The sequence below is a fragment of the Salvelinus namaycush genome, chromosome 37 (genome assembly GCF_016432855.1).
Source record: "Salvelinus namaycush isolate Seneca chromosome 37, SaNama_1.0, whole genome shotgun sequence".
NCBI classification, from domain to species: Eukaryota; Metazoa; Chordata; class Actinopteri; order Salmoniformes; family Salmonidae; genus Salvelinus; species Salvelinus namaycush.
This window is the reverse complement of record NC_052343.1, coordinates 26,003,853-26,066,209: the sequence shown is the minus strand read 5'-3', so window position 1 is coordinate 26,066,209 and position 62,357 is coordinate 26,003,853. Positions and strand designations below refer to the sequence as shown.

General features: G+C 44.1%; 6 protein-coding genes across 9 annotated transcripts in view; 2 read left to right on the top strand and 4 right to left on the bottom strand.

Annotated features, from left to right (window-relative positions):
- The first annotated feature begins 2,608 nt into the window (after nt 1-2,608).
- LOC120030889 lies at nt 2,609-5,924 on the top strand. The gene is made up of 6 exons (XM_038976396.1): nt 2,609-2,812; nt 3,062-3,223; nt 3,656-3,796; nt 3,880-3,935; nt 4,072-4,192; nt 5,775-5,924. Exons 1-6 carry the CDS (start codon nt 2,615-2,617, stop codon nt 5,895-5,897), a joined length of 801 nt encoding a protein of 266 aa, XP_038832324.1. The 5' UTR covers nt 2,609-2,614; the 3' UTR covers nt 5,898-5,924.
- A 246-nt stretch (nt 5,925-6,170) lies between these two features.
- LOC120030999 (otoancorin-like) lies at nt 6,171-11,358 on the top strand. The gene is made up of 11 exons (XM_038976510.1): nt 6,171-6,363; nt 6,882-7,075; nt 7,176-7,266; nt 7,453-7,624; nt 7,751-7,941; nt 8,152-8,304; nt 8,573-8,715; nt 8,783-8,919; nt 9,075-9,172; nt 10,077-10,269; nt 10,838-11,358. Exons 1-11 carry the CDS (start codon nt 6,274-6,276, stop codon nt 10,915-10,917), a joined length of 1,542 nt encoding a protein of 513 aa, XP_038832438.1. The 5' UTR covers nt 6,171-6,273; the 3' UTR covers nt 10,918-11,358.
- An 81-nt stretch (nt 11,359-11,439) lies between these two features.
- On the bottom strand, nt 11,440-24,033 carry LOC120030998 (zinc finger protein 687a-like). Its single transcript, XM_038976508.1, has 11 exons — nt 24,007-24,033; nt 21,033-23,166; nt 20,219-20,474; nt 19,298-19,539; nt 18,971-19,155; nt 16,430-16,606; nt 15,169-15,331; nt 14,767-15,018; nt 14,054-14,166; nt 13,784-13,877; nt 11,440-13,680 (listed from the first exon to the last, which is right to left on the bottom strand). The coding sequence occupies exons 2-11, from the start codon at nt 23,148-23,150 to the stop codon at nt 13,015-13,017; spliced, it is 4,266 nt and encodes a 1,421-aa protein (XP_038832436.1). The 5' UTR covers nt 23,151-23,166; nt 24,007-24,033; the 3' UTR covers nt 11,440-13,014.
- A 507-nt stretch (nt 24,034-24,540) lies between these two features.
- On the bottom strand, nt 24,541-28,457 carry LOC120031022 (26S proteasome non-ATPase regulatory subunit 4-like). 2 transcript variants are annotated; one of them, XM_038976543.1, is made up of 10 exons: nt 28,345-28,457; nt 26,777-26,917; nt 26,513-26,627; nt 26,343-26,429; nt 26,187-26,255; nt 25,880-26,095; nt 25,615-25,723; nt 25,283-25,414; nt 25,132-25,196; nt 24,541-25,012 (listed from the first exon to the last, which is right to left on the bottom strand). In XM_038976543.1, the coding sequence occupies exons 1-10, from the start codon at nt 28,368-28,370 to the stop codon at nt 24,836-24,838; spliced, it is 1,137 nt and encodes a 378-aa protein (XP_038832471.1). In that variant the 5' UTR covers nt 28,371-28,457; the 3' UTR covers nt 24,541-24,835. The 2 variants fall into 2 exon arrangements, with proteins under 2 accessions (XP_038832471.1, XP_038832472.1); XM_038976544.1 differs by having other exon boundaries at nt 24,648-25,012; nt 25,132-25,193.
- Nucleotides 28,458-29,097: 640 nt separating this feature from the next.
- On the bottom strand, nt 29,098-52,473 carry LOC120031020 (phosphatidylinositol 4-phosphate 5-kinase type-1 alpha-like). Of its 3 annotated transcripts, XM_038976540.1 has the most exons (16): nt 52,393-52,473; nt 44,871-44,905; nt 44,336-44,419; nt 43,971-44,101; nt 43,453-43,570; nt 43,179-43,331; nt 35,405-35,704; nt 35,071-35,306; nt 34,876-34,959; nt 34,376-34,424; nt 34,159-34,243; nt 33,898-34,068; nt 33,613-33,745; nt 33,457-33,522; nt 33,273-33,366; nt 29,098-33,173 (listed from the first exon to the last, which is right to left on the bottom strand). In XM_038976540.1, the coding sequence occupies exons 1-16, from the start codon at nt 52,436-52,438 to the stop codon at nt 33,171-33,173; spliced, it is 1,788 nt and encodes a 595-aa protein (XP_038832468.1). In that variant the 5' UTR covers nt 52,439-52,473; the 3' UTR covers nt 29,098-33,170. The 3 variants fall into 3 exon arrangements, with proteins under 3 accessions (XP_038832468.1, XP_038832467.1, XP_038832469.1); XM_038976539.1 differs by lacking the exon at nt 29,098-33,173 and having other exon boundaries at nt 33,182-33,366; XM_038976541.1 differs by lacking the exons at nt 29,098-33,173; nt 52,393-52,473 and adding an exon at nt 48,538-48,549 and having other exon boundaries at nt 33,182-33,366.
- A 3,117-nt stretch (nt 52,474-55,590) lies between these two features.
- LOC120031021 (extracellular matrix protein 1-like) overlaps nt 55,591-62,357 on the bottom strand; it is a 19,539-nt gene continuing 12,772 nt past the window's right edge. The window contains exons 7-10 of the mRNA XM_038976542.1: nt 58,358-58,643; nt 57,956-58,173; nt 56,455-56,542; nt 55,591-56,248 (exon numbers count right to left, since the gene is read on the bottom strand). Coding sequence (XP_038832470.1) covers nt 56,066-56,248; nt 56,455-56,542; nt 57,956-58,173; nt 58,358-58,643 — 775 coding nt within the window. The 3' untranslated portion in view covers nt 55,591-56,065. The remainder of the gene's footprint in view (nt 56,249-56,454; nt 56,543-57,955; nt 58,174-58,357; nt 58,644-62,357) is intronic.

Sequence of the window (62,357 nt, the reverse complement as noted above, 5' to 3'; positions counted from 1 at the left end):
TAAAAAGCCAATTTGACATTTGCTCAGTACATTGTTTTCATTGAGGAAATGTACAAGTCTGCTGTTAATGATAATGCAGAGGATTTTCCCAAGGTTGCTGTTGACGCATATTCCACGGTAGTTATTGGGGTCAAATTTGTCTCCACTTTTGTGGATTGGGGTGATCAGTCCTTGGTTCCAAATATTGGGGAAGATGCCAGAGCTAAGGACGATGTTAAAGAGTTTTAGTATAGCCAATTGGAATTTGTTGTCTGTATATTTGATCATTTCATTAAGGATACCATCAACACCACAGGCTTTTTTGGGTTGGAGGGTTTATATTTTGTCCTGTAACTCATTCAAGGTAATTGGAGAATCCAGTGGGTTCTGGTAGTCTTTAATAGTTGATTCTAGGATTTGTATTTGATCATGTATATGTTTTTGCTCTTTATTCTTTGTTATAGAGCCAAAAAGATTGGAGAAGTGGTTTACCCATACATCTCCATTTTGGATAGATAATTCTTCGTGTTGTTGTTTGTTTAGTGTTTTCCAATTTTCCCAGAATTGGTTAGAGTCTATGGATTCTTCAATTACATTGAGCTGATTTCTGACGTGCTGTTCCTTCTTTTTCCGTAGTGTATTTCTGTATTGTTTTAGTGATTCACCATAGTGAAGGCGTAGACTCAGGTTTTCCGGGTCTCTATGTTTTTGGTTGGACAGGTTTCTCTATTTCTTTCTTAGGTTTTTACATTCTTCATCAAACCATTTGTCATTGTTGTTCATTTTCTTCGGTTTTCTATTTGAGATTTTTAGATTTGATAGGGAAGCTGAGAGGTCAAATATACTGTTAAGATTTTCTACTGCCGAGTTTACACCTTCACTATTGCAGTGGAACGTTTTACCCAGGAAATTGTCTAAAAGGGATTGAATTTGTTGTTGCCTAATTGTTTTTTCGTAGGTTTCCAAACTGCATTCCTTCCATCTATAGCATTTCTTAATGTTACTCAGTTCCTTTGGCTTTGATGCCTCATGATTGAGTATTGCTCTGTTCAAGTAGACTGTGATTTTGCTGTGGTCTGATAGGGGTGTCAGTGGGCTGACTGTGAACGCTCTGAGAGACTCTGGGTTGAGGTCAGTGATAGAGTAGTCTACAGTGCTACTGCCAAGAGATGAGCTATAGGTGTACCTACCATAGGAGTCCCCTCGAAGCCTACCATTGACTATGTACATACCCAGCGTGCGACAGAGCTGCAGGAGTTGTGACCCGTTTTTGTTGGTTATGTTGTCATAGTTGTGCCTAGGGGGGCATATGGGGGAGGGAATGCTGTCACCTGCAGGCAGGTGTTTGTCCCCCTGTGTGCTGAGGGTGTCAGGTTCTTGTCCAGTTCTGGCATTTAGGTCGCCACAGACTAATACATGTCCCTGGGCCTGGAAATGATTGATTTCCCCCTACAGGATGGAGAAGCTGTCTTCATTAAAGTATGGGGATTCTAGTGGGGGGATATAGGTAGCACACAGGAGGACATTTTTCTCTGTTAAGATAATTTCCTTTTGAATTTCTAGCCAAATGTAAAATGTTCCTGTTTTGATTAATTTAATGGAGTGAGTTAGGTCTGCTCTGTACCAAATTAGCATACCCCCTGAGTCCCTTCCCTGTTTCACACCTGGTAGTTTGGTGGATGGGACTACCAGCTCTCTGTAACCTAGAGGGCAACCAGTGAGTCCGTCTCCTCTATACCATGTTTCTTGCAGGATGACAATGTCTGTATTACCGATTTCTTTGGTGAAGTCCGGGTTCCTGCTCTTTAGGCCAAAGGCAGATGACCTCAGGCCTTGGATATTCCAGGATGATATAGTGAAGGCTTTTTGTTCCATAAAGTGTCCAATGTTGTTGGTCGTGGTTTGGCCTCAGGCCAGTAAGTGTGAGCAGAGCCTGCTGAGCATCTGGTACATGCCGTTGGCTTGGGCGAGTGTAAGAGTGGGGGTTGGGCCTGTTTGCCCGCTCACTACCTGGGCGTATGTGTGACTTCCATGTTGATGCCCTCTTTGCGGGGGTGGGGTGCATGGGGTGGGCAGGAGTGGCATAGGTCTGATCTGAGGGGGCCTAAATGGGGTGTGGGCATGGTTGATGTGGGGGGGTGTTGATTGGTTGGGGTGGGGGTGTGGATGTGTCTGGGGGTGCTGTGGTCTGGATGTAAGTCCTCTTGGCGTGGGTCCTCTATGTGTAGGTCCAGGGGGGGGGGTCCTGCAGGTCTTGGAGGGTGTCTCGCTGGTCTGGGTGGGGTGTCTATTGATCTGTTGCTCCTGTGTGAAGTGTTGGGGCTGCGTTTGAGAGCGATGTCCTTTAGAGTCTCTCTCTCTCTGTCTCTCTGTCTCTCTGTCTCTCTCTCTCTCTCTCTCTCTCTCTCTCTCTCTCTCTCTCTCTCTCTCTCTCTCTCTCTCTCTCTTTCCAAAGTTGTTGTAGTTTATAGTTTATAACTCAGGAATCACTAAAGTAGGGATTTTACAGAGAACAATTATGGGAATAATCTGTGGTGTTTATTTTTAACCCTCCTCTTCCTTCCACATCTCCCCTCGTCTTCCTCTCCCCTCCTCCTCCGGCTTCCAGCTGAAGAAGAAGCTCGTCAACACTGTGATGTCATCATCTGTGGATGATACCAGTCCTGAGCTGCTGCGTGCACTGGGTCCTGGTGTTACACTGCTTTCCCCTTTCCATCTCTCCCAGTTCTCCCCCGATGCCCTCAAGGACACCCTGATGTCACTGGGGTCAGAGGTGAAGTGGGGTCTGACCCAGGCCAAAACACTGGCCAATAAACTACTGCAGGGGAAGCAGGTGAGAGGTGTTACTCTTATCAATATGTCTTTGTCTCAGTCAGTACTATTAACAGGCTTCTCAACTGAAATGTTTAGGTGAACCTCTTCTATTGTATGAGGGGCCAAGGTAGGAACTAATGGTCAAATAGAGAGCAGCTCTAAAAACTCTAATTTCTGTATCTCTACTCTCCCTTCTACCCTTCCTCCCTCTCTCTCTCTCTCTCTCTCTCTCTCTCTCTCTCTCTCTCTCACTCAATCTCCCTCTCAGGAGGTGTCTGGTAAGGAGTTAATGTCTCTGGGTTCAGCTGTGACGGGCGTGGCCTCCTCTGTCCTCAGGAAGGTCAAATCCCAGGGGCTTCTGGGTAATGAGGGTCTGGACATGATGAGTCAAAAGATGACCAGTCTACAGAGAAAAGCATTGCTGGAGGGGGTAAGAGAGGGAGGGAGGGGTGAGAGGGAAAGGGAGGGGTGAAAGGAGAAGGGAGGGGTGAGAGCGGAAGGGAGGGGTGAGAGGAGAAGGGAGGGGTGAGAGGAGAAGGGATGGGTAAGAGAGGGAGGGAGGGGTGAGAGGGGAAGGGAGGGGTGAGAGGGGAAGGGAGGGGTGAGAGGGGAAGGGAGGGGTGAGAGGGGAAGGGAGGGTGAGAGGGGATGAGAGGGAGAAGTCATAGAAGAAAATTAGATATGCAGCAAAGATGGTTCAGGTTGATCCTAAAGTAATCTGTATGTCTGCGTGTGTGTGTGTGTGTGTGTGTGTGTGTGTGTGTGTGTGTGTGTGTGTGTGTGTGTGTGTGTGTGTGTGTGTGTGTGTGTGTGTGTGTGTGTGTGTGTGTGTGTGTGTGTGTGTGTGTGTGTGTGTGTGTAGCTGCTTGGGGATGTGAATGCCTCAGAGCTAATCCAGAAAGTCCCTGCCTCTCTGCTGTCCAGCCTATCCCTGAAAACCCTGGACAAGGCTAACCTGACCTCCCTCGACCAATTGGAGGGCAAGCAGTGGACACGTGCACAGGTGTGTGTGTGTGTGTCTTCTGAACGCAACTCTGGGGACTACGGCCACTGGTGTGACATTACTCACTGTTCTCTGTCTTGCAGTCGGCCTTTCTGGTCAGAAATATCCTCGGCAAGAAGATGACACTTCCAGACATGCGGTGAGAACACACACACACAGTTTCTGATGGTACTAATGATGAGGATGATGATGATAAGCAAGGTAGTTGCTCCTGTAAGTCGCTCTGGATAAGAGTGTCTGCCTAATGACTACAATGTAAATGATGATGATGACAGGAAGCTGGGCTCGGCGATGCAGGGCGTGGCCTGTGAGATGATTGAAAAGGTGTCTGAAAGTGGCGTCCTGGAGATGGCCCAAGCTGTGACAGAGACTCCACGCTGGCTCTCTAAGACACAGGTACACACACACACATACACACAAGTGATGACTGCAACTTCTACTATTCTGTATGTAAATCTGTGACAACTGACAGGTTACATTATGAATGGAGTAGCGGTCATAGAATATCATATGAATTAGAGGATTTATAGTATCATACATCTTACCTGGTCGTACAATAGCATACGAATTGGATGATGTAAGTTATTATACATCTTGGAGGACTTGTATGTATTTCTCTGAGACCAGGTTGCTTGTTGCGTCGTAACAGCGAAGGAGAATTACGTTCGTGGTTAGGTGAACTAACAACAAAGGCTAGGATAATTTGCATAGCCTGTTAGGTGAATTGGGTCAAGTTTAGAATAAAGGTTGGGGGAAGGGTTAGCTAATTAAGTGATAATGTCTGATGAAACAGTGTTTGGAGGATATGTTGGCACGGGTGTTGTTTGTCTCGGGCGGCAAACTGTGCTAATATATCCTCCAAACACCGGCTTCGAGGGCATTATCACTTTTATACAACGGGTTACCAACATTTTCAAATAATGATTGACATATTTTCATTAAAAACATTATTTTGATTAATTTATTCATACTATTTCATCCTTCAACAATATATAGTTCTGACACAAATCTAGGGTTGCAGCCAGAATAATAGCAAAGTAGCTGCATTTACATTTTTTTAAGCTGTTTTCCTGTGACATTTATTTGGATACATCCATAACAATGAGCTAATGATGCGCGATTTCGCCTGGCATAGAAAATGTGCTCTCTCGTCAGGACACTGTTGTTCAGAGGAGCTAGCCAACAACACAACAACACAATCACTTCAAACTGAAGCTGGAAAGACTGCAAACTAGCTGCACTTCATTTCGTTTGACCTTTTTTCAATTTACATTTCTTTATATATATCCATGAAAATTATGCCAGCTGATTTATGATTTTGACTGGCTGAGAAACGCTGCCTGCCTGTCTGTCTCGTCCCAACACTTTCATTACTATGGGACAGCTGGAGTCGAATTTGAATATTGAAACAATGTTGCAAATGTCGGAGAGACAGACAGCAAGGTTTATACAAATCTCCACTGTTGAAAACTAAACACTGTCTAAAAGAAATGTGAGATAATGATCTAGATGCTTTTTATAGTGCAGATCAAGTTTATAAATTGCCTGGCTGGGCTGATGAGACAGTGGATTGCGCAGTCAGATGGAATAGAGTAAATAGGCATTTTAATGTCATAGATTTAGCCGGTGGTAATTTATGGAATAGACACCGGTTGGAATGCGATTTTAACCAATCAGCATTCAGGATTAGACCATCCGTTGTATAAAAAGCTACAATTGCCCCGACACCGCAACCTTTGGATTGTTAGATGGTCGCGGATTACACCCACTCATCCTCTCCGACCAACCTCCCTAAATTAATTTCTGTCTAAAGTAACTAGGCCATTAGTAGATAGCATACGTCTTCGAGATGCTCAGAAATACATATAAGTTTGCTTCATATAGCTCTGAGGTCAGGCTGGTTATTACATGCTTAGGGGCTATTTTTACATTGATTTTGAGACACTTTTATCTCCCGCCCTCTCACTTTGTCTGTCAGGTGTGCTGTACTGCACAGAGTCTGTTTGCAGGTTTGGAGAACAAGAGAGCAGGCTACTTCAACAACATCACAGACACAGAGTTGGAGGAGATCCCCACCCTGCTGCTGCTTCACCTGCCGTGATTACACACACACACTGGCAGATTTTGCTGTGTTTCAGGGGTTTCAATTGAAATCGTCCCCAGCTGTCCAGGGGGCCACACTGACCCATTGTTTTTATGCAAATGTGTTTTTTAAGTGTATCCCCTATATATTTCAGAATTTCCTGAAATTAAAAACATATATGAAATAAATATTTTAAATTGTGGGATAATAAATTAAGAATCAATCAGCAGGTAATGTCTGTGGAAAAACAACACACAGACGCACACTTACACACACATATACTCACTCTCTCTCTCTCTCTCTCTCTCTCTCTCTCTCTCTCTCTCTCTCTCTCTCTCTCTCTCTCAGGGCTGCGAAGATAGCCAGTCTACCTGCCTCTGTATGTGCTGTGTTCATGAAGAAGATGAAAGAGGCCAACCTGAGTTCTTTGCCTCTCACCTCTCGCTCTCGCCCCACACTGACCAACAGAGCGCTGAACTGCCTGGTAAACACACAACCCTAACCATAACCCTACAGATGTAGGATCTTCATTTGGTCACTATTGTTGCTGAGACCGTAGGAATGCAAACTTGTAGCGTATTCAAGGTTTAAAAGGGCGTCTAAGTTGATAATTTCTACTTTAAAATGTCTGACTTGATTTGCCATAACAATGTTTTTTTTCAACCCCAACAACAAAAAATTCCATTGATTTATAATCCATTTAATAAATCACATTTCCTGTTGCTGCAGGATTATTCTCCTACTGTAGCAGACTGGCTCAAATTAAGATCCTACATGTGTAGCTTCATGTCCACATCCCAGTTCAATCCTAATCCTAACCCTAGGTTCATGTCCACATCCTAGTTCAACCATAAACCTAGCCTCAACCCCAACCCTAACCCTAATCTTTAATGTAAATCACACACACACACACACACAGACACACACACACACACACACACACACACACAGACACACATACTGCAATGAGTGACAGAGCCCGGTGCACCCCTGTGTCCACAGGGGAGGAACATGTCAAAGTTGTCCAGTGAGGAAGTGTTGAGTCTGGGGTCGCTGCTGTGTGAGCTGGCCCCCTCTCAGATGTCCCTCCTGGCCCCTGAGGTCCTCAACTCCACCGTGCAGGCCCTGGCCTCCTGCAAACAGATTCCTCCACGCCACTGGAGGGCGCTCTTCCAGCTGCTCAATGATACATACGGGTACGAACAAGCACATCCTCTCACCTTTCTAGATAGAACTGCTACTGCCAAAATAACATTTGACACATATACAATTTTTATTGTTTCTCTCCTCTGAAAGTGACCCGTCTGATTGGACAGCTGACACCATCAAATCCCTGGGTCCTCTTCTCCTGTTGGATGATTCTGCTGTCCGCTCACTGCGCTTTAAGGTCAGTAGCTCTCTATCACCATGATCTCCCTGACAACCACATATGAAAGGCCCTTGACTAGTCTCTCCCTGATGTTGTCTACGCTTGTGAAATAAAGAAAGCTTTCATAATCCAGAATGTTTCTGTGAATTTCAAAAAATGAAGCTCTGCTCTTTTACTTTCTACCCTGGCTTCTCCCCCCTCTAGTCGTGGCTGAAAGAGACTTTGTCTGACCTGATGGACAGCCTACCCAGACCTCCGGTCCCTAACCCTCCTCATGAGTTTAGTAGTGGTCCGGACCTCTCAGCCCTGCGATGGAAACTCTTCTCTCTCTCCACCTCCACATCTGAAGTAATGCCCATGCGCAGGAGGAGAGCAGGTGAGAGAGGAGAAACACCCACACCTAAGGTGCAGATAAGAATGTGTGTGGGATTATTTTGAATATGAACATAATAAAGACATTACAATACATTTACCACAACCTCCCTGGACCCTCTCTCTCTAGTTCTCCCTCAGGGGGAGGCGGGCCTTACTGTGTCTCTGTTGGAGGAACTGGGCGGAGCCAATGTCTACTGGAGCCCAGCCCAGCTCTCCAAGATGGACGCCGTCACAATCACCGCTGCCGTGGAAACGCTGGGGGAGGTCCTTGATTACAGCGCCGAGCAACTAGTGGTGCTCAGAGAGAAGGCCATCCAGGTAGATGGCCAGGCTCAGGCACAGATCAGTTTACCCTCTTCAAGTCTGCGGGGGGTTCCGAAACATACCTTAGATTAGTGTCTAAATCTTGGGGTCATTTCATCCAACTCCACAGAAGTTAGAAGAATCTCGAGTGCAGGGTTGAGCATCTTTTTTTGTTCTGCTGTTGAGTGAGCTGTGCTTTCTGAGCTGTACTATATTGTACTACAGGCCTGGGGTCCAGTGTCAGGTTTGAATGAGAGCCAGGTGCTCCAGCTGGGCTGTGTCTCTCAGGGGTTCAACCTCACTGAGCTGCCCAGCCTCCCCTTCTCCTCCCTGGACACTCTGGAGACACTTTCCCGCTGCTCCTGGACACAACCACAGGTACTGTATATATGAACGCACGCACGCACGCACGCACGCACGCACGCACGCACGCACGCACGCACGCACGCACGCACGCACGCACGCACGCACGCACGCACGCACGCACGCACGCACGCACGCACGCACGCACGCACGCACGCACGCACACACACACACACACACACACACACACACACACACACACACACACACACACACACACACACACACACACACACACACACAAAATACTACTCTAATGATGATCATGTCTGGTCCCTGGCAGAGGGAGGCTGTGTGGAGGGGTTTTGTGGAGCGTATTAATAAGACAGTGGGAGAACTGGGAGCTGTAGAGTTGGTGGGACTGGACCAGTTCATCTGTGGTCTGAACACTGAGGAGACTGGTCAACTCAACACTGATGCCTTCAGGTTAGACATGGACAGTGCATGTGTGTTTGCGTGAGCTTGTTTTATAATGTGTTATGTATCTCTATAGGGAGGCAGTACAGTCGGTGGGCGAGGTGCAGTGCCCCCTGGCAGTAACAGAGCTTCTGAAGCAGCGTGCCGTGGCTGTGTTTGGAGAACCACAGGGATGGACTGAGGCTCGGGTCAACTCTCTGGGCAACATCATGGGTCAGATACACTCCTCTGTTCCCCTCTTTCTCTCTCTCTCACACTATTGCTCCCTCTTATTTTGTGAAATACATTTTCAAATGTAAGCCATTTCTCATCCCTCCTGCCTCTCTCTCTCTTTCTCTCTCGCTCTGCTTTATCTCACTTTTCTCCAGCTGGTTTGAGTTTGTCAGAGTTTCCTTCTCTCAGTCACTCTGCCTTCTCATTCCTCAGTCCGACCAGCGTTCCCCTCATCCCCCCAGACCGCCTCGCTGTGAGTACACTCTCTCCCTGCCTCCCTCTATCAATTCAATTTCAATTTCAAATTAAGGGTTTTATTGGCATGGGAAACATGTTAACATTGCCAAAGCAAGTGAAATAGATAAACAATAGTGAAATAAACAATAAAAAATTAACAGTGAACATTACACTTACAAAAATTCCAAAAGAATAAAGACATTTCAAATGTCATATTATGTCTGTATACAGTGTTGTAATGATATGCCAATAGTTAAAGTACAAAAGGGAAAATAATTAAACAAATATGGGTTGTATTGACAATGGTGTTTGTTCTTCACTGGTTGCACTTTTCTTGTGGCAACAGAGTTTATCAAAATTGGGTTTGCTTTCGAATTCTTCGTGCATCTGTGTAATCTGAGGGAAATATGTGTCTCTAATATGGTCATACATTTGGCAGGTTAGGAAGTGCAACTCAGTTTCCACCTCATTTTGTGGGCAGTGTGCACATAGCCTGTCTCCTCTTGAGAGCCAGGTCTGCCTACGGTGGCCTTTCTCAATAGCAAGGCTATGCTCACTGAGTCTGTACCTGTACATAGTCAAAGATTTCCTTAATTTTGGGTAAGTCACGGTGGTCAGGTATTCCGCCACTGTGTACTCTCTGTTTAGGGCCAAATAGCATTCTAGTTTGCTCTGTTTTTTTGTAAATTCTTTCCAATGTAATTATCTTTGTTTTCTCATGATTTGGTTGGGTCTAATTGTGTTGCTGTCGTGGGGCTCTGTGGGGTTTGTTTGTGAACAGACCCCCAGAACCAGTTTGCTTAGGGGGCTCTTCTCTATCTCTGCTGTGTTCCACTGAGGTTTTCTAATTACTAGGTTTACGGGAAAAAAATAGGTGACTTTGGAACCCAGCACTCCATACTCTTCTGATTTCTGATCAGGCACTCTCAACCAGCCAGCTGAAGGCCCTGGGTCCTGACAATGCTGCCATGGTAACCAATGCACAGTGGGCGGTGCTGGGGAAGGCACAACGGGCCGCTCTTGGCAATGCTCTGGGTGTGGCCTACGACCGAGTGGCCTATGACCGCGCAGAATCAACTACAAACCCACCCAGAAACCTGCCCCAACTCTCAGGTGAGTAGGAGAGAGGGGACTGGGAGGGGAAGAGATGAATGCTGCGTTCATAACAAGTGGGAAACTCAGAAAATACTACTTGTAAAGCATTCTAGTGCTTTGAACTAGTTGAGAATGCCAATTGGCTGATGGCAAACAAGCTGAGCTCACAGATTTGTATTTTTTTAATTTAACTAGGTAAGTCAGTTAAGAACAAATTCTTATTTACAATGACGTCCTACCGGAGAACAGTGGGTTAACTGCCTTGTTCAGGGGCAGAACGACCTTGTCAGCTCGGGGATTCGATCTAGCAACCTTTCGGTTACTGGCCCAACACTCTAACCAATAGGCTACCTGCCGCCCCATTATTGACAAGTGGATATTTCCCAGTCATATGCTGGTAATTACAAATTTACGAGATGTTATGTACACAACAGGAGTGAGAGATGGAGATAGGTAGAGATAAAGGAATGCTCCTGTGGTCAGGTAAGATACAGAGTTGATTAGACTATGAGGAAGAAACTGAAATGAAGATGGATAGGCAGGAGAGAGAAGGTCAAGTGGTATAATGTATTTTTTTCTCCACCAGGAGCATCTATGCTGGGAACTCTGGGAGTTGGAGTCTTTATGCAGCCCTTCTTGTTCATACTGCTGGGGTTTGTCCTGTAGTGAGAAACTACACATCCAATAGACACGCATGACATATGGAACTACTCATGCATGTGTTGAACAAGAATAGAGATTGTTCATAATATGGCATATTTTAACACATTTAATAGTAACAAATATAACTTGTATATCCTGCTTTTTTTATTATTACCTATTCTAGATTAAGCCAGAGCAGGCCTTGAGCACATCAAAGCAGATACAGATACCTGTGACAATGTAAAAGCACTTGATATTTTTTATTCTATTTGTTAAAGAAATATATATATTTCTATATCTTTGTTGCAATGGTGGGTCTCTTCTAGTAGGACAATGCTGGAACATGTAATGATGTGTGAGTCAGTGTTCTGCATGGGTTGTTTTCTGAGAGTTGGGATCATAAGATGAGGATTATGGGTGCTCACCCAGTGCTGACAAGATTGGAAGTGGAAGACTAACTTAATAATAAAGATTATGAACCTACTATCACTTACTCTATGGATTGTTACGACTGACAGAAGCTCAAATGAGACTCAGAATATAATAATCACTTTATCTCTTGGTATTTTATTAGAAATGCTCTACGCAAGAAAGAAAACATAGAATTGGGTTACAGGGGGAAAGAGGGCTGTGTTAACATTGTAATCTCTGAAGACTGAAGAAACTCTAGCTGGAGACACGCACACAATACCTTTATCAAAACAGTAGAAGAGATAACACCGCTGATTGGGTGACTAATCTTTAAGTTAAAAAAGTATATATATATATATATATTTTTTTACTGTATTTCAACACGCTTTACATGCTTTTCTTTAGCATACAATCACTGTCCTCAACCCCTCACACCTCTCCTCCAGGACCCTCCCTCCCTCTCAGAGAGAGAGAGGATAGCTGTCTAGTACTCATATTTACATGGTTATGGTTCAGTTGTGGTCAAGTACAACCACACTTTAGTAATGGAAGGGTCCAACCCAACCCCTCCAGGTTATACAGGGTCATCTTGAGATGTGATGTTTCCTGATTCATCTGGAATTCCTGATGTTACAAGGCCGGATCAACAGGAATACTCTGCCTGACGTCTCTGTGGAGCCAATCTCATCCCTGATCATACTATATGGTTAGACAGACGGGGATGAGAATGGAGAACATTCAAGAGACAAAGCCAATCCAGAGCTTACAATGAAAAACAAATACCTGCACATACACAACCCCTTAAATCAAAGCCTATGAACAAACTATAAGAAAATCAATGCAATAGTGAGAATGAGAACTGGGACGGGCTCTACACAGAGAAAGGCCAGTGGTGGCTGTCACCAATCCACTGTGAGATTCTGTGCTTGGATGAACCATAGAAAACTGAAACATTCAAATCAATAAGCAAATCACACCCCCATGTTGACTAGTCTCTTCCAACACCAGTCACATTCCCTGTTGATGACGGACAACAGAACCCTAATAGAACTCAGCTGTAGACTGACTGGTGGTTAACTGTCATTTTAAAAAGTACACTTCTGAATGGAAGTGTTATTTGGTAATATAACCTGTAATAATGCGTTTAATAACTCATTTACAGCCAAAGGAGGTTGGTGGCACCTTAATTGGGGAGGATGAGCTCGTGGTAATGGCTGGAGTGGAATCAGTGGAATGGTATCAACTACATGGAAACCATGTGTTTAATGCCTTTCCATTTGCTCCGTTCCAGCCATTATTATGAGCCGTCCTCCTCTCAGCAGCCTCCACTGTTTACAACTCAGTGAGATGTTAATACTACCTCAGTATAGACAGGTACAGCACCTGAGGTACTGCGTCCAGAATCATTCAGACAAACACACACAGGTTATGGCTGCCATATGACAAATGTGCCAGAAAATGAAATAAGAAAGAATTGAATGAAAACAACGGTTATCACAATGTGCTTTGTGTGTTGGATAAGTGATGACAGGAACACACTGCTGAAGAACGCTTTACAGTGAAGAGCTTTCCTTCCCATACCTCCTCTCTCTTACTAAAATATCTGCACTTTATAGTACTCTCTCACCCTCCTTCCCTCCAAAATATTATCTCCTCTCTCTGTCTCTCCTCCTCCTTCTCTACCTTCCCCTCCCTCTCTCTTTTTTTCTCTCAGACAGGTTTGTCTGTCTTGCGTGCGGTGATGAAGGCCATGCCGTGAGTCCTGAAGTGTGTGTTCAGATCCGAAACCTTCTCAAAGCGTTTCCCACACACCTTACACCCCACCCTGCCCTCCCCGTCCTCCCCCAGCGGTGTGGGGGGGTGAGACGAGGACGAGGGAGACCCCGGCAGGGAACCCCCTCTGGGACTCCCGTCACCGTGGTTACCACCATTGCCGGGCGATGATGTCAGGGAGCGGTCGTTATGGCCGTGACGGCTGTGGTTGTCAGGGGGCGTGTCTCGAACCCTGTGGCTGATGAAGCGGTGGCGGGAGAGGGAGGGGGCGGAGGCAAAGCAGGCTCCACACTGTAGACACTGCAGGCTGACTCCTCCCCCCAGGGCCTCGGAGCGGTGCTGGGGGATGTGGTCCAGGAAGACGGCACGGTCCTCGGTGGTGAAGCCACACGGAGCACAGTGGAACCCAGACTCTGGCTGGGGAGGGGGGGCCGAGGAGGTGACGCGAGGTCTCTTAGCAGGGATGATGCCCTCGGTCACATGGTCCTCTTCCTCCTCAGTCTTTAACCCTCCTCCGTCTTCCTCAGCTGAAACAGTGAACGGAGGGTTGGAGCCTCCGTCCTGCTCCGAGGAACTGTCGGCCCCTTCTGCACCCCTCCCTCGCTGACAGACAGAGAGAATTAGAGTTAATGACATTTAGCATTAATAACCGGTCTTCCTATATAAAGGCTTCAGTCGGTAGTTGTGAGAGAAAGTGGAACTGTACCTTTGTGTCCAGAGCTGACATGCCGTGTCTCAGCTGGACATGTCTCTCCAACACCAGTCTACTGCTGAACGTCCTCTTACCCTCACTACATAACCTACACACACAAACACACGTTAGGGTTTAGTGTAGGGGTTAAGGTGAGATACAGCTGTTGTAGGGTAGTATAGGGGTTAGCGTGTAGTGTGCATACTTAATAGCAGTGGATGACTCATTTAGACTCTGACGTGGGGGTAGGGTATGTAGGGGTTAGGGTGTAGTGTGCATACTCACCGGCAGTGGAAGGCTCGTTTGATGCCCTTGTGTTTGACTCTGATGTGGCGTCTGAGGCTGGACGTAGAGGAGAAGGAGTTCTCACACAGACTACACGGGAACTTCTTCAGGATCTACACAAAACACAGGCACCTTACAGTGAACAGTCCCCTCAGCTTCCCTAGTTTAAAAACAGAAAGGCTACTAAAGACAATGATGCTTACTGAGAAAAACGGCTGAAAATCTGTTCTTCAAAGAAAGAAAAAAAGAGGGCAAACTTTCCTGGATCCCTCCACTTCATGTGAAAGGTGACTGTGCGCCAGAACTTTAGAGATATACATGATATGACTTTATAACCTATATGATCGGGCCCAATCCCAACTTGAGAAACACCTGGGGAGCTCAAAGTTGAGCATAAATAAACTCTGATCGTATTTTGATGGAAGAACGTAAGTGACGTATTAAGCATAACTTTTCTCAAGTGAGGATTGGGCCTGTGGTGATTAGGTGATTAGTTTAAGGGCCAGTTAGGGGTTAATTTTGGGCGGGACTGGGCCCGTGGGCCGGCAGTAGAGTAGGCCTGACCTAGAGGGTCAGAAGATACAATGGATCACTGATCAGTTAGAACCGATTCAGAATCAATCTACTGTACTGCACATCAAACAGTATATCACTACTGCATGAAACATTTAACTGTCTTTATGTGTAATCTATGTGCAGTCTGCGTTCCTGACCTTGCCATGCTGCTCGGCCATATGGGTAATGTAGTCCTCTCTGTCAGCGTAGCGGGCATGGCAGGGAGCACAGCTCCACCCTGGACTTGTCTTACTGCTCTCTCCATCCCTCTCTTCCTCCTCCTCCCTTCCCCACTCCTCTCCGTCAGAGCTCTCCGTCTTCACCGAGCTCCGCACCCGGGGGGGAGGAGCAGGGGAGGGCGCCATGGCAACGGGAACTTCCTGTTTGACCGCAGGGCCTCTGTGAGTAGTCTGAGCGAGGGAAGGGGGAGGAGAATAGAGAAAGGAACACAGCAGATAGGGAGATGGAGGAAAGTTAAGCTACATATCATATCAACAGAACTGACTGACCCAAACCCAGTCTGGAGAAGGACTGTGTGAGAGGGGAACCCATAGATGTACCTTGATGTGCTCCAGCATGGAACTTCTCTGCGCGTAGAGCTTGGGGCACTCAGGACACTTGAACACGTGCACCTTCTGCTTGACTAGGTGGGTGTCAAAGTGGACGTACAGCAGTGGCTTCTGGGTAAATACCGTGTCACACATCACACACTTGTAGATCATCCTGTATGGAAGGAGTGAAGGGTATAAGCTTCAATGCCATACAACACTCCTTCCGTGGCCTCCAACGCTAGTAAAACTAAATGCATGCTCTTCAACCGATCGCTGCCCGCACCCGCCCGCCTAGCATCACTACTCTGGACGGTTGACTTAGAATACGTGGACAACTACAAATACCTAGGTGTCTGGCTAGACCGTCAACTCTCCTTCCCAAACATACTCTCGTAAAACTGACTATCCTACCGATCCTCGACTTCGGCGATGTCATTTACAAAATAGCCTCCAACACTCTACTCAGCAAACTGGATGCAGTCTATAACAGTGACATCCGTTTTGTCACCAAAGCCCCATATACTAACCACCACTGCGACCTGTATGCTCTCGTCGGCTGGCCCTCGCTACATATTCATCGCCAGACCCACTGGCTCCAGGTCATCTATAAGTCTTTGCTAGGTAAAGCACCGCCTTATCTCAGCTCACTGATCACCATAACACCCACCCGTAGCACGCGCTCCAGCAGGTATATCTCACTGGTCACCCCCAAAGCCAACACCTCCGTTGGCTGCCTTTCCTTACAGTTCTCTGCTGCCAGTGACTGGAACAAATTGCAAAAATTGCTGAAGTTGGAGACTTCTATCTCCCTCACTAACTTTAAGCACCAGCTATCTGAGCAGCATACCGATCGCTGCAGCTGTACACAGCCTATCTATAAATAGCCCATCCAACAACCTACCTCATCCCCATATTGTTTTTATTTACTTTTTTTGCACACAAGTAATTCTACTTGCACATCATCATCTGCACATCTATCACTCCAGTGTTAATTTGCTAAATTGTAATTGCTCTGCTACTATGGCCTATTTATTGCCTTACCTCCTTACTCCATTTGCACACACTGTATATAGACTTTTTCTATTGTGTTATTGACTCTGTTTGTTTATTCCATGTGTAACTTTGTGTTTGTTGTTTGTGTCGCACTGCTTTGCTTTATCTTGGCCAGGTCGCAGTTGTAAATGAGAACTTGTTCTCAACTGGCCTACCTGGTTAAATAAAGGTGAAATAAAAAAATCTGAGAACACAACCAGTGTGTGTGCGTACATACTTGGCCTGTCCTCCAGTGAGTGTGGGGTGCTGGGTGTTGATGTGGCTCTGGGCGCTGGGGGAGGACTTGAAGGCCATCGGGCAGCTGGGACACTTATGGAACACCTCACAGTGGGCCGTCTGGATATGGGACTTGACCGAGTTTAACCCTCCAAACACCACCTGACAACTAGAACACCTGCAGACAGAGAGAGAAATATCATTGTAGATGTTGTCCCTAAACACTGATTCAGGGTCAGATATTTCTTCATCCTCCTAATGGTTAAAGCATGGGTTGGTGGTAGGGCTGTTGCGGTGACCATATTACCGACACACTGGCAGTCACGAGTCATGACCAAGGTAAAATTCCACGTAATTGTTGAGTCATGGTAATCTCCTCTTATGCACTCTGGACTTGTGTTAGTAGTACTCAAGTCGCTAACTACCATCAGGTCCTAATGGCCTGGTACTCAGGGCTCTACTGTCCCTCCATCAGGTCCTAATGGCCTGGTATTTAGGACTCTACTGTCCCTCCATTAGGTCCTAATGGCCTGTTACCCAGGGCTCTACTGTCCCTCCATTAGGTCCTAATGGCCTGGTACTCAGGGCTCTATTGTCCCCCCATCAGGTCCTAATGGCCTGGTACTCAGGGCTCTATTGTCTCCCCATCAGGTCCTAATGGCCTGGTACTCAGGGCTCCATCGTCCCTCTAACCACTCTGACATCAATGGAAAATATAATCAAACACTAATCATCAAAACAGTAGGACTATCGTACTTTTAAAACTCACTGTGATAATCAATTTGAAGAAAGAAGTTCAACAGCAGGTTGAACCAGTGCGAAATATGGTCGTTGTGGATGTTGTTTCAAAGCCTAACAACGAAATGGACAGCGCTTTCTAAGGTTATACAATACATAGCATACAGCATATTATGCACGGTAGAAAAACATAAAACAAAACTGATTTAAGATGTCTTTGGTACATAATTGGTCTAGCCTATACTCCAAAATGAAATGAATTCTAGTAATGGCCTTTCAGTGTGGGCTGTATTATTATGCATACTGGATGGACTGGTTACCTTATGCTACGCTCCAACATTTCTATCCATGAGTCTGGGAGAGAACCTATAGGCCTAGGCCATGCTGTTGCGTCATTTATCGTGCAGGGCAGCTTACAGTTAGCCTACAATGATAGTGAATTTGATTTTGAATAGCCTAGTAATAGGGCATTTTTTATATTTTCATAATTAATTGGGTGACACATTCCCTTTAGCTATACAGAATATCTCACTACCATGCGTTTCCATCTCCTCCCCCCTCTCCAGACGGGGGGAGGAGGGCAGCCGGTGGCAGCCGGAACACGCCTGTAGGGCAGCCAGAACATGCCTGTAGGGCAGCCAGAACATGCCTGTAGGGCAGCCAGAACATGCCTGTAGGGCAGCCAGAACATGCCTGCAGGGCAGCCAGAACATGCCTGCAGGGCAGCCAGAACATGCCTGCAGGGCAGCCAGAACATGCCTGCAGGGCAGCCAGAACATGCCTGCAGGGCAGCCAGAACATGCCTGTAGGGCAGCCAGAACATGCTCCTGTGTGGAGTGAAATAAGTGTTATATTTATTTCTCAGCTGCTCATATTAAGCACATGCTCTGCTATAAAACCCAAGTAGCCTACAAAACGGACCTGCGGGAAAGCGCACAGCCTCCATTCACTATTGGAGTGCATACAGATGACATGTCTTTTTCCCCTGCCCCTGTGATAATGAGCCATTCTAAATCAAAATAAATTGTACATATTAGTAAAGAAAAGATTAAATTGAGAATAGTCTGATGGGTGAAAATATGATCACTTGATGAGAGAACAGCTGTGCAGCCCGAGGCAAGGAACAGAGCGCAAGCTTTTTTTGCTACCTTTCTCAAATCATCAATAGCCTATAGTCGTACCATGCAGCCCAGCCCATATGTTTTGATTTCTAACACATGTTTGTATCATTCACAACTAAAGTTCTCAAATAACTCAAAATCTAGAATATAGGACCCGTTTCAAATTATCACTTTTATGCTCAACATAGCTACTTCATACGCGAACACACTCTGTAATGGGATTTATTCCCCCCAGCTAAGTTAAATTATACTGTTCTTACTATAAAATCATAAAATAAAAGGCATATATTGTCAGCTAAATGCTAAATTAACAAGCCTACAGCCTATGGCATAGCCAGATAACATAGGCCTACAGTAGCCCAACTCAAATCTTATTCTTCTGAAATACATTTTCTTCATATCAAAATGTTTTAGACCTGACTAAAATAAATAATACATTTATTGTGATGGTGTACATTACATACATTACATAGATGTATTATACTTGTTTATATATTGACGTTCCAAAGGTGCACATGTTTACGTTAATTAACGGTCAAACTCCTTGAGACCGGCAGACTTTTGCAAAATTTCATGACCGCTACAGCCCTATTTGGTGGTAAGGTAATCTGATCCTAGATCAGTGTCTACGGGAGTAACTAGGTTTGTTTCAACCACAGAGGGAGTGAGGGGTGAAAGGTCACCTGTATCCGATGCGTCGTGTGAAATGGAGACAGGCCTCCTCCAAATGGGATTGAAAGGCTGGCTGCTTGGCCACACCCCCACACTCTGGGCAGACGTAGGGGGGGCGGGGGTTGTGGATGCGAGCGTGAGCAGAGGCACTGCAGCCGTTAGGAAGGAGCATGGGAGGAGAACACTCCGTACAGGACTGGAGGGAGAGAGACAGATGGGGAAAGGAGGGCGCACAGGTCAGTAAGGCAGGTACTCCTAAAGCCATGAAACAAGCTATTACATACAGTGTCTAGACTGAAAAAGTTCTGTGGATTTTTGAACACACACGCTCTACTCACAGTGTTAAGGGCTGGTTTGACCTCTTGGAAGTGGGCAGCCACCTCAGCCTTGCTGCAGAACTGCACCTTACACTCAGGACACTTGTTATTGGTGTACAGCACCGGCTCTGTCGCCTTCTTACTGATGATTGGCTGCTGCAGCTGGGGGGCGGGGCTCAGGGTTGCCGGGGTCACTGCTGAAGTCACAGCCGGAGCAGAGGACGCTGGGACAGAGGAGGTGGAGAGGGAGGGAGAGAGCATGCCTGAAGGAGGCATAGAGAGAGACGGGGAGATAGATGGGGGAATATAGATGGGGGAATATAGGGGAAGGGGAGTGAAAGAGAGTGAGAGGAAAAGAGAGGTGGGGTAGATAAGTACTGATAAACAGCGCTGCACTAGTATTCAGGTCCCCCCGTTTATATAATATTCATCATGATCTCAAAGTCAAATCTGATCCTAGATCAGCACTGCTACTCTGAGATGCTTTACAGTGCATTCAGAAAGTATTCAGACCCCTTGACTTTTTCCACATTTTGTTACGTTACAGCCTTATTCTAAAATTGATTAGGCATTATTTTTCCCCCTCATCAATCTACACACAATACCCCATAATGACGAGGTGAAAAAAGGTTTTTAGAAATAATTGCAAATAATTATGTAATCGCTGCCAAAGGTGCTTCGGCAAAGTAAAGGGTCTGAATACTTATGTAAATGTGATATTTCATTATTTTCTTTTTTATACATTTGCAAACATTTTTACTTTGTCATTATGGGGTATTGTGTGTAGATTGAGGCGGAAAAACAATTTAATCCATTTTAGAATAAGGCTGTAAACTAAAAAAAAATTGGGAAAAAGTCAAGGGGTCTGAATACTTTCCAAATGCACTGTATGTATACAGTCCTAGGTGAGATATGAAGGTAATAGCACACAGTCTCTCTCACCGATGGGAGTGGTGTCCTGTTGGCCTATCATCTGCTCTACACTGACAGGTCTCATGACCAGGTGGGAACACTGCATGACCAGTCCCCTCTCCTTGTGTTCCCTGGCGTGGAGCAGCAGGCTGCACTTGTTGAAGAATGCCAGCCGCTTGGCACAGTGGTTACAGGTCACCTCGATCCTCAGGGACCGCCGGTCGTAGTGGCGGGCCAGGCTGCGCTCCAGGGCAAACGCATCGCCACACTCCAGACAGCGGTAGCCCTGCGACGCAAAGGAAGAACAACATGAATACGATACCTATGTCGATGACATGTCTCTAGATACAATGCATATTCATTGGTCTTGCATGTATTGGCTGGCGCAATCAAATTTCCCCTTTGGGGATTAATATGTGGCCTTGAGCAAGGCACTTAACCCTAATTTGCTCCAGGGGTGCCGTAGTACTATGGCTGACCCTGTAAAACAACACATTTCACTGCACCTATCTGGTGTGTGACCATAAAAAAATACACAACATAAACAAGAGCGATTTATTGGTCTACTGAACACAAGGTCTTACAGAAATTGGACATCCGCTTTTACCCCAACCACTACTAGTGCAATATTGAATCCATGCTGATATAAACCCATCAAACTCAACTCTGGACCTCAAAGCCAGTTCCACTGCTTTGTTTCATTGTTTCCCTCTAATGAGGGACTGATTTAGACCTGGGACACCAGGTGGGTGCAATTCATTATCAGGTAGAACAGAAAAGCAGCAGGCTACGGACCTCATGGGGTAAGAGTTGAATACCCCTGATATAGACCTAGGTCTGTTACCTGTGCAGGCAGAGGCAGGTCCCACTCCGGTGGTAGTGGTGTACAGAGGTCTGGTCTGTAGCTAGGCAGCAGGTTCTTGCTGTTGAGGATCTTGTTGAAGGCCTCCACCAGACTGGACTGGCTCCTGGAGATAATGGCTCCTGTACTGTTCACTATGGAGGCTGGTCTACTGCCCCCCTGAGGGGTGAGGAGGGGGGAGTGGGACACAGACACACCCCCATTCAGGGTCTTCTGGCCCAGGCTGCGCACACCGGCCCCCCCTGGACTGAATCTGGGGGAGGAGGAAGAGGCGGGAGAGACAGAGGGGAGGGCTGCTGACTTGGTGATGCTGACAGCCGTAGCCGACACTTTGGGCTTGTTGCTGTCGGTGGCCATCTTGTTTTGGGCCTTGCTGGCGGCCATCAACATGGCGGTACTTGCATCCTGGAGTGTAGACACAGGCAGGAGGCTGCCACCCTTTGACTTCTGCTGAGGAGGCTGCTGAGATGCCACCCTCTTGGGCCGGCTGAGGACCTTACGACCCCCCGGGGAGGGTTTGGAGCCATCTGCGCCTTTTGAGGGGGTCCCCCCCGCTCCTTTGGATGCTACTCGCGTCACTGTCCTGGTGATGCTGCCTGTAGGGGTCTTGACTGTTTTGATTCGGACTTTGAGTGGGCGAACGGGGGCTGTTGGTGTTGTCGTAGAATTGGCCGGAGCCGTCTCCGTGTCTCCTGTTTGTCTTCCATCCACAACCTCCATCTTCTCACTGTTGTCTGACCTGCACCCCAGGCTAGGCTCACTCTCCATGGGCTCCTCTCCCCCTCTAGCCCCCTGTGGAGTTGATGCTGAGGTTGGTGCAGGGCTGGAGCTCCTCTTGGACACAGTGGACATAGCAGAGCCTGTCTGGTCAGGCGGGGGGCTCTCTGGTGAGTCCCTCTCCTCGATCACATGTTCCGGGTTTCTTTCCTCCATCACTGGGCTAGAGATGGGTCTGGGGTTACTGAGGGCGGCAGCCAGCCAGGACTGACGGGCCTGGGGCTGGGCAGGAGGAGGGGAGGGAGACCTGGGGGTGGAGGGTACTTCATCTGGAGGGGGGGGTTTAGAGCTGGAGGATGTCTGAGAGATGGAGGGAGGGGGTTTGGAGGAGAGAGGAGGAGGGCAAGAGAGGAGAGGAGGAGAGGAGGGAGTTGGGGAGCTGAACAGCTCTGAAGAGGACACTTGGCGGTGTCTGCGTGGAAATTTGGGAGGGGAGCACATGGGAGAATCTGGGCTCTCTTGGATCACTAGCGGGCTTCCCAAATCCGGTTCAGAGTCATCCTCATCCGAGTCCATGATGCGCCTCACCCCCACTCTCAGGCTTCCATTGGAGGGAGGGGGGGGGGGGAGAGGCCCGGGAGGGCACAGAGTGTCCTCACTCAGGATGGAGGGAGGAGAGAGGTGTGGGTTGACAGAGAGTGAGGATGACGATGATGATGAGGAGGATGTGGAGGTTATAGGACCAGCAGAGGTATGAGAGGAGAGAGGTTTCCGTCTGTTGAGAATATTAACTGTATGTTTGGTTGTGCAGGCCGACCCCCCTGCGCCTCCAATGCTGCCCCCTCCTTCACTCGCAGTAGGAGGGGAGCAGGTTGACCAGAGCTCCCCGTTGGCATGGCCCAATGCCTGGCCTAGCCCCTGGCCTCTCACACTGGGCTCCAGCGTGACCGTGGACCCCTCAAACCCATTCTGGAGGAGAGGTTCTGAGGAGACCAGACCAGGCATCCTAGGAGCCAGTTGTGAATTCAGCAGGCACCCCTTGACTCCCATCCCAGTCTCCACCTCAGGGTCTGTCCCACTGCCCCCAGGGCTGTCCCCATCCTCTTCATCTGACCCCTCAGTCTCTTCATAGGAGTCAGGCCTCACCCTGTTCTTAACAATCACACTGACCACTGGAGGCTCACTTTGGGAGTTGGGAGGGGAGTCAGTGGGGCTGGAAGGTCTTGGCGAGGGACCCCCGGCCCCCGACACGCTGCCCCCGACCTTCCCTGACCCCTCCCCACCCTCTTCCGGCGCAGACTGGATGGCCTCTTTGGCATCGATGTCTGGAATGTCGAAGGCTGCCAACAAGTCGTCGAAATCTGGGGTTTTCATGTCCCCCATTCCCGGATTACAAAACCTGCAGAATGGACACACAGGAGAGAGAAATAAACACTGTTGTCCCCAACCCAACCAAAGCCTGAGGCAGGACCGAATACTATGAATCTTGATAATTCATGACAAACGTAGATGTGACTTCCTGTTTTGAACGTGCATCATCATAATGTTGAATTGCAATGTTGAATAGCCTATATTTCAGGTAGCTATGTAAGTAAATTACTAGAACCCAATAAACCTCAAACCTGGCAAACTTGTTGAATGAGTTAGCAGTTAGAAGCAACCACTCTTTTTGGAAGTTAGAAACTTTTTTTTAAAGTTCAAGTTCCCCTACTGCCCTCGTGTGAACTGGCTACTGAGCTAATGTTAGCAAGTTAGTACAGCAAAGGCAGCTAGCAAGACCGATAGCTAGGCCTAGTTTTCAGACAGCGTTTTTTCCCCCTTGTTGCACATGCTTCATGCAGTGCAACTGTACTAGGTAGCTAGCTATTCTCGCTGAGTTTGCGAGAACACAAAATGTGGATATTTTATCGTTATCAGACAGAATGTGTATTTAGCTATGTAGCTAACTACCACACTGAGCTGTCAACCACCTCGGCACACATACACTAACTAGTTACGTTCCCTTCTAGCATTGCGCCGATCAGCTAGCGTAGCTAACATTACTTAGCTAGCTAGAATTTCTACGTCGTCAACGTAAGGAAGCCTTTTAACGCCTGCTTTTCAGGTATTTAAACCATACAATTGGAAATTATTTAAGGACATTCATTTGAATAAGTGGTTTATACGGGTATGTGACAAGCAGAAATGTATATCTAGTTTTAATGGAGTTTTAAATGTGAAGGAAATGTGGTTTGTTTACCTGGCTCTTCGGTTCCCGACGTTCCTTTTTGACGCATGAGTTGTTCGTCACCAGAAACGACGGGGGAGATAGGTCCTGCCAGGTTCATAACGTGTCAACTTTGGAAGCTGATGTGTATGCAATTTGCCAGCTGTTTTCCACACTCCTGACGTACATACGTGTTATATTGTAACGTTCTTGCTGTTCTTGCTCTGGCGAGTGTTGGCTATCATTTCCTGAAAATGGCAGTGGTACAATCAAATAACCTTTATGGCACAATGTCCTCCAAAGCCAAGGGCATGCTTTTGTTGCATTTGTGGTGTTGCAGGGACAAAATTTAGACAATGCATCGTGTTTCACAAAGCATGGCTTTTCAGAAAGACCTAGTTAAACATTGATTTTATTGCAAACTATCCCTGTGTATCTGACATTTTTATACTAAAAGTCAAGTCCATATTCCACCACATCTGTTGTGTAGACATCAATCCCCTCTTTAGGAGTATGTGTACAGCATGTCAACATTGGCACAAAATTCCACAACAACCAGCCGAGGTGTTCTCTTGAATTATGTAAATTTATTTATTATCAGCACATAAATGTACACTTACTGAATGTGCTTGGGTTGATATAAGGTCCCACTTAAAAAAAGAAGAAGTTTGTACTAAAGGCAACATGCATCATTAACCTTGACACAACAAAGATAAAGAAAGCCCTGTTCAACTGTTTGAGTATGGCGATACAAAAAAACCTAGAGGTCATTTGAGGTTACATTTTGCACAACTATTATATTAAAGGAGCCATTGACAACAGGTCAACGCCAGGGTATCTATTATGTTTACTGTGTAAATGTTCATTTCTTCTTCTCATCATCTTTGTCTTTCTTGCTGTCGGGTTTAGATCCTGTCTGTGAGGCCAGCGAGCCCATGGCATTCCGGATGGCCTCGTTGTTGGGGTCGACACCCGGTAGGTTCTCCAGGACGCTCTGGAGGAACTCTGGGTCCTGCATCACATCATAGTCCTCCTCATCCTGCAGAGAGAGATTAACATACGCTAGAAAAACAAGAGCCTTTGAGCATGTGTAACAAGCGGGTATGTCCGCTACACATTTACACTTTCATCTCAGTGGTGTGTGAGAGTTGGCCGTACCTTAGCACCCTCTGAGTCTAAAGGGGCTCCTGTGTCCATGTCCATTGACTCTGCACCAAACTCTGCTGGGTAGGATAGGACAGATGTTACAGACTGACTGTGCCATGTTATAACTGGCTATGGCTGGTTATAACAGGTGTATGTCACTGACCTCCACCCTGCATGGACATCTGTAGGGCGTAGGCAATCTGCTCGTCCTCTGTCATGCGGCTGAAGTCGGGCATAGCGGGCGTGGCCGTGTCAGCCTGGGGGACTGACATCTTCAGCAGAGCTTCGTCTGACTCTGGAACAGGAGGAGGTTAACAGTTTAGTCCCCCATATGCAGTGCCTCCCTCCAGGGAAGATCCAAGTATAGAGAAGGGAGAGAGATAATGGTGTATGGGCATTGGTTGGTTGCCAGTTATAGATGAGTGATTAGTTTGTAGGTAGAGGGTTATAGTTATGTGTACAGGGTGTAGATGGAGAGTTGTGTATTTGTCTCACCGTCAGCGGTAGGCGAGGGAACCCCGGCCTCAGCAGCAGACACCACTGCTGCCCTGCGAGTCTCATCCTCCTGCCTCTGTCTCTGCTCCTCCATAGATACCCTCAGAGCCTGGAGAAGGCACAAAGTGCAGAAAAAGTTCAAAGGAGGAAGATTGTAGCATACGATAATAATCATCCAAAAAAGAGGCAATGAGAGAGAGAACTAGAAAGCGTAAAAACAAGAGTGAGAGAGAATGATCAACCCATCTAGTCCTCCCTCTCTCACCAGTGCCAGCTCTGGGTCTGCACTGGGGTCCACTCCAAACTCAAAGTCACTGGACCCCAGGCCCAGCATGGCTCCTCCCTCCCCAGCAAGGATAGGAGAGGACAGCAGGGCATCAGCCAGACTGGGGCCTGGAGGCACTGTCACAAGGTGGGACCCTGCTCCTTCCTTCCCATTCAGAGTGTTGATGAAGGCCGTCAGCTTTTCTGTGTTCACCTCCTGGAGACCAAAAGGAGTTTATATAAGGGAGACAGTCATGGCTATAAAGAAATAATGAGACCAGATAAATATTAGGTAAGATATTTGGTACCTCCTCTCCAAAGTTAATGATGTCCACACTGACTTTCTCTTTCTTTAGACGCTTTGCCATTTTCACCAGCTAGAGAATGTGACAGGAAATGATGTCAGAGGGGACATGCATGCAGTTATCAACACACGCCACACACTGCATTAATAGAACACTCACATCCTTCTCGTTGTCCTCCACTGGGCTGCCCACAAAGGCAATTATACGCATCTTGTGGTTCTTCCCCTGTCTGTGCTTCAGAGCCAACTGGGAGAGGAGAGGACACAGGGTTCAGTGTCGTGACATACAATAAGATTAAGTTTTATTGTATTATTGTGTAGTATACATACATGTGCCACTCTGATGCCTGTGCAGAAGCTGATGTTTCCACGGGGCTGGACAGCGTGCAGTTTAGAGAGTATCCTCCCCGCGTCTGCAGTCAACGTGGTCAGCACCTCACAGTTACTGCGCAGAGAACAATAGTTACTACACATTTCTTACACTCAATCACTAAAAATAATCACAAGTATCCAGGCATCCTGTAATATCTAAATGATGAATGTTTAAAGTTTTTGTTGCGACCATGGGACAAGCACAAAGACACAGCTCCTTACTTGGCCATGGTGATGAGGCCCACATTGTTCTCGGGGTTGCTGCGCGTCTTGGAGTGACACACAATGTTGACAGCATCTTGCTGGGCCTGAAGTCTGGTGGGGAGGAAGTCTCCATTCCTCATATACTCACTGTTGTCCACACTGAGGCGCACAGACAACACAGTACATACGTTACACAGTGTAGCATGTAGGCCAGGCAGGGGCAACTCCAGTCCTCAGGGGCCAGAGTTGTGTCACACCTTTCCCCCCATCCCTATCAAACACAGCTGATTTAAACTAATTGTATTCTAAACTGAAGATCATGATTAGTTGATTATTGGAGTCAGGTGTGTTAGCTGGAGCAAAAGTGTGACACCAACTAGGCTCCCGAGGACTGGAGTTGCCCATCCCTGATGTAGGCCCACTAGAGCAGGGTTTCCCAAACTCGGTCCTGGGGCCCCTCCTTGTGTGCACATTTAGGTTTTTGCCCTAACACCACACAGCTGATTCAAACCACCAAAGCTTGATGAGTTCATCATTTGAATCAGCTGTGTAGTGCTAGGGCAAAAAAACTAAAGGTGCACCAGGCCTGAGTTTGGGAAATCCTGTATTAGAGCACAGTGACAAGGTGGATGGTATTATATCTATCTTTAGAACAGTGTTGCATAAATTAGTTAATGCTGCCATTTGTATGTTTTTGGGCACACAGACCAAATTCACATAGAAATGTGAGTTATGTAATTCCCATTGAAAGCAAGTATTTTACGTTTGGTTTTGTACACCAGCTTCAACACAACTGAAAATACACTATTTGTGGTTATGGAAAAGATATTTCGCAGTGGTTTAGATGGTACAATGATGCTCTACACTATACTTGCTTTTTTTGTCACAAACAAATATAACTGTTAGAATTTTATCAACCAGGAAATGGCGGAACCATTTCTGCAACGTGCGCCCTTTAACTGGCAACAGTAACGTAACATTCTGCCAACCGTTTTCCCCAACCAGGACTCTCCATTTTACCCCCTTCTCCCATTCTACTGCTAATCCCTAGACAGACTGATGGTAGGGGACATATTGAAGTGCCTAACTTGCGAATGTTGTCGATGTTGACATAGGAAGCTCTTATCCAGAGCAGCTTACAGTAGGCAGAAACAAAGACTGAGGTAATCGTTTACCGAAACTTATTTAAACCACTGCCTTGTTCACCAAATAACAAAGAATACTAGCTAACTAACGATAACAGTTTAGGGATGTAATGATTGCTACATTGGCAAAATCCATCACGACCTTACTTGAAACAACTTATCGGAGAACATCTTGCTAGCTAACTAAACTGCTCTAAATTCTCTGAAGTGTTTTATTGCAATCATAACCGTTGCATGTCATAGCGAAGCTAGCATTAGCAAGCCAAAAATGACTCAGGAAAATGGATAGGATTGCTGGCCGGACGTGTTTACATAACTCATGTTAGCGGCCATTTCATGATAAAAAATAAAAAAAGACGCCGGTTCACATTAAACTAAACAAATTCTTCCTCTTAGTTTAAAGAATAATACATATGACAATTTATTTTTCCTTTCCCTTACCAGACCATAGTACTTTCGAGCCCCATCTTGGAATCTTTTTGTTGCCGTCTACGTCACCAGAACTGATGGTCGATGGGAAATGCAGATTTTCCAAAATACCTGCGCAAATATTTGTTGACAATGACTTTACACGTACACCACAGGAGAATGGTGGCACCTTAATTGGGGAGGACGGGCTGATGGTAATGGCTGGAGCAGAATTAGTGGAATGGTATCAAATACATCAAACCATGTAGTAATTCAGTAATTAGTGTAAGTAACTCATTGTGGAACCAATACCACCCTCTCCTGTGCCCTTCCTTCCTTTCCAGCCATTATGAGTAGCCTCCACTGACATACGTTATGGACCAAGAGTGACTGCAATCCACATTTTGGTTTGGTTTACTGAGCAGGGAAGCTGAGCAGGGTTATCAGGGTCAAAGGTCAAAACATTCAAAAGAGCACAACTTGAGGGCCATGGTTGGAAATAACATTAACCAGGAATACATTATGAGCTTTTTACAAAGAGGGTGGGTTAGGGAGAAAAGTAGTGAACGCAAGAACACCTAATATTACATTTTTGGGGCCCTGCTTAAGGCCTTCTTTGCCTCTCCTGCAAACAAAAACCTAAAAGTCAATATACTGTAAAATGCCATGTCAAGGACAAGACTCCCCCACTCACAAATAAAGTGATGTGAGTTTGTTGATCTACTGTAGACCTACCCTTCCAATCCCTAAACAGTTGTATCATGTTCAGGAATAAGGACAAGAACCAACATTTAGAAAATAAGTTTATTCTAAAATCAGAGAGCCAATATGAAAAACATCACATCACTGAAAGATGGTAGAAGGAACAGGCAGCATGAGAAGGCATTTTCGTGACTACTATATACATATACACATTTTATACAGGCAGAGTAAAAATAGAGTAATTGAAGCATAGACGGTAACCAGCAACATTGGCTCGGAGGCTGTGTGAAACATTCAACGTAGAAAAGCATGGGACATCCGTGCCCCAGAACAATGGAGAATATATCACTATCAAAATCAAACATGAAATATAAAAAGTGAAATTGTCAAATAATCCCCTCCCATATGCAATACACTACTTAAGTCTGACATTTCCTATCAGAATAATACATTATTATACGTACAATCATCTACAGTACATGTACAACTTATGAATAATTTCAGGCTACAAGGTCATAATACAAATACAATAAATACGATTCTTGAAACTTTAAGATGGCAGACTTGTTCATATTGCATTAGTTCATATGTTCTGTAGTGTCTGTGTTGCAAGTGTACCGCCCTTTGAGCACCAAAGGGTGAGGTGTCTGTTGTGCTGTGGTCAAGTCAAGTCACCAGACACTGCAACACATTTAATCCAGCATCTACACAGAAGCACACAGGCTTTAAAACATTGTTCTGACTGTCAGATGTTAGTTTGTAAAGTTAAGCATACGCTAAAAGTCATGATCAGTGTTCATGGAGTCAAATCCAGACCCTGTTGTCACACTAAGGCCCTTGTTATAAGACACAATACCATCTATTGAAAATGTGATTCAAAACTTGGGAACATGGGGCTTGGAGTGTTTTCTTTGGTGGCCAACTGTTCTCAAACAAAAAGCACAAGACTGAACTGAGCTCTTTGAAATGATGGGGAAGCTGAGCAGGGTTATCAGGGTCAAAAGGTCAAAACATTCAAAAGACCACAACTTTTAATTGAGGGCCATGTTTGGAAATAAATTAACCAGGAATACCATATGAGCCGTTTAGAGAGGGTGGGTTCGCGAGGAAAAGTAGAGACGCAAGAACTTGAAATGAATCAAACCATGCAGTAAGTTATTTGTGTAAATAACTCATTTGGAACCAATACCACCCTCTCTTGTGCCCTTCCTTCCTGTGTGCTTTAAAATATGTATAGTTATCATGCAGAACAGCTCCTCTCAAACGGTGAGCGCTGCAACTGTTTGAAGGGTCATTAAACTCAGATCTGTTAGGAAAACATCAAGTTCATCAAAACTCAAGTTCTGAAGTATAGGTCTCCTCCATGTAGTGAGTTCATCCATGTTCAAGTCCATACCATTTTGATTGCTTTTCCAATTTGTCATGACAGTTGATCAGAAAGAGCTCCACTTCCAGCCTCTAGTTTCTTCAGGGCATGGCTGTGTTCTTGTACTCCCCCATTCCCTTTAAACATTCCCTATTGTCTCACGGTGCATCGATGAACATGAATCATTTCCACCACAGGCTGATATCCCCAGTTTGTCAGTCTGTCCATCTCTTCCCCTCTGCTTTGGACCACATGTGCACTCCCATCTACTTAGAAATGTGTCCTCACAATCAGGCCATGGTGGCCCTTTAAATCACACTGTGTTGGTGTGAAATGCAAGATCTAGCATAACCACTAGGCAGTGATATGTATCCCTGTGTCTGAAATATCCTACAACTGGATAAATAGTATGAGCGGCCACCCAGCGCTTGTGTTAGTATTCTACACAATGACTGAGCAAATGGTAAAAAAATAACAAACCCATGTTTATATAAACGTTAATGTATAAGAGGTGTACTACAGAGACGCAAACAAAGTCATTCACACAATGTGGTGAGTCTCAAACTCAGTGGGGTGAAGCAGCCATTTCTGTAGCCAGCAGAAATCCCTTGTTGCTTATTAATGAAAGTCAGGTCAGATAAAAGTATCAAAGTGCTTGAATGACAGTGGTAGAATTACCATTGCTTGAAGAACACATATAATCTTTGTGTACAAAACAGTCTAAATGGTTGGGTGTGAATGAATGTGATGAAACTGAACTGCCATACGAAGACCGAAAAAGGCATGTGTAGAGTGTGCGTTAAACGCTCGCTCTGAATTTTGACTGGCTCATTCCTTTCAACCCTGCCGGTTGATTGGTCAATTTTCTTTCAAAGATACTTTTGATTGTTAGTGAGAATATAAAAACATCAGACTCAAACAAGAGTTTGAATGTATGTGTAACGGGACATTAAAGAAACAAAAATATGAGAGACACAGCTCAGCAAGACTAGCACCAGACAGACACAAAGGCACAGATATAAAAAGGAAGAGCGTAAGTGACAGGCAGCTAGCGTTAGTGTGGTCAGGTCACTGTCCTGTCCTCTTACTGCTCCTCTTTGTCTCTTCTCTGGTGAACCTCCATTCGAAGGATCATCAACTAGATTCAGCCGTGGGGGGATTTTTTTTCTTGAGCGGATGGTCAAGGGGCCGGAACATAATTACAAATAATTTGTAGACTGCAAATTGACCGCACGAAAGCCCAAACAGATAATATTTGACAAACAATTTCAAAACTTGCTTACAAATCACACATCTCTATTTTGCATAGGAATACTTTAGAACAGATTTCTTAAATTGAAATCATTTGGAGCTGATTTGCTGGTGTTTACCTTTAATGTCCACCAATTTAAAAAATTGCATCCGCAGGCCGCCAGTTGGGGAACCCCGCTCTATTTTAAGGGCATGGAGGTAGCGGCCATTACTATGTTCTTGCTCTGGTCTCTCACTCCTAGATCAATATAGCACATGTGGTCTCATCAGAGAGGAAGATTCCAGGATAACCATGGAGTGACAGACAGAGCCGGTAACACTGTGTATAGCAGTGGAGGCTGTTGAGGGGAGGACGGCTCATAATAATGACTGGAACAGTGCAAATGGAATGGCATTAAACCATGTGTTTGATGTATTTTATACCATTCCACTCAAGACATTACCACGAGCCCATCCTCCCCAATTAAGGTGCCACCAACCTCCTGTGGTGTATAGCCTACCCATACTGCCCTACCAAGAAAAAAGGCAGTAACCGCTCATTTGGTCAAAAATGAGTTAGCATGTATTTAATGTAGCAAAAATGACTTAATCACATGGGCAAGTATCCTGCCTCGTATTGTGTTTGAGAAAATGGGGGTCATATTAGCAATAACTCCACTAGGTAACTGTGAAACTAAGGTAAATAGAAGGCATTTTTCTCAGTTCCACGCTATGAGCAGTTACTGCCTTTTTTCTTGGTAGGGCAGTATAGCTCTGGCCTGTACATTCCTGCCCCCAAATCCAGTCAGTCAGCTACTGTATACATCCATAATCTAAAAGAATAGAAGGTCTGTGTGATGAAGTCATATGTTCTGTCCACATCAGTAAAACTGTGGTCATAATAAAAATTATTAAAAAAACACTACATATAGAGATGATTCTCCTGTGTCCCTCCCATCTCCTGGCTGTGTGGAGGGAGGAAGGGGTGGAGAGATGTAGAATGATAACATATGAGATATTATGCTCAGAGTCACTGAAAACTAAACCCACTTAGACTGTCCACAAGAAGGAATGCACAAAGTAACAGAACAGAGAGTGATATAGAGCACGGTGTTCCTCCTCCACACTGTTGATGCAGGGGTGTCTAAGCCCACATCACTCTCCCCTTCAGGCTTTGTGATAGGTGGGACAGTGTAAGTGGGTTTCGTGACACAGAGACTCCTGTAACTTAGTTGGAGAAGGGTTTCTAGCAGCATACCCGTGTGTGTCTGTCTGACCAAGCCTTTAGACAGCCACCACCTCCTCACACATATATACACACACCTCTCTTCCTCTTTGTTCCTCTCTCTGGCAACCAGTCACACTCTCCCTCTCTTCACTTCCCAACCTCCCCCATCCCATTCAGTCAGCCTGAAGTATGTTCCAAACCTCCCCCGCAGAAAAGGAGGGATGGATCGAAAGAGTGAGGATGGAGGATGCAAGACTACTCTCCCCCCTCACTCTTCCACCCACCTCCTTGGTTCCAGAATCACCTTTTCCTCAGATGACTCCAGATCAGTTGTTACTGTGGGGGACACACAGGGAGGGAGGCCAGTGAGCCATGGGAAACGCCATAGTGAAGATCTTAAGAAGAGGAGGAGGAAAAGGATTGGGCCAGACTTACAAAGCAGATGTTAGTCTCTGGGACGATGTCGGATAGTGAGATGGCATCTTCATTACCTGACTGATCACCTGACGCTTCCACTTCCACACCCATACTGAGAGACAGAGAGAGAAGACTGATAAGGGTGTGTGTGTGTTCATGTAAGTGGGAATACATGAGTCAGTGCTGTAATTCATTTGTGTACCTGTGGGAGACACCGTGGTCTTGGTCTGTGCTTGTTACTGCTCTATGCACCTCAACCCCTACTGACCTAGAGAGAGAGGGCGAGAAACACATGAGAACTGGATGACTTGAAGAGGAGGACTGACTTTGGAGGAGAGGGGATGGAGGGATGTGTTACTGTAGCGGAGGAGAGGAGGAGGTGAGTCCTGTGCTTCCTAATGAGGACGTGGAAAAGTTGGCCTCTGCATCCCCTGACCCTCCCGCCAGGGGAGGGGTCCTTGGCACCAGGTCTGGCCTGCCCGACTGCATGCCTGAACAGAAAGAGGGAGTAAAATGGGGGGAACTAATGGCACAATTCCAAGTCCACCCCTAATCCCTTGTCCATAGGCACTTCATGTAGCTCTGCTCCACCTTGACCTCTGATCAAACATACAATCAATGTTTGTGTTAACTGTTCACTCACTGCTGTCTCCCTCTGCGTCAGCCCTGTTGAAGTGGGATTGGTAGACGAGCCGGGAGTCCACTACAGACTGTCCAGCAGCGTGGGAGAGGGGGGTGGGGCCTCCCAGGGTAGGAGCTCTCCTCAGACCCCCCGGACCCCCACCACGAGACTTCTTGGATGGGGAGAGCTTCACTGAGGGGTGGGGAAAACAAAATAACGACAGCAGGTTATATCATAAAAGTAAATATTGAAACAGAAGACACACACACACAGCAGTCTTACATGGGATCTTCTTGAACACTGTGTTACACATGAATTGTTGGAAGCGCTCAGCGTAGAAGCCTGGTCTGTGCACCGACACTGTATCCTACAGAGGAAAAGGAATAAACCAGTTATAACCTGACATAGGCCTGACATACGCAGTGGCAGATCTGACACATGCATCTGTGGCTTCTTTCATAATGTACTACAGGTAATGTGTGTGTGTGTAGTATCTTACCCCATCATGGACGAGGGCCTTCCACGAGTGTTCCAACTTCTTGATGAACCTGAAAAACAGTCTTAGTGAACGTAGCTCAGTAGGTAAAGCATGGCACCAGGATAATGGGTTCGACTCCCGGGACCATCCATATGTAAAATATAAGCACGCATGACTAAGTCGCTTTGGATAAAAGCATCTGCTAAATGGTATATACAGTGAGCTCCAAAGTATTGGGACAGTGACACATTTGTTGTTGTTTTGGCTCTGTACCCCAGCACTTTTTGGATTTAAAATGATACAATGACTATGAGGTTAAAGTGCAGACTGTCAAGCTTTGATTTGAGTGTATTTTCATCCATACCAGGTCAGTATATCATTTCAAATCCAAAATGCTGGAGTAAAGCAAAAAATGTGTCACTTTCCCAATACTTTGAGTACTGTGTCATCATATTACTATGTGAAATGGTATGTAGTCTGTACACAAGAACGCACACACACAAAGAAACACAAGCACCTACCTGTAGGACTGCAGAATGTCGATGATGCCGATAAAGACCAGCAACCTCTCTCCTTTAGAGTTCCTGGCTGGGATCCCGCCCATACTGAAATGACATCATACGCCACACCAACCAATCACCATCAACAAATCCAGATTTACGTGACAGTTTGCACTTTTCCCAAGGTAATATTGTGTGATGTATTGATTGACTCACTGGTCCTCAGACTCCAGGGCTCCCTTCCCGCGGGCCTCTCCCTGTATAGACTCCATGGCTGTGCAGTATAGACTTTTCTGGGCCTGGGGTCGGCGCTGGTCTGGGGTCACTGCCCCCTCTGACCCCCCACTGTCCCCCATCTGTCCCCCACCTCTCTCCCTCTCTCTATTAGCCTGCTCCAGGTTATGGATCCCCACCAGTAGACTGTAGTCCATGATTTTAAAACTCTGCAGGAGCTGGAGCACACACACAAACACATAAGAGTTACTATACAGTAGACCCAAACAGCACACACAGAACACACACACACCCTCTCTCCCTCCCTCCCTCTCACCAGGCAGTCTCTCTGGATGGTCTTGCTAAGGGCGTTGTAGTTGTCCGTCTCCAGCAGCAGTCCATCAGGCAGGTCCTGGATGAAGTCCAGGTCTTTAAAGGTGGGAAAAGTCTTGTCCCTCTCCTTGGCTGAGGCCCGTCTCTTATAGGTGGAACCCTTCATGTCGTACTTATGGTGCATGTGGACCACGCGGGGCAGCAGGTTGTTCATCACCACCAGGCGGATGTTCTTCCCTCCCGCCTGGATGCAGTACAGACCGTAGAACTTAGGGAGCAGGGTCCGTTTGTTCTGATTCAGGTTCTATAGAGGGGAAAGGGACAGGTAGAAAGGAGAGGAGGAGAGTGAAAAAGAAGAGGCCACCACAGACAGCTAGGTATTATATAAAGACTAAAACACACAGGCCACCGAAGAATCTCCCCCCTCCTCCTTCAATATCTCGCCATGAAATCCCCCCCCCCCCTCCTCCTCCTTCAACATCTCGCCATGAAGGATCTCCTCCTCCTTCAACATCTCGCCATGAAGGATCTCCTCCTCCTTCAACATCTCGCCATGAAGGATCTCCTCCAACTCGCCATGAAGGATCTCCTCCTTCAACAGCTCGCCATGAAGGATCTCCTCCTCCTTCAACAGCTCGCCATGAAGGATCTCCTCCTCCTTCAACAGCTCGCCATGAAGGATCTCCTCCTCCTTCAACAGCTCGCCATGAAGGATCTCCTCCTCCTTCAACATCTCGCCATGAAGGATCTCCTCCTCCTTCAACATCTCGCCATGAAGGATCTCCTCCTCCTTCAACATCTCGCCATGAAGGATCTCCTCCTCCTTCAACATCTCGCCATGAAGGATCTCCTCCTCCTTCAACATCTCGCCATGAAGGATCTCCTCCTCCTTCAACATCTCGCCATGAAGGATCTTCTCCTCCTTCAACATCTCGCCATGAAGGATCTTCTCCTCCTTCAACATCTCGCCATGAAGGATCTTCTCCTCCTTCAACATCTCACCATGAAGGATCTTCTGCTTCAACATCTCAACATGAAGTACCTCCTCCTTCAACATCTCTCCATGAAGTATCTCCTCATGAAGTCTCCCCCCCCTCCTTCAATATCTCCTCACGAAGTCCCCCCCCTCCTCCGTCAATATCTCACGATGAAGTCTCCCCCCTCCTCCTTCAATATCTCTCCATGAAGTCTCCCCCCACCTCCTACCCCAATATCTCTCCATGAAGTCTCCCCCCACCTCCTACCCCAATATCTCTCCATGAAGTCTCCCCCCTCCTCCAATACAGTTGAAGTCGGAAGTTTACATACACTTAGGTTGGAGTCATTAAAACTTATTTTTCAACTACTCCACAATTTCCTTGTTAACAAACTATAGTTTTGGCAAGTCGGTTAGGACATCTCCTTTGTGCATGGCAAGTCATTTTTCCAACAATTGTTTACATACAGATTATTTCACTTATAATTCACTGTATCACAATTCCAGTGGGTCAGAAGTTTACATACACTAAGTTAACAGTGCCTTTAAACAGCTTGGAAAATTCCAGAAAATTAAGTCATGGCTTTAGAAGCTTCTGATAGGCTAATTGACATCATTTGAGTCAATTGGAGGTGTACCTGTGGATGTATTTTCAAGGCCTACCTTCCAACTCAGTGCCTCTTTGCTTGACATCATGGGAAAATCAAAAGAAATCAGCCAAGACCTCAGAAAAAAATTTGTAGACCTCTATAAGTCTGGTTCATCCTTGGGAGCAATTTCCAAATGCCTGAAGGTACCACGTTCATCTGTACAAACAATAGTACGCAAGTATAAACTAGAGGTCTACCGATTAATCGCAATGGCTGATTAATTAGGGCCGATTTCAAGTTTTCATAACGATCGGAAATCGGTATTTTTTTTTTACACCTTTATTTAATCTTTATTTAACTAGGCAAGTCAGTTAAATACACACTTATTTTCAATGACGGCCTAGGAACGGTGGGTTAACTGCCTCGTTCAGGGGCAGAACGACAGATTTTTACCTTGTCAGCTCGGGCGATTCAATCTTGCAACCTTACAGTTAACTAGTCCAACGCTCTAACCACCTGATTACATTGCACTCCACGAGGAGCCTGCCTGTTACGCGAATGCAGTAGAAGCCAAGGTAAGTTGCTAGCTAGCATTAAACTTATCTTTTAAAAAAACAATCACTCAATCAATCATAATCACTAGTTAACTACACATGGTTGATGATATTACTAGTTTATCTAGCGTGTCCTGCTTTGCATATAATCGATGCGGTGCGTATCGTTGCTCCAATGTGTACCTAACCATAAACATCAATGCCTTTCTTAAAATCAATACACAGAAGTATATATTTTTAAACCTGCATATTTAGCTAAAAGAAATCCAGGTTAGCAGGTAATATTAACCAGGTGAAATTGTGTCACTTCTCTTGCGTTCAGTGTATATGCAACAGTTTGGGCCGCCTAATTTGCCAGAATTTTACGTAATTATGACATAACATTGAAGGTTGTGCAATGTAACAGGAATATTTAGACTTATGGATGCCACCCGTTAGATAAAATACGGAACGGTTCCGTATTTCACTGAAAGAATAAACGTCTTGTTTTCGAGATGATAGTTTCCGGATTCGACTATATTAATGACCTAAGGCTCGTATTTCTGTGTGTTATTATGTTATAACTAAATCTATGATTTGATAGAGCAGTCTGACTGAGCGGTGGTAGGCAGCAGCAGGCTCGTAAGCATTCATTCAAACAGCACTTTCGTTTGTTTTGCCAGAAGCTCTTCGCTGTGCTTCAAGCCTATCAACTCCCGAGATTAGGCTGGTGTAACCGATGTGAAATGGCTAGCTAGTTAGCGGGGTGCGCGCTAATAGCGTTTCAAACTTCACTCGCTCTGAGACTTGGAGTAGTTATTCCCCTTGCTCTGCATGGGTAACGCTGCTTTGAGGGTGGCTTTTGTCGTTGTGTTCCTGGTTCGAGCCCAGGTAGGAGCGAGGAGAGGGATGGAAGCTATACTGTTACACTGGCAATACTAAAGTGCCTATAAGAACATCCAATACTCAAAGGTTAATGAAATACAAATGCTATAGAGAGAAATAGTCCTATAATTCCTATAATAACTACAACCTAAAACTTCTTACCTGGGAATATTGAAGACTCATTTTAAAAGGAACCACCAGCTTTCATATGTTCTCATGTTCTGAGCAAGGAACTTAAACGTTAGCTTTCTTACATGGCACATATTGCACTTTTACTTTCTTCTCCAACACTGTGTTGTTGCATTATTTAAACCAAATTGAACATGTTTCATTATTTATTTGAGGCTAAATTGATTTTATTTATGTATTATCTTAACTTCTTCTGGCTGCAAGCCCGACCTCGGTACACTTATGACAACAGCCAGCTCAAGTGCAGGGCGCGAAATTCAAAATATATTTTTTAGAAATATTTAACTTTCACACATTAACAAGTCCAATACAGCATTTGAAAGATAAACATCTTGTGAATCCAGCCAACATGTCCGATTTTTAAAATGTTTTACAGCGAAAACACCACGTATATTTATGTTAGCTCACCACCAAATACAAAAAAGGACAGACATTTTTCACAGCACAGGTAGCATGCACAAAACCAACCTAACTAACCAAGAACCAACCAAACTAACCAAGAAACAACTTCATCAGATGACAGTCTTATAACATGTTATTCAATAAATCTATGTTTTGTTCGAAAAATGTGCATATTTGAGCTATAAATCAGTTTTACATTGCAGCTACCATCACAGCTACCGTCAGAAATAGCACCGAAGCAGCCAGAGTAATTACAGACACCAACGTCAAATACCTAAATACTCATCATAAAACATTTCTGAAAAATACATGGTGTACAGCAAATGAAAGACAGGCATCTTGTGATGCCAGCCAATATTTCCGATTTCTTAAGTGTTTTACAGCGAAAACACAATATAGCATTATATTAGCTTACCACAATAGCCAGAAACACAAGCCATTCCCCAGCAGCAAAAGTTAGCGATCGTAACAAACCAGCAAAATATATAATTTTTGACTAACCTTGATAAGCTTCATCAGATGACAGTCCTATAACATCAGGTTATACATACACTTATGTTTTGTTCGAAAATGTGCATATTTAGAGCTGAAATCAGTGGTTATACATTGTGCTAACGTAGCATCTTTACGATGATATTGTCACATGTATCAAATAAAATCAAAGCCGGAGATATTAGTCGTCGATAACGACAGCTTTTCAGAAGGCAATACCAGGTCCCTTCTCGCGCGCTCCAGAAAACAGGAAACTGGTGACACGTCATACAAAGAGCTTTTATTCGACCCCAGATCAAGTTATACACTCCATTTCTTCTCTCACTGCCTGTCGACATCTAGTGGAAGACGTATGAAGTGCATGTATACTAATAAATATCAAGGACATTTATAGGCAGGCCCTAGAACAGAGCATCGATTTCAGATTTTCCACTTCCTATCAGGAAGTTTGCTGCAAAATGAGTTCTGTTTTACTCACTGATATAATTCAAACGGTTTTAGAAACTAGAGAGTGTTTTCTATCCAATAGTAATAATAATATGCATATTGTACGAGCAAGAATTGAGTACGAGGCCGTTTGAAATGGGCACCTTTTATCCAGGCTACTCAATACTGCCCCTGCAGCCCAAACAGGTTAAGTTAAAATAAGTGTTCATTAAGTATTGTTGTAATTGTCATTATTACAACAAAACAAAAAAATAAAATAATCGGGTCCTCCAATAATCGGTATCGGCGTTGAAAAATCATAATCGGTCGACCTCTAGCATAAACACCATGGGACCACGCTGCCGTCATACCGTTCAGGAAGGAGACGTGTTCTGTCTCCTAGAGATGAACATACTTTGGTGCGAAAAGTGAAAATCAATCCCAGAACAGCAAAATACCTTGTGAAGATGCTGGAGGAAACGGGTACAAAAGTATCTATATCCACAGTAAAACGAGTCCTATATCGACATATCGACGCTCAGCAAGGAAGGAGCCACTGCTCAAAAACCGCCATAAAAAAGCCAGACTACAGTTTGCAAATGCAAATGCACAAAGATCGTACTTTTTGGAGAAATGTCCTCTGGTCTGATGAAACAAAAATAGAACTGTTTGGCTGTAATGACCATTGTTATGTTTGGAGGAAAAAGGGGGAGGATCGCAAACCGAAGAACACCATCCCAACCGTGAAGCACGGGGGTGGCAGCATCATGTCGTGGGGGTGCTTTGCTGCAGGAGGGACTGGTGCACTTCAAAAAATAGATGGCATTATGAGGTAGGGAAATTATGTGTATATATTGAAGCAACATCTCAAGACATCAGTCAGGAAGTTAAAGCTTGGGTCTTCCAAATGGACAAGGACCCCAAGCATACTTCCAAAGTTATGTCAAAATGGCTTAAGGACAACAAAGTCAAGGTATTGGAGTGGCAATCACAAAGCCCTGACCTCAATCCTATAGAAAATTTGAGGGCAGAACTGAAAAAGCGAAAAAGGCCAACAAACCTGACTCAGTTACACCAGCTCTGTCAGGAGGAATGGGCCAAAATTCACCCAACTTATTGTGGGAAGCTTGTGGAAGGCTACCCGAAACATTTGACCCAATTAAACAATATAAAGGCAATGCGCTACCAAATACTAAGTGAGTGTGTGTAAACTTCTGACCTACTGGGAATGTGATGAATGAAATAAAAGCTGAAATAAATCTTTCTCTACTATTATTCTGACATTCTTAAAACTTCTTGTCAATAGGGGGGCGCTGTTTTCACTTTGGAAAAAATCGTGCACAAATTAAACGGCCTCGTACTCTGTTCTAGATCATACAATATGCATATTATTATTACTATTGGATAGAAAACACTCAAGTTTCTAAAACTGTTTGAATTATATCTGTGAGTAAAACAGAACTCATTTGGCAGCAAACTTCCAAAGAGGAAGTGAAAAATCTGAAAACGAGGCTCTGTTTCAGGACCTGCCTATTCAACTGGCTTTTATTTATCGATATGTATGCACTTCATACGCCTTCCACTAGATGTCAACAGGCAGTGGAAGGTTGAATGGGGTGTCTAGCTTGATCTGAGGCCGAATAAGAGCTTTTGGAGTGACAGGTCAGCCATTTTGTCAGTTTTCCACGGCGCGCGAAGGAGCTCCACAATGTCTTCTGAAAAGCGTTCTGTATACACGGCGAATATCTCCGGCTCTGATTTTATTTGATACATATGAGAAAAACATCATAAAGTAGGATTTTTCAACCGAGTTTTATCAGTTTATTCAACGTTTATTGGGACTTTTGGAATTTTCCGTTCTTTGCGCCAAGAGAAGATTGGCATGTTCGCGCCACATGGCTAGCCAAGGTTGCTAATTCGACAGAAGAAATGGACATTCTAAAACCAAACAACGATTTATTCTGGACCAAGGACTCCTTGCACAACATTCTGATGTTAGCTCAGCAAAAGTAAGACACAATTTATGATGTTATTTTGTATTTCTGTGGAATATGTTCACTCCAACAGGGGGTAGAATATGTGAGCGCTGTCTCACAATAATGCTTTTTGTATGTTGTAGTAAAGTTATTTTAAAAAATCTAACAGCGGTTGCATTAAGAACCAGTGTATCTTTCATTTGCTGTACAACATGTATTTTTTAGTAAAGTTTATGATGAGTTCTTTGATTAGATTAGGTGACTGTCCAAAATATCTCCAGAGATTTTGGTGAATTGTTGCTACGGATTCACAATGTATAACCACGATTTGCAGCTCTAAATATGCACATTTTCGAACAAAACATAAATGTATTGTATAACATGATGTTATAAGACTGTCATCTGATGAAGTTGTCCAAAGGTTAGTGATTAATTTTATCTATATTGCTGTTTTTGTGAAATCTATGCTGGCGGTGGATAAATAGCTGTGTGTGTTTGGCTATTGTGATGAGCTAATAGAAATATATATAGTGTTTTCGCTGTAAAACACTTTAAAAAATCGGAAATATTGTCTGGATTCACAAGATGTTTATCTTTCATTTGCTGTACACCATGTATTTTTCATAAATGTTTTATGATGAGTATTTATGTATTTCACATTGCTCTCTGTAATTATTCTGGCTGCTTTGGTGCTATTTGTGATGGTGGCTACAATGTAAAACCAGGATTTGTGGCTATAAATATGCACATTTTCGAACAAAACATAAATGTATTGTATAACATGATGTTATAAGACTGTCATCTGATGAAGTTGTTCTAGGTTAGTGATTAATTTTATCTCTATTTGTGGGTTTTGTGAAGGCTACCTATGCGGTGGAAACATGGTGAAAATATGCCGTTGTGTGTTTGGCTATTGTGGTTAGCTAATATAAATACATAGTGTTTTCGCTGTAAAACATTTTAAAAATCGGAAATGATGGCTGGATTCACAAGATGTTTATCTTTCATTTGCTGTATTGGACTTGTGATTTCATGAAATTATATGCTATCCCTGTCCCGTTAGGCTAGGCTATGCTAGTCAGCTTTTTTGATGAGGATGCTCCCGGATCCGGGATGGGTATGAAGTAAAGGTTAAAATAAAGTGGTGATCCTAACTGACCTAAGACAGGGAATTTTTACTAGGATTAAATGTCAGGAATTGTGAAAAACTGAGTTTAAATGTATTTGGCTGAGGTGTATGTAAACTTACGACTTCAACTGTATCTCTCCATGAAGTCCCCCCCCCCCCCCCCCCCCTTCAATATCTCACCATGAAGTATCCTGGCAGTAGCTTCTGGAGAAACTCAGCCTCTTTGTGCTGCACCGTCTTGATAATGAACTCATCATCACTGGACACGTAGAAGAGAGAGCCGCTGGCCCCGGAGTTAGACAGCTCTATCAGGCCATCGTTACACAGAGAATACTGTAGGAGAGGAGTTAGTTAGCATCCTGACTACAGAACTACAACCAGACACAACCAAATAACCATAGAACTACAACCAATCAACCAGATTCAATTAAGTGAATTTTTGTAGTCTACTGACCAGGTAGTCGTCTGGCCGGATGCCAAAGAGTTCTCTGAAGTAGCGGAAGGCGATTGGGGCGTAGGTCTTAAACCTGAAATCACTGTAGTGGTGGGCAGGGGTCAGGTTACTGCCTTCACTGAGACAGAGAGAAGGGTGTTAATGAGTGCTGAATACAGGAAGACTTCTCTCAAGCATAAATGCAAGATGGGCACAGACCAGTGGTGTAGGCAGTTCAGGAAAAAATTGTTTCCTAGCTAATCTCATGCTGTTTTACACATTTTGCCATGAGGCTGAGAGAACATGTTTCAGTTTTCCTAGCTAATCCCGTGCTGTTTTACACATTTTGCCATGAGGCTGAGAGAACGTGTTTCAGTTTTAAAGCCAATTTCCTGTAATTATAAACATTTCCTTCATGGTTTATGACATGTTCATATAGTATCTGGGGGGCCCAACCTATATTTTTGTGGGAGTCGGGGGGCCCCCATACCTCCGGGGTAGTGTGCTACGCCAGTGACACACACACACACACGTCTAACCTGGGGAAGAAGATGCTCTCGACCACCACAAAGTCCTGCATGAGAACATCCCTCTCAGCCTTCTGACTCAGGCTGCCCACAGTGTGAGTGATGCCCAGCTGAATTGCTCCTTTCAGGGCTGACGATGTGGTCTGGAGGGGGAAGTGGAAGAGAGAAATGGAGAAATGGAGAAATGGAGGCTTGTTAAGAGAGATTGATAAATTCATTCTGTCTGAGGAATTCTCATGTTATAATTAATCTATGACTCTCAAATGCTTGTGTACATTACATTCTGCGAGTCATCATTGGGTGTGGACGAGGAAGGGTTTCAGGCTACGGGTAATTTTAGCACACGTGGTGTGTGCGTGTGTTGACCCCATGCTGACCTTCTTATATGTGGTCTCTCCAGTGTTCGTCTCAACTCCTCTGTGTCCAATAGTCTTCTTCATACTCTGACTGGATCCAGGCATCTGAGATAGAGAGAGAGAGAGACAGGATGAAAGAGAAAAAGGGAGAGAGAGATGGAAGAGAGCATGGGGAGAAATAAAAGGTATTAAGAAACTAAGAAATGCACTATAGAGTTGTATGTTTGACTCCATTAAAACAAGTTTCCGCGTCATCCTGTTCTCTCCATTGTTTGGTTTTATGACACACAGCTTAAAGGTAAACATCTGCCATTGACACACAAAAACTATCAACACCAGCTCCCCCTCCCTTTCCACATATCCTGTGTCCTCTCCCTAGACAGAGAGGTGATATACAACACATATTCACCAGGGTCTATAAATGTTGTGTAAATACACACACTGTTCCCTAAACCTAAAGGTAGTGGAAAACACAGTTTCATCAACAGTGCTCCAGCATCATCAGCAGAGTGCTGTAATTAGTGGTTTTGTGAGTCAGGGATGGTGTCTGTCTTACCTCTGGAGATGCCATTTTCCGAGACGCACTGGACCCTTGAGAGGAGAGAGAAAAAAGGAAAACATATCAGAGAGTATAGTGATGGGCCTATTTTTGTTAGGCTCCTCCATGTTCCATGCGCAACTCAGTCCTCTTAGAATCTAATAGTTACCGACAGAACCTAGCTAATATCACAGAGCTGGAGTCATGCTAGCCAACTGTAGTGATGAACTTATCATATAGTATAGTAGTTTATGGAGGAAGGAACCCGCATTAAAGTGTCTGATTGGGTTGTGCGATATCTGGAATGACACATCGTCCCATCCAAACGTCGTTGATATACATTGCGCACGGAGGGGTCAATTGGCAGGAAGAACGCAATATAAAAAGACACATTGGTTATACCAGAACTGTGATTTGGTGCATGTCGTCATTGTTCTTATTCAAATTGTTACAAAAGCCACAAACTAGTTCATTAAATAATTTTTCAAAACAAGGCTTACTTATTATGTTTACCTTGTTCTTGGCTACAGAAGGATTTTCAAAACAGGAAGGTCTCTTGTCCATAAAAATACTCAGATATCAGTTATATTAGTAGACCTTTTAAAAACAAATATTACAGCCGTATCAAGTGTATTGTTAATTAATCTTGATCATCTGGAAAAGCACATGTGACATTCTTTCTTCCATTAGGCTACTTTCCATCAGTTTCAAAAAGTGGATTTCACCAAGTAACTATAGTGTAGCCTGACGATGCTAAATCAGAAAAAAAACCTATGGCTGACTTAGTAGTGGGGGGGGGGGGGGGGGGGGGGGAGCACGTCTTCGCCTGTTTGGCAGTTTTTCGCTCAATTTCAGGCCATATGATACAGGTGAGCCAGCAGATCTTACCCAAGGCACTTGCAGAATATGCTAAAAGATTATCAGGGCAAAGAATGGACAGACTACAAACCTCCGTCATCCTGCTGAGTTTGATACTCCGGGGGTGAACATGCTGGTGTTCCATGTTATAAATAATAATTTGTTTTATCTGATTGTATATTTAGGATTTTTAGCCTAAAGGATAAAAGGCCTATTCGTTTTAAGCCTAAACCAATGTTCATTCAAGTGTTATAAAGAATGTTAAAGGCTAAATAATTATTTATTTAATCTGATTGATGTTGACTATTATATAAATGCACAATTTGTAAGCTATTCAAAAGAAAGTTGTTTGAGAGACAACTCCGACAGACTCATCATTCATTTATTTTGGTTCCCGCTTATTGAAAGTGCTGCTGTAGGAGCTTATACCTGATTGTCCGTTGCACAATTCAAGGACATTAACAAACACTTCGACAATATTATAAATATTAGTTTAACTTGTCAAGTAACGTTTACTGCAATTTATTGACAGTAGCCTATGTGTAGGCCTATATTATTGGCTGTTTGTTTTGCAAAGAGGGATTTAACGACACTATTTATTTTTCATCCTACATTGGAGAGGGGATAGGAAATAAAAAACACGTTAGGCCCGGTCTGACATTTTGCTCTGCTTTGGTGCTCTCCGCTCTTTCTACATTGTTCTCTTGTATTATGTTAATAATCTAACCACCACATGTATTGAAAATGTAGGCTACGGCAATTAGGGTGTAGGCCATTTGGCATGCCGCCCTGCTGTGTGCTCACTGCACTGTTGTGAGCTAAGACTCCAGCGGTGTAGTCAAATATGTTAAACTATCGTTTGACATCGAGATGTCATCATCAACGATGCAATCGTACAATCGCCCAACCCTAGTGTCTGACCGAATTGCTTCATTGCAGTCTTTCCACTCCATGCACAAAACCTAATAAACTTCAGCGTAATTTTGACTTGAGAAGAAATTTGTCACAGTAAATGCTTGAAAACCACTCTTAGTTAATTACAAAAACAGCCATCAATCGTGTAATTTTCCACAGATGCCGAGCCATGGTTAGACCTACACAGCCACAGGAATGGCCTAGGCTAACTGCTGCTCCCATTCACATTCTGCTCTAGATTTACCCCACTTCTCCCTCTAATGCTGCTTCCATGTCAGCCTGCCCTGGATGCTGTTGTGGTTGTGCCTTTGCCTCAAGCCTAAAACAATCCAGGGGACCCCTGTACTTCAGTCACTGCTCAGGATGCATTGCATTTGTATGACGTTTTCACTAAATTCTAAAACACCAAATGTTGTAGCTTGTAGTTACTACCCTTACCGACTGCCTATCTGTTACTTAGTGCCTCTCCATCTCCAGACAGTATAGTATTACAGCAGACATTCCCTCTCAGACAGTCTACCACAGAGCAGATACTGTGAGAGAGCATAGAGCAGCAGAAGGGCAACAAGTTAACTGTCCACTCACTGCATAACACACCACACACACACAAAAATACAGAGCGATGAGTGGACATAGCCTGGTATTAGGTTTAATGGGGAACACTGGATACAGGGAAAGATCAGGATGGTGGGAGGAAATTACGAGAACTCTTGGCATCGACACAGGGACATACGCCAGTCTCTGCAAAACATAACCCCAGTCTGATACTGTATCTAGACCCCTGGGTCCTCTACCACAGGTCTCTGGCAGACATAACCCGTCTGATACTGTGTCTAGACCACTGGGTCCTCTACCACAGGTCTCTGGCAGACATAATCCCAGTCTGATACTGTGTCTAGACCACTGGGTCCTCTACAACAGGCAATGACTAAACTTTTTCCATCACTCAAACTAAGCTTGGGACTTTCCCTGTGACTCACAGAGTTGCCATCTTCCTTTTTGGTAGGGATGTGCTCATTACCAATCCTCTCTAAGAATAAATTTAACCCTGCAGACCCCAGGCCCAGCCCCAACTTTATCCAGCCCAAGAGATAACATCCCATAGCCTATTGTAAAACATTGCCAATTTGTGCGACAAACATGCCAACATAGAGAAACACAACAAACACGTGAGTGAAAAATTTAGACGCAAAATATGTCTGGTATTTTCTCAATGTTTTCACATCGTCATGACAATGCTTGAAATATATGCTCCTCACAAAAGGATTCGCCATTTAAAATGGTGTGCGTGTGTGAGATTCGCCTTCTCACCCAATCCATGAGAACTTCAGGCCTGTAACCAATAGCAACTGCTATTTCTGAGTTTCAACATAGTGATATTACAACCAGTTGGCAAAAAACTTGTCTGCTGTTATTGTAATAATGTGGGCAGGTCAGAGTTATGTTGAGGACGGTGAGGAGAGAGGAGGGAGACCTACTGAAAATATATCATGGAAAGGTGGGGTACTGATAGCGAAATAGGAAACAGCCTAACGGCTATTTGTCTGTGATATTAGGCTAGGCCTATTCAAATTGTGAGATGGATGAAAATCAATCAATTAAACCAATCCACATTGCTTGAGCAAACACCACAAGGATTAGTTCATTCAGGAGTAGAGAGGCACTTTGTCTTGCTAAACCATGTTGTAGCCATTTCACTGCAAAATGCATTGCACACACAATAGAAAGCAAACTTGCACAATAGAAAACAACAGTTAACAGCCTATATTTGGTCCACTCGTCCTTTGCTTGCTCTCAGCTTGCTCAAATGCCACAAGGCCCTGTAATGCCTGTAAGAGGCACTCACAGGAACGAAGCACACGCTCAGCCGCTCCCTCACACACAAACACACACTGCAACCTCATGCAGGTACCTCTCTGCAAGGCTCTCCTCCAGAACAGAGTCCTAATGTCTATGGAAGAAGATACAGAACAACCACAACCAGTTACACATGAACAAGGCATGCATGCAACCAAATTAGGCTTCAATCACATTGCTCACCTCTAAATTAGCCTAAATGGACCACATGCTACAGAGATCTAGAAACAAGCAGTGCTCAATTTAAGAAAAACTGTTTTTTACAATAGGATTTCAATAACATTGTGTCCAAACATTTCCACAGTTACAATGAGGGTGCGTGCATACTAAACATATCTCCCAGTGCCAGCGCAGTTCAGTTCAAAACACATGTTGGCTGTTTGCCTGCTAGCAGCCTGTACTGTAGCCTGCATGTAGAGCAATAATATGGGACACTCCCCTATTTTTGTCTGACAGAGTAGAGTAAATGTGCTGGTTATTGGCCTAATTTATGAACTTATACAGTACCAGTATAAGTACCAGGAACTACTCATTCCAGGGTTTTTATTTTTACTTTTTTCGACATTGTAGAATAATAGTGAAGACATCAAAACTATGATATAACACATATGGAATCATGTAGTAACCAAAAAAGCTAAACAAATGAAAATATTTCATATATTTCAGATTCTTCAAAGTAGCCACCTTTGCCTTGATGACAGCTTTGGCACTATTGGCATTCTTTCAACCAGCTTCATGAGGTAGTCACCTGGAATGCAATTCAATTAACAGGTGTGCTTTGTTAAAAGTTAATTTGTGGAATTTCTTTCCTTCTTAATGCATTTGAGCCAAATCAGTTTATTCAAGTGCAGTCACAAAAACCATCAAGCACTATGATGAAATTGGCTCTCATGAGGACCACCACAGGAAAGGTAGACCCAGAGTTACCTCTGCTGCAGAGGATTTTTATTTTACCTTTGTTTAACTAGGCAAGTCAGTTAAGAACAAATTCTTATTTACAATGACGGCCTAAGAACAGTGGGTTCAGGGGCAGGACGACAGATTTTTACTTGTCAGCTCGGGGATTCGATCTAGCAACATTCCAGTTACTGGCCCAGCGCTCTAACCACTAGGCTACCTGCCGCCCCCAACATAAGTTCAAGTTCAGGATAAGTTCATTAGAGTTACCAGCCCCAGAAATTGCAGCCCAAATAAATGCTTCACAGAGTTTAAGTAACAGACATCTCAACATCAACTGTTCAGCGTGAATCAGGCCTTCATGGTCGAATTGCTGCAAACAAATCACTACTAAAAGGACACCAATAATAAGAAGAGACTTGCTTGAGCCAAAAAAAACAACCAATGGACATTAGACCGGTAGAAATCTGTCCTTTGGTCTGATGAGTCCAAATGTGAAATGTTTGGTTCCAACCGGCATGTCTTTGTGAGACGCAGAGGAGGTGAATGGATGATCTCTGCATATGTGGTTCCCACCGTGAAGCATGGGAGAGGTGATGGTGCTTTGCTGGTGACACTGTCAGTGATTTATTTAGAATACAAGGCACACCTAACCAGAATGGCTACCACAGCATTCTGCAGCGATACGCCAACACATCTGGTTTGGCTTAGTGGGACTATCATTTGTTTTTCAACAGAAAAATGACCCAACACACCTCCAGGCTGTGTAAGGGATATTTGACCAAGGACAGTGATGGAGTGCTGCATCAGATGACCTGGCCTCCAAAATCAGCCGACCTCAACCCAATGGAGATGGTTTGGGATGAGTTGGACCATAGAGTGAAGGAAAAGCAGCCAACAAGCGGTCAGCATTTGTGGGAACTCCTTCAAAAAACATTCCTCATGAAGCTGGTTGAGAGAACCCCAAGAGTGTGCAAAGCTGTAATCAATGCAAAGGGTGGCTACTTTGAATAATCTCAAATATAAAATATATTTTGATTTGTTTAACACTTTATTGGTTACTACATGATTCCATATGTGTTATTTCATAGTTTTGATGTCTTCACTATTATTCTACAATGTTGAAAATAGTAAAAATAAAGTAAAACTCTGCAATGAATATGTGTCCAAACTTTTGACTGGTACTGTATATAGTGAGAACACCCTGTATCATTTGTATGTGTGTGTTCATTGGCCTAGTTCGCAGTCCTGTAGTCAGACTTAGATCCCCATAAAGCAATCAGGCTTGTTATTGCGGGACCAAAACAGACCTGTCTATTCTCATGACCTGACTCAAACTGGCTAGCTACTACAGTACCAAGGGAAGATCAACTGTAACAAACACCGTAGTCAAGCTGATAAGAGCCTGTACGATAACAGGCTTAGAAAGGTGGAGAAGACTCTCCTGTCCTGACACAGCGTTACTGTTCACATCATAACCTCTGATATCAACTGATTCTGAACAAGTGAATAATGTGACCACAACCAAAAACCAAATCAGTCAGGACTAGACCTGGGGAAATAAACCAAAAATGATCAACACTGATCACTTATCGCACGCATTTTGCTGATATTGTTGATTTCGATCCATAGCCTATACTAGAAAAATGTGAAGTTTGAAATGAAATAAGTTGGCTAATTTGGGCGATTGTTAATGGGACAATTGATAACTACAACCATCAAACCAGTAGTAGTATAAAGGATGATTTTTTTAAAACTGTGGCGAACATTAATGTTATAAACGTATTGTTCTCGCATCAATTCAGGCAATTTAACGCGATATGGATTTATGTACTTATCGCCCAGCTCTAGTCAGGACTCCCCGTGAATTCCTCTTCCTCTCTGTGACTTCCAGTGAAGTTCTCTGTAAATGTGCTGGAATGATGACAGAGCAGGAGGCTCTTCTTCAACCACATAGGCCTACATTAATCAGACTATTGCTTATTATCAGGTAGCCTAGTGGTTGAAGCGTTGGGCCAGTAACCGAAAGGGTGCTAGATCGAATCCCTCGAGCTGACAAGGTAAAACTCTGTCGTTCTGCCCCTGAACAAGGCAGTTAAAACCCACTGTTCCTAGGCTGTCATTGTAAATAAGAATTTGTTCTTAACTGACTTGGCTAGTTAAATTAAAAAAAATATTATCTCCCGTGGAAGCGAAATCTGTATCCATTCCACCCTAAACTAAAGTTACTTAGCCTAATTGATTAGTGACTGCCTTTTTTTGTCATGAGTCCAAAAGTTACAGAACAACATTACTGTGTCAACAACATAGACATGACCACCACATTCTATCCACGAAAACAATTGTGTTGGCATTACAAGTAAATATTCAACACACACCTAGTTAGCTAGCCAACATTGCTGGCTGGCCTCAGTTTGTTGGGTTGGCTAGTTAGCTGGCGAATTAGCCAGCTAACATCCATTAACAGGTGTTTTGTCCTACTACGATATGCGGCAAATATGACAAAATATCAACAAAGGCCCACTGGTTTCGAGCATGGCAAATAGTTAACAGAGGCAGTAAATTAGCCCAACTACTGTAGTTAGTTAACATTGCTGAAGTTGGAGAATTTGCCCCATTCAGGGTGAGCTAACATTAACTAGCTAAGTTACATCTGATTGAAAATAACCACATTTTCGGGTGTGCGGCTATCCCATCCCAAGCCCTTACTACAAACACCATAAAGTACATGACCCAATTTCAAGCGTGTAACGCTAGCTGGTAACGTTAGATGCCTGGCTAGCTATAGTGCAATCCATCCGATCCGATTGTTGACGTTAGCAAACTGGCTAACAGCAACTGCGATAACGTTAGCTAGCTCAGACAGAAGGAGAAATTGAGTCAGTTGAATTCAGACAAAATGACCATATTCGGCTACAGGCTGTGCTGAATCTGTAGCTACGTTAATTAGATTGCATTTTCGTGCAAACTACTTCACGGAGACACGGAGACCTACATTAGTTATTATAGATACCTGTCGGAGCAGTCAATCCCGAATCAACTGGAACGGCGGTAGCCATTTTGGATTGGCCGGTATCGGAACAGATATAACAAATCTTTGGTATGGGTATCCACTAGCTAGTAGATGGCCAGCGGCAAAGTCAAAATTGGCTATATCGTAAAAATATATGAAAACCAAAATGTGCTATTTGGTCTTAATTTGGGGTTATGGTTGGACATACGGTTAGCAGTGTGGTTCTGGTTAGATTTAAAATAAAAATGTAAGAAGATAAATTGAAGAAATAGGCTGGTTTATGACTTTGTGTATCTCCCTTAGACCGGTTCGTACATAGAACATTCTAATTCAGGCTGCAAAGGCATCGATTTAATGGCGAGGAGGCGGGGGGGGGGACAGAGATAATATGCATACTTTCTTTATGAAACACCATTTTCCACCACAATAATAGAGTTGCTAATGCTAGTTCCTGATGTTGCGCTCTTCTTCGATGACGTTTAACGGCGGTTGGCATCCAATACACTTGCATTACCGCCACCTACTACTAGTAGTAAACAATGGACCTGATGGGACAGCTCAGAGCTTCTGCTCTTTTCTGTCCATAAGAAACAATTGGGTTGGTGGAAGAGGCAGGGCAGGCCAGGAGCAAGGTAGGAGGGTGTGGTCGAGCACCTACTAGACTGGAGTACAACTCCCTTATACTTTGCTTGAAAAAATAAATAAACAAATATCCTACCATCTAACACTACAAAAAATGAATAAAAATTAACACCACCCTACTCCACTATTTAAATCTATTTAGTCCTACCTCAGGCCAACAACCTTAACACATCCTGTAATTCTTCTGATGTCAAGCCCGCACACCCAAATACCTCTCTGCAGCTGCCACCACAACCTCAATTTTCTGCGACTTAGGTTCCATCCCTGCAGTACAGTTGATAACCATTGCTATAAATGCCCAAAATCCAATTTTCCTGAAACGTGTTGGCATATCCCTCTGTACTGGTACAGATCTACAACTCACACCACTCCTCTCAGGATCCCTCCCCTTGACCCATCTTACTCTACTTTCTTCACTGCCTCAGCATATGGCAACTTCTGCACTACTCTAACCCTGGAAACCTCAACCTGCCTCTCTTGCACTGGACATTTTTTATCCTCAGCCCCATCGGCACCCCTACAACTAACACATTCCATCGGCACCCCTACCTTCCCCAATGCTACACATTCCTTTGTCTCATGCCCTTCTGCACACTTCTCACAACTAGGAACCTCCCTCCAACACACTGCTGCCACATGCCCAAAAGCTTGACACCTGTAACAACGTAATGTATTTGGCACAAAATCTCGTACAGGATAACTTAAATATCCTCACATCACTTTGTTGGGCAAAGACTCAACATCAAAACTCAAAAGAACAGACAATGACTCTTCTGTTTCAAAACTTGCAGCGTTGTCTGCGTCGCACCAAATGACGAGCATCAAAAACACCGGGAATCTTCCCCTTCAGTTGGTCAACTTTTACATTTACTGTTAACCCAGTAATCAATCCTTTCAATGGTGCCATTTTCTTGAGAGCAAAACAATTCACATTTCTTGCCCCCATACGTTTAACGTGGAGTGCCTTCTCCCTCTGACCAGCAGAAACACAAACAATTATCACAAGACCACTTCTGGTTACCCTCACCGATTCCACAGCACCCATCTCTGTTTTAACCCAGCCTGAAACCACAAATGGATCAGCCAAAAGGCAGGGGTCCAGTTTTTCCCAAAACTTCACTCCTACACACTCCTCTTTATCCTGACCCTCGGGCTCACCTACCACCTCCGATACTTCAACCTCATTCACTTCCATTTCTCCTCCTGTCTTCAGCTCAATCTGCTTACACTTTCTACAATTCTTCTTTAACAAATGATCTCCTTTTTTTCCGCCATTTTTAACCAACTCAAGCTCAGCCTCTTCCTTCCTGTCTCTCTTAGACCTCCTCTGCCTCTCTTTTCCCTCCATTCCTCTTCCGTATTCCAAATATACATCTCCTTATGATAATACTGCACTTCTCCTGACATACATCTTGTTCTTGCATTCTCAAGGGATGCCATTTAGCCGGCTGTCACAATCTCCACAATCTTCGTCTTGTTGTTCTTTATCAAAAGCTACAAGCGCGCTCTTCCCTGATGTTGCCCTCCCAGTTCAGCCAGGGGTAAACTAACATAGCAGGCATAGAAAGAAGCCTGAGCGGAGTCCCCACTTCTGTTTTTCAGGGGAAACATAAGTTAGTTAAAAAATACTGTGTCCCTGAAAACCAGAAACATCCGCCAACTTACATTTTTAACCTTTTATTTAACTAGGCAAGTCAGTTAAGAACAAACTCTTATTTTCAATGACAGTCTTGGAACAGTGGGTTAACTGCCTTGTTCAGGGGCAGACTGGGTGGGGTATACAGACTTCTGCAACCTGACTGGCTGAACACAATATGCAACATCTGGGACTAACATTCTCAGCCACTCTAGCATGGTGGTGGGAAAATAGTGTTTCATAAAGAAAGCACATATTTTCCCAGTTTTTTCTGCCTTCTCGCCACTAAATCAAATTACGGAGGAAATCGATGCCTTTGCAGCCTGAATGGAGAATGTTTCATGTAAGAACCGGTCCACCGGGGCTACAAGTGTATATAACCGGCTTCATAGGGGCGGCAGGGTAGCCTAGTGGTTAGAGCGTTGGGCTAGTAACCGAAAGGTTGCAAGTTCAAATCCCCGAGCTGACAAGGTACAAATCTGTCGTTCTGCCCCTGAACAAGGCAGTTAACCCACTGTTCCAAGACTGTCATTGAAAATAAGAGTTTGTTCTTAACTGACTTGCCTAGTTAAATAAAAGGTTAAAAATGTAAGTTGCTCTGGATAAGAGTGTCTGCTAAATGACTTAAATGTTCATACAATGCCTTTGGACGAAAATATGAAATGACTCAATATCGCCATCTGCCAGGCTTTGGGCTAAACTCTGTGGCTGTGACAGCTAGTGTCTCTATTAATGCAAGTTCTACTACACTAACTTAGTGGATAAATGTAAGTCACACAGTCACTATAACATAAGGTCCACTTCCATCAACATGTCAGTTTATTCAAATAATCATTTCAATGTTGTTCATGTGACAGATAATGACAAATTACAATAACTGGCAGTGCTTCACTCCAAAATGATTAAGACATGGCACAGGAAACATTTTGAAAATATAAAGATTTATTTCAAATGTTAGAACAGGAGAACTGGACTAGCAGTTCTGTAGCTATAAGAAAAATACAACTAACAAATCTGAAACATGAGTATAAAAATAAGTAAAGCATATATATCAGCTCTCCAGGTGTTCAATCATTATAACACCCTCTTAATGACAGACACTGACAGTAATACTGAAATATTATGTGCACTCGGATACCATACATTAATTGGTTGTCATCTGGCCATGCTAGAAAATATGGAATAAATGTAACTTTCTAACTATAAATTCTGCTTACTCTTACCCACACCCTAACTCCTGTTTGACTAAATCATGCACTTGCTCAACAGTTATTCTGTATTAGCCAATTCTATCATGGTCATGTAGTGACTACTGCACAAATCCCCTGACCGCCAATTCAGATTGGCCCACTGCCATCAGAGTGAAACGTGAAAAGTCATCAACATAAACAAAAATCAGGCGAGGGGGCATTTCCTCTTTCTAAGGCGTGGGGACTTGGTTGCATTGGTGATGGCATTCATGAGCAGGCCGGAGAGGCACTTAGGGGCGTCCTGGGAGGAGGGAGGGCAGCATTTCTGGAAGACAGCAGGGGAGGAGGGCTTCTCTGCAGAACAGCGGCTCTCTGCCAGCGTCACTAGCTGGGTTCACAGTCAAAGAGAGAAGTTATGAAAACAACAGTATTAAAAAGCCTGCTATATGCTTAGACCTAAAATATAACTTTCAGTCTAAGATCCTGTAGACACTTGATGGCCAATCATGTCCATTTTATCCCATTGGGACAACCTGGTTAATATGAGATATGGGGTTGTCTGAGTCAACCTGCATTATTAAGTGTCAAACTCACCTGTATCTGAACACATGCAGTTCTCTGGTCTGCTGGCAGGGGGCAGCATTGGCCCACTAAGTTCTGGACAGGAAGAGCCACAGGGAACCTGAGAGACCAGATTGCAAGATCATCTCAGTATACTACATCTTTGTTTAATTCGATAATCAAACCAAATCAGTCAAAGGGCTTTGTTAGACAGATATGTACAAATGTCCCTGGATCAAACTAGCTGCTGTAATAAGATACTTGTGAAAGGGGTGGCAGCGTAGCCTAGTGGTTAGTGTGTTGGACTAGTAACCGAAATCCCCGAGCTGTCGTTCTGCCCCTGAACAAGGCAGTTAACCCACTGTTCCTAGGCTGTCGTTGTAAGAATTTGTTTTTAACTGACTTGCCTAGTAAAATTAAAACAATTAATTGTTGTATACTATTGTTTTTAAACTTTTGGTAATCGTCTTTGATACAATACAAATCTGGAATTTTAATGTCATTAACCACGTTTCCATCCACAGTTTTTATGCGAGTAAGCTCATACCGTATAAAACAAAATCACGACAGTTGTAATGGAAACAGGAGTTTTCGGTGAAATGTTCTAAATGCCAACAGATAATGGTTCGTTTGACATGGTGGGATCTTTTTGTGTCTGTAAAATGTATTATGTGAGAAATGGCGGTGGAAACAGCTTTATGTGCAAATATTAATATAATAACCATCATTGCAAAGTAAACTTGTAGTCACGTGATAATATGATGTTGTCCTTCCACTACGACTCAGGAAACTATGCAGATTATTAGGCTACAGATTAAATAAATGATGATGGGTAGTGGGGGTAGTGCACTTTCACTACAGGGTAGTGAAAGTGCACAGTGATGAGCTTGATGTTCCTTTCCAATAAATATTAAGGGTCTTATTCTGGTGACATGGTGATTGATGATTGACTGCCATTTGAAAAATGTAAATATTGGTCGCTGTTATCCATAATAAATCTCATAATGTAGACTAGCCTACCCACACTGTATCTGCTAGAGCACATGTGCCAAGACCAGAGTTGGCACATTTACTATTTATAACAACCGTTTCTGTGACAAATCTATCGGTAGAGTTGGAAATATGATAGAAACAGTGAACTTTAGATTTTTATAATGGGAAATGGAAAAAAATACATTGTGTGCACTACAAAAATCAGCAACAAGTCAGTTTGGTGGAAACATACCACTGGTGGGAAAATGGCAATATTTAAAATCTGTCACCAACTGGATGGAAACCTAGCTACAGTCACCATCTACTACAATGAAATGTACCCTTTCTGAAAGTTCTGGTTCTGTCACCCAGAAAGATAAACAATCAGGCTGGGCAGCATAAAAATGTGACTGAGGAGGAAAAAGGTTAAATTAAACACACACACACGCACACGCACACACACACACACACACACACACACACACACACACACACACACACACACACACACACACACACACACACACACACACAGAGAATAATGCTAAACAAACACACTTACTTCTTCTTGATGATCTTGTATGTTTCACAGATGTGTCCGAGGGTGTGAGTCTGTGGTGCTGCAGTGGCAGAGTCAAGCTTTTGGTCATAGTCTGGATGAGGGGCGCGGGAGGAGAAACAGGTGTACCTCTCCTCACCTTCTCCCACATCACAACACGGGGACTTGCGAAGTCTCCCCTTCTGCTCTTCCTCACAGAACCTGTCAAGCACCTCACGCCACTAAGAGAGGAGAGAGATGAAAAAATATATATTATTGTTCACTGTATAGAGGATAGTAGTTTATACACATGTTTCGGTTTATCAGCCTTCTTCAGTGTAGGTATGAATTGGATCCTTACTTTTCCCACGTTACCAAGTGCAGGTAGGCAGGCCATAGCACGCACACACACACACTGCTCCTTACCTTTCCCTCAGCACAGGGTAGCACGTCCTCCTGTCCCTTACAGCAGTGTTTGAACCCTCTCTCCAGGCGGTTCACGGCTTTTGATTGGCGGGCCAGCCAGCCAAAGCCTGTACGTGGCAGGCACTTGGGGGTGTAGAGAGGGCGGTGCTTGCGTAGACGGCAGACCAATCCGATGTTGTCGAAAGTGGGGCGTCCAGGGGGGAAGCTGATGTTAGAGTCTCTGGGAGAACCTTGGGGGCTCTTCTTGGGCTTCTCCCCTCTGATAGTACGCGGACCGGGCTGGGACCTGGGAGGAAAGGACACAATACATGTAGTCATTAGTTGCCATAAAAAAGGACAATTTGAACTTAACATTAACCCTAAACTAGGGCTGTGGAGGTCATTAAATGTTGTCTGCCGGTGATTGTCATGCAAATAACTTGACAGTAATTGAAAGTTGATTAGGCCTACATAAACACATTTAGAATCTCCTGACTTCCACACATAGCCTACAAGCCACTGATGCCACTGTCAGTCTCACAGTAATTGACAGTTAATTAGGCCTACATAAACACGTTGAGCATCTGACTTCCACGCATAGCATAGCCTACAAGCCACTGATGCAGACCTTAGGAACATCTACATTTGAAAAAGTCTAATAAATCCATTTAATATAGCCTACACCAGCGGTTCCCAAACTTTTTATAGTCCCGTACCCCTTCAGACATTCAACCTCCAGCTGTGTACCCCCTCTAGCACCAGGGTCAGCTCACACTCAAATGTTTTTTGTTGTTGCCATCATTGTAAGCCTGCCACACACACACTGTACGATACATTTATTAAACATAAGAATGAGTGTGAGTTTGTCACAACCCGGGTCGTGGGAAGTGACAAAGAGCTCTTATAGGACCAGGGTACAAATAATAATAAAATAATAATCAATAATTTTGCTCTTTATTTAACCATCTTACATATAAAACCTTATTTGTTAATCGAAAATTGTGAATAACTCACCACAGGTTAATGAAAAAGGTGTGCTTGAAAGGATGCACATAACTCTGCAATGTTGGGTTTGTTTGGAGAGAGTCTCAGTCTTAAATCATATTCCACACACAGTCTGTGCCTGTATTTAGTCTTCATGCTAGTGAGGGCCGAGAATCCACTCTCACATAGGTACATGGTTGCAAAGGGCATCAGTGTCTTAACAGTGCAAATTGCCAAGGCAGGATACTCTGAGTGCAGCCCAATCCAGAAATCTGGCAGTGGCTTCTGATTAAATTACATTTTCACATAACCGTTTGTTGAAACTTCGATGAGGCTCTCTTGTTCAGATATCGGTAAGTGGACTGGAGGCAGGGCATGAAAGGGATAACGAATCCAGTTGTTTGTGTCATCCATTTCAGGAAAGTACCTGCGTAATTGCACACCCAACTCACTCAGGTGCTTCGCTATATCACATTTGACATTGTCCATCAGCTTGAGTTCATTTGCACACAAAAAAATCATACAATGATGGAAAGACCTGTGTGTTGTCCTTGTTAATGCAGACAGAGAAGAGCTCCAACTTCTTAATCATAGCCTCAATTTTGTCCCGCACATTGAATATAGTTGCGGAGTCCCTTGAATCCTAGATTCAGATCATTCAGGCAAGAAAGAACATCACCCAGATAGGCCAGTCGTGTGAGAAACTCGGCATCATGCAAGCAGTCAGACAAGTGAAAATGATGGTCAGTAAAGTAAACTTTAAGCTCGTCTCTCAATTCAAAAAAACGTGTCAATACTTTGCTTCTTGATAACCAGCGCACTTCTGTATTTTGTAAAAGCGTTACATGGTCGCTGCCCTTATCATTGCATAGTGCAGAAAATACACGAGAATTCAAGGGCCTTGCTTTAACAAAGTTAACCATTTTCACTGTAGTGTCCAAAACATCTTTCAAGCTGTCAGGCATTCCCTTGGCAGCAAGAGCCTCTTGGTGGATGCTGCAGTGTACCCAAGTGGCGTCAGGAGCAACTGCTTGCACGCGCGTTACCACTCCACTATGTCTCCCTGTCATGGATTTTGCACCATCAGTACAGATACCAACACATCTTGACTACCAAAGTCCATTTGATGTCACAAAGCTGTCCAGTACTTAAAAAATATCCTCTCCTGTTGTCCTGGTTTCCAGTGGTTTACAGAAGAGGATGTCTTCCTTAATTGACACCCCATAAACGTAACGTACATATACCAGTAGCTGTGCCAGGCCCGCCACGTCTGTTGACTCATCCAGCTGTAACACATAGAATTCACTGGCTTGTATGCGAAGCAGTAATTGTTTCAAAACATCTACTGCCATGTCACTGATGCGTCATGAAACTGTTGTTTGATGAAGGCATTGTCTGTATAGTTTTTTTGGCCTTTTCCCCCAGCATTGTCCCAGCCATATCCGCGGCAGCAGGAAGAATTAAGTCCTCCACAATAGTATGGGGCTTGCCTGTCCTAGCCACTCGGTAGCTCACCATATAAGATGCTTCTAGACCCTTCTTATTAATGCTATCTGTTGCTTTTATACATGTCTTACTACTCGAAAGTCGTCTTAATTCTCGCAAAAAAACCTCCCGTGGCTTATTTTGTTTCTAAATGTCTGTGCAAGAGGTAAGGTTTCATCGAGTTGTGAGATAGTACTTTTGCACATATAATACACTGTGGCTGAGGAAAGGCACTGCTCCCAATATAAGTGAACCCCAAATCAATGTAGTTCTCATCATATTTGCACCTCTTCGATGGTCCAACGTCCCTGTCTGTTGTTCGGTGCTTTCCCGGGTAAGGGGGCAGTAGCTCTTCGGCTACATCAGATTCACAACTGTCAGTGTCCATGCTACCTGGGCTAACAACAAATGTAGAATTACTGATGCTAGCATTGGATGTGCTCGTGGAAGCGGATCAACATGTGTCGTCAATAGGTGCAATACTGCTGGTAGTAGCAGTACCACCAGTAGAGCTGGTATGTGTCTCTATGGACGCGGGCCTTTAAAAAAAAAAACATTTATCAATTTTCGAGCAAACGGAATAAGCAGCAGCTTCGTTTGGCTACATACGGACCATTAGTGGAATTCCCACAAGAGAGTAACGGTTAACGTGATTGGATGTTAGTTATTTGACTAGGCTACCTGTATTTGACATTGTGTTGTTATTTCGCTGAACACTAGGTGGTTTCATTTTATTTTTGGCAGTGAAACGAGGTTACTAAGGCGAGAAAAATATAAATGGACTGTTTGAAAATGGACTGTTGGACTGTTTGAAAATGTGAGGATTTTTTCTTTTTAAGTATTATTATAAAACATTTTTTAAATGTGATTCACACTTTTATTTGGCGTACTCCCGACGACATTGCGTACCCCAGTTTGGGAATACCTGGCCTACACCATCACAATAAATCCAATAAATGTATTTTAGACAGGTCTAAAGAAACATGATATGAAGAAAATGTAGTCTATTTAAGAAGAACAGAATAGCATACTCAGTTGTCCTTATGTCAGTCCCTGATCAGACTATGCCATATGGCTGTGGGCTACACTAGTTCATTTAGCAGACAAGATTGTCTTAGAATACCGTGGCATTATTTTATAGTATAAAGAACACAATGAACATAGCTGAAATAAAATAGAAAATATATTTTCTCCAAAGGATTTCCAAGAAAGTACGCATATGCAGCTATTTTTTCATTAACAAACAAACAGGTCCTCCTACAGTGAATTCGGAAAGTATTCAGCACAGGTGACTTTTTCCAAATTTTGTTATGTTACAGCCTTATTCTAAAATGGATGAAAGAAAACACATTCTCAATCTACAAACAATACCCCATATTCAGAAAGCAAAAACAGGTTGTTGTAAATTTTTGCTAATTTATTACAAATAAAAAACATAAATACCTTATTTACATAGAGTACCAGTCAAAAGTTTGGACACACCTACTCATAAAGATTTTTCTTTATTTTTACTATTTTCTACACTGTAGAATAATAGTGAAGACATCAAAAC

What these genes read in the sequence shown, in the direction of transcription:
- LOC120030889 (XM_038976396.1), top strand. Translation starts at nt 2,615, where the DNA reads ATGTCATCATCTGTGGATGATACCAGTCCTGAGCTGCTGCGTGCACTG. An exon ending in AACTACTGCAGGGGAAGCAG is followed by an intron (nt 2,813 to 3,061) that starts GTGAGAGGTGTT and finishes TCTCCCTCTCAG; the next exon opens with GAGGTGTCTGGTAAGGAGTT. An exon ending in GAAAAGCATTGCTGGAGGGG is followed by an intron (nt 3,224 to 3,655) that starts GTAAGAGAGGGA and finishes GTGTGTGTGTAG; the next exon opens with CTGCTTGGGGATGTGAATGC.
- LOC120031022 (XM_038976543.1), bottom strand. Translation starts at nt 28,370, where the DNA reads ATGGGGCTCGAAAGTACTATGGTCTG. An exon ending in TGGAGGACAACGAGAAGGAT is followed by an intron (nt 26,256 to 26,342) that starts GTGAGTGTTCTA and finishes CACATTCTCTAG; the next exon opens with CTGGTGAAAATGGCAAAGCG. An exon ending in CAGACCCAGAGCTGGCACTG is followed by an intron (nt 25,724 to 25,879) that starts GTGAGAGAGGGA and finishes TGCCTTCTCCAG; the next exon opens with GCTCTGAGGGTATCTATGGA.
- LOC120030999 (XM_038976510.1), top strand. Translation starts at nt 6,274, where the DNA reads ATGAAGAAGATGAAAGAGGCCAACCTGAGTTCTTTGCCTCTCACCTCT. An exon ending in TCAGAGAGAAGGCCATCCAG is followed by an intron (nt 7,942 to 8,151) that starts GTAGATGGCCAG and finishes ATTGTACTACAG; the next exon opens with GCCTGGGGTCCAGTGTCAGG. An exon ending in CTCTCTGGGCAACATCATGG is followed by an intron (nt 8,920 to 9,074) that starts GTCAGATACACT and finishes ACTTTTCTCCAG; the next exon opens with CTGGTTTGAGTTTGTCAGAG.
- LOC120030998 (XM_038976508.1), bottom strand. Translation starts at nt 23,150, where the DNA reads ATGGGGGACATGAAAACCCCAGATTTCGACGACTTGTTGGCAGCCTTC. An exon ending in AAACGAGCCTTCCACTGCCG is followed by an intron (nt 13,878 to 14,053) that starts GTGAGTATGCAC and finishes TTGTGTGTGTAG; the next exon opens with GTTATGTAGTGAGGGTAAGA. An exon ending in TGTCAGCTCTGGACACAAAG is followed by an intron (nt 13,681 to 13,783) that starts GTACAGTTCCAC and finishes TCTGTCTGTCAG; the next exon opens with CGAGGGAGGGGTGCAGAAGG.
- LOC120031020 (XM_038976539.1), bottom strand. Translation starts at nt 52,438, where the DNA reads ATGGCTACCGCCGTTCCAGTTGATTCGGGATTGACTGCTCCGACAG. An exon ending in GCCCTGGAGTCTGAGGACCA is followed by an intron (nt 34,960 to 35,070) that starts GTGAGTCAATCA and finishes ATGTCATTTCAG; the next exon opens with TATGGGCGGGATCCCAGCCA. An exon ending in AGTGTTCAAGAAGATCCCAT is followed by an intron (nt 34,069 to 34,158) that starts GTAAGACTGCTG and finishes CCCACCCCTCAG; the next exon opens with TGAAGCTCTCCCCATCCAAG.